At 42.8% G+C, this 72,089-nt stretch overlaps 2 protein-coding genes across 4 annotated transcripts; one reads left to right on the forward strand and one right to left on the reverse strand.

Moving 5' to 3' along the window:
- Nucleotides 1–5,380: 5,380 nt before the first annotated feature.
- Nucleotides 5,381–38,938, reverse strand: C2H1orf109 (chromosome 2 C1orf109 homolog). Of its 3 annotated transcripts, none has more exons than XM_040337226.1 (5): nt 38,832–38,938; nt 26,288–26,560; nt 18,296–18,475; nt 13,021–13,142; nt 5,381–6,113 (listed from the first exon to the last, which is right to left on the reverse strand). In XM_040337226.1, exons 2-5 carry the CDS (start codon nt 26,557–26,559, stop codon nt 6,061–6,063), a joined length of 627 nt encoding a protein of 208 aa, XP_040193160.1. In that variant the 5' UTR covers nt 26,560; nt 38,832–38,938; the 3' UTR covers nt 5,381–6,060. The 3 variants fall into 3 exon arrangements, with proteins under 3 accessions (XP_040193160.1, XP_040193158.1, XP_040193159.1); XM_040337224.1 differs by having other exon boundaries at nt 38,777–38,894; XM_040337225.1 differs by lacking the exon at nt 38,832–38,938 and adding an exon at nt 28,509–28,532.
- On the forward strand, nt 38,926–55,958 carry SNIP1 (Smad nuclear interacting protein 1). Its single transcript, XM_040337223.1, has 4 exons — nt 38,926–39,246; nt 41,146–41,254; nt 51,536–52,092; nt 55,386–55,958. The coding sequence occupies exons 1-4, from the start codon at nt 39,071–39,073 to the stop codon at nt 55,657–55,659; spliced, it is 1,116 nt and encodes a 371-aa protein (XP_040193157.1). The 5' UTR covers nt 38,926–39,070; the 3' UTR covers nt 55,660–55,958.
- Nucleotides 55,959–72,089: the final 16,131 nt, after the last annotated feature.

Consider the following 72,089-nt stretch of genomic DNA (forward strand, 5'->3'; position numbering starts at 1 on the left):
TGGGCTGAAGTAGGATCAAAGTCAAACCAAAATAGTACAGGAAGCATTTTCAAAGTCGGATCGACTTGTGTCGGACCAGTTAAGAGGGCACTCATAGGGAAACATCGATTTTCACATGTCATGCGACATGAACTTCCAATGTCGGAGCGTTTGTCGTTTGTCTTAAAGGGGTTGTAAAGGTTCGTTTTTTATTTTCTAATTAGGTTACTTTAAGCTAGGGCATTGTTGGTTCACTTATCTTTTCCTTAAATTTACCTTCTAAATGTTTTTTTCTCTTTGTTTTCTTTGTCTGAATTTCTCACTTCCTGTTCCTTCTCAGTAAGGTGTTCAGTAAGCTGTTCTGAATGACTTTCCACCGCTCGGATGATGGTGGAAAGTTTACTGAGGAGAAACAGGAAGTGAGAAATTCAAACAAAGAAAAAAAACATTTAGGAGGGAAATTGAAGGAAAAGGTAAGTGAACCAACAATGCACTAGCTTAAAGGAACCTATTTAGATAATAAAAGACAAACCTTTACAACCCCTTTAAGGAGCATGCCGATAGGAGGTGAAAGCAGAGTAACCCTGAGATAAGCTCATCAGTGGACTGCTTCTCCTTCACTGTCCAGTTACAAACAGGGAAGAGGGGAGGTGGCAATATTTGAAAAGTGGTACCTAAAACTGAACTTTACCCAAAACAACTTGATAAAAAAATTAGCAAGGAACATACTTTCCACAATAATATATTTGCTACCAAAATTATTGTGCACTGTAAATTGCCTCCAGCATTGCTCCTGTTTCTTCTTGCTGGAGGGTGCAATTTTGCTGAAGCCCAGAGCCCCTGAACAGAAGTAAATCATTAAGCTAAACTGAACCCATCAATTTAATCGTCTCAAAAAAATTTACATTACATTTACATTTTTGGAATACTGGAAAATTGCTAACCATCACACTTGTTTCCTCAACCAAACTGTTAAACCATCAAATAGCTGGAGTCATAACTGATCCCATGTGCAGCACCATGACAGTTTCAGATCAAACAGAAGCAGCTTCCTTGGCTGTAAAGGATGGGGGGAGGGGGTTAATTCCACTATAAGGCTGTCAGCAGATCGGCCTCTACAAACTCAGCAGTGCCTAAAAATGGGGAACTGAGCATGCACAGAACAGGGTGAGTCAGTGTATTTCTGGATTTTAAACAGTATAGACTCTTATTTTTAATGTTTTACATCGCTAGACCTGCAAAAGGGGCCAGCATGAAGTGATCCATTGGGACTTCATTGTCTGATTAAAGTTCCACTATAATGTGGTTGTAAACTTCAGACATGAAATATGAACACAGCATATCCCTCCATAGTGTGTACTTGTCTCAATTGAGAGCAATAAGTGTAATTTCTGTCTGCTGCTTTTTTCCTTTGCAATCAGCATGAGCCACTTCTGACAAATTTTACTGACACCAAGAGTAGGGAAGTAATTAAAAAAAAGTCTTTCCCAATGAATAAATACATTACTGCTTAAAGGCTTGCCCTGGTGGAGGATTAGCGCCTACTAAATTAGGAGCTGCTGTATTCTAGGAGATCTGAAACGTTTTAAAAAGCCAGCTCGGGAGCGAGAAGAGCAGGACAGGGGTGAGATTTTGTCACAGAAGTAGGCTTATGTCGAGTAGATAAAATTAACCACTAGAGTACCGGGCCATCGTCAAATGACGGCTCCACGGTGACTCTGAATATTCAACAAATATATAAAGAAGGAGAAGGGTTCATATGTTCCTGGAAGTGGGGACTGGCCACATCCCTGGTAGTTTAGACAAGAAAGAAAAACGATTACCCCCAGATGGGACTTTTAAGGCCAGACTCCAAAAAAAAAAAAAATGTTATATATACATTGGAGTCTGGCCTTAAAAGTCCCATCTGGGGGTAATCGTTTTTCTTTCTTGTCTGAATATTCAACAGGACGTCAATTGACGTCCTGTATTCCTGCGGCCACTGGGGGGCGCACGAGCGCGGCGGCGCGTCCCCGAGATGCCGATGCGCGTGCCTGGCGGTGGCGATGTCCGCCAGGTACCCGCGATTGGTAACGACAGAGCAGGGACGTGGAGCTCTGTGTGTAAACACAGAGCTCCACGTCCTGTCAGGGGACAGAGGAGACCGATCTGTGTCCCTTGTACATAGGGACATAGATCGGTCACCTCCCCCAGTCACCCCCCTTCCCCCACAGTTAGAACACAATACAGGTATACATATTAACCCCTCCCTCACCCCCTAGTGTTAACCCCTTGAATGCCAGTCACATTTATACAGTAATTAGTGCATATTTATCGCATTAATCGCTGTATAAATGTGAATGGCGCCAAAAACGTGTCAAAAGTGTCCGATGTGTTCGCCGCAATGTCACGGTGACAGTAAAAAAAAAAAAAATCGCAAATCGCCGCCAATACTAGTAAAAAAATTAATAAAATAAAAATGCCATAAATCTATCAGCTATTTTGTAAACGCTATAACTTTTGCGCAAACCAATCAATATATGATCATTGTGATTTTTTTTACCAAAAATATGTAGAATACGTATCGGCCTAAACTGAGGAAAAAAAACGATTTTTAAAAAAAAATTGTGATATTTATTAAATAAAAAGGTAAAAAAGTGTTTTTTTTTTTAAATTGTCACTCTTCTTTTGTTTATAGCGCTAAAAATAAAAACCGCAGAGGTGATCAAATACCACCAAAAGAAAGCTCTATTTGTGGGAACAAAATGATAAAAAAATTGTTTGGGTACAGTGTAGCACGACCGCGCAATTGTCATTCAAAGTGCAACAGTGCTGAAAGCTGAAAATTGGCTTGGGCAGGAAGGGGCGTAAGTGCCCGGTATGGAAGTGGTTAAGGTCCTAAGGCAAAGGTTTCTGCAGGTAATCAATAGTTGGAAGCATATGGTATTGAACAAAGAGTGTTAAAAATGTATGTGGCTGTAATCAGAAATATGAAAAGGGGTATTGGGAAAGCCTACAGAGATTGCAGAAGTGGGAGAATACAAGTCCAAGAGTGTTGCCATCAGAGTAGAAGCGTGCGACTATTGAATTAGGTCAACAGAAGAGGTTAGATTGAAGAGTTGGGAGGTAGCTGGTGTTAACATCAAAAGGAATCTTAACTCATCAAGGATGATAGTGGATATTTCAGAGAAGAAATAACAGAGTATCCAGGCAGGAAAATCATCAAGGAAGAGTGACACCAGTTCAGGAGGCCATTAATTCACAGGAATCCACAGAGAACCTGAAGAAAAAAAGGTGAATACAGAGAGCTTCAAAAAGGACAGTGCTGACTGGGAGAATCCCTCCTGCCGAGACAATGGGGGTTATTTATGAAAGGCAAATACACTTTGCACTATAAGTGCACTGAAAGTAAACTTGGAAGTGCAGTCACTGTAGATCTGAGGGGGACATGCAATCAGCAGAGCTTCCCCTCATTTCAGAGCTATCCTCTCAGATCTACAGTGATTGCACTTCCAGTGCACTTGTAGTGCAAAGTGAATTTGCCTTTCGTAAATAACCCTCTTTTTATTTTTTCGGCAGAGGAAGACTATAGTAGCCGTTAGCATAGGGTGACCAGACATCCCCAGTTTCAGGGGACAGTCCCCGGACCAAGTCTGTCCCTGGTTTTGTCCCCAGATTGGATTTAATAAGGGGCAGGGGCAATTTCAAAGACAATCAGTGCAAAATTAAAATAAAAAAAATAGAATTACACCCCCCCGCTCCGCAGTGCCTACTAGCATAGGGGGGTTATATTTTTCCCATTATCTGTGCCCCTTTCTGATGATCATGTGCTGGTCGGAGAGGAGGGAATATTTCTTCAGTTTCGGGCGCATGCCCATTCAGCTTCGCTCACATGTTCTTCTGCCTTGGCTCAAATCCTGGCCAGCTACCCGCCTATCTCCTTGCCTTCCCTGGCGGAGTGATCTTCCTCCGCTCCCCATCCAGTAGTAGCCGGGGCCCAAAGAGTGATGCCTCATACACACGATCATTTTTCAGGTTGTAAAAAACGACGGTTTTTAAAAATGTAATTTAAAATGATCGCGTGTGGGCTTCAGAGCATTTTTCGGGTTCTGAAAAACTGGCAATTTTTTTTCCCAACATGCTCTATTTTTTCACAACGTTTTGAACGATGTCGCTTTTTGGGTTGTAAAAAATGGTCGTGTGTGGGCTTTAACGACGTGAAAAACCCACGCATGCTCAGAAGCAAGTTATGAGACGGAGCGCTCGTTCTGGTAAAACTACCGCTCGTAATGGAGTAAGCACATTCATCACGCTGTAACAGACAGAAAAGCACAAATCGTCTTTTACAAACAAGAAATCAGCTAAAGCAGCCCAAAGGGTGGTGCCATCCGCATAAAACTTCCCCTTTAGAGTGCCGTTTTTACGTCACCGCGCTTTCCTAGAGCATTTTTTTTTTTTAACGATCGTGTGTAGGCAAGGCCATTTTAATGAAGAAGTTGAAAAAAAACTTAGTTTTTTCTAGAGCCTGAAAAACGTCGTATTTTACAACCCGAAAAACAGTTGTGTGTACGCGGCATAAGACTTGAGAGGCTGTGAGGCGGGCGGCGACGTGCAGAGAGTCGCTGATTGTTGCCATTACTAGTAAAGAAAAAATATGTCCCCGGATTTCATTTTAAAAATCTGGTCACCTTACGTTAGCAATAATCACAAGTAAATCCCGCAGGCTGGTTGTACCCAAGTTGATTGATCGATCTGGTTCTTGCCAGCCTAAGTCTGTATCTCAGTTTGAAAAATTTGTGAGGTCACTGAAGCCATTTTATCAAAAGGCAGAAAGTACCTGCAGTGCTATTTTTGACGACAAGCTCTCATGAAGTAAATGTAGAGTGAATCCTTAATCCCTTTTTTCCAGTTTCATTGTAGGCCAATTTAATCTGAAATCATTTAAATGCAACATCTCTAACTATTCTTTAAAACCAAAGTTAAATTTGTACAAATGCTTGTAAGATATAATTTGCTTGAGCTAAAATCAGCTATGAGACAAGCGAGCTAAAAACAAAACAAAGCAATAGCACCATCTAGTGGTCAGTTTGTAAACTGCACGTACCATCCACACTATTAAGTATGTATACAGAATATGTTTTAAAAATAACATTTATTGTGTTATTATTAGTTTAAAACACCTTCAAATTACCTAAAGAAACATGATTCATCCCTCAAATACAGATATTAAACAGGCTATTAAAACGGTATGCATTTAAATGTCTAGGGCAAATAAAAGAGCCCTTATTGGAGTCACCAATAAAGAAAAAAAAATGTCAAATTTTTTATGTTATGAATGCCATTTGAAGCCAAAATAGTAACCTTGTAAATCCCCAAATAAATTCGATTTTAGATTGTTTATATTACATTTTGTAAGTTTTGCCCACTAACAGTAGTAACATTTTATTACAGGTATTTACATATCACTGAGAATTGACATACTATACATTCTGTGGGTTGTCTCGAACAGCGCTGAAATAAAGTACTGCATGTACAATGCAGTGGTGCGAATCAGGCACATAGGAGACAAGGCATTTTGCCATGTCCATGCTGAGGGACAGCGCTGGAATAGCCGCCCAATGCAGTTCCACCACATCTGGTGTGAACCAGCCCTATGGGCTTGGAGATGCTTGCCAGCTACTAAATACAGCATTTTACTACACATCAATTCTTTTGAAAATGGACATGGGATTTAGAAAACAAAAAGACAAAAGTATTGTATATTGCATATCAATACCAAAATCCCACATATTGCTTAATCCACGTTTCCAAGGCTTCCTTCACATCCATTCTTTATGTGACTAAACACTCATTGACCGTATGAAAGTTGGCAAGGGCTACCATCAGATGATATACTGACTGATGAACACTCCTTGTATGAAACAGGCAAGTCTTTTAAGACTGGTAGCAATATCCATCCAAAGAATTGGATTTCAGTTGATTGTGTGTATATATATTTATTATATATATAAATTATGGCACAAGACTGCCATGTAACCTCTTTTTTAGGAAGAGACAATAATCTGAAATGAGATCTGTAATCTTCGCCTTGTCAAAATGAAGTCAGTCTTTTTCACATACAGCTTCGCGAAATAATGACACATTAAGCAAAGTATCTGCAAAAAGACAAGAAAGTAATTACATGAAGATCTTACTAGTCAACAAGAATAAACAAAAATAGTGAAACAAGTGGCAGTTGAACAAACAATTGAAACTACTATCATCTACATGTAGAGAGAAAAAAAAAAGTAATCTTCAATGTTTTTCTTAAAGACTTTCACAGTGATTGTAAACCTCAGACATGAAGTATGAACAAAGCATAATCCTACCTATAGGGTGTACATATCTCAATTAAGAGTGTCATTTCTGTCTGCTGCTTTATTCTTCTGCTATCAGCATAAATCACTTCTGACAAGAGACACCAAGAGAAAAATGGTGACAGGGGAGGGAGCTTCAGCTGATTGACAGTCTTAGCTGCTTCTGTGTAAAGGGGGGTGTGTCCCTTCCCACCAATCAGCTCCCAGAGCTCTCCAGACTGTGACTTCAGCTCTTCACCCCCTTTTTTCCCAAACTTTCATAGAAGCTTTAAGAGCCCATTCAAACCTAGGCGTATTTACGCCTGAAGCGCGACGCCGCACCAGCCCATAATACGCTGGAGGGGTGATTTTACATTGCCCTCTATGGAGATGGTTCACATCTCCACGCCGAAACGCCTGAAGCTCAAAACAAGTCCCGGACCGTTTTTTTGGGCGGCTTTCGGCGTTCGGCATAGGAGATGTGGACCTGGGGGTAGGCTGCATTCACAATCGCGGCGTTTTGTCGCCGCAATTCGCTGGACAAAACGCTGTGATTAGGTACGCCAAGGTGTGAATGCAGCCTAAAACTCAGCACTTTAAATGGACATAGAGAAGAGAAGACTGCAGATAGAAAGATACAACATATGTAGGAGGATTTGTTTCATCTATGTATCACCTGAGGCCAGTCACTTCACTGGGTATACGGAAGGGTTTACAACCACTTTAATGCAGAGAATGTAAAAAACCTTTGGCCTTTCAACCACTTTAATTTAGGCTCTGTGCATATTAAGGGGAAATCCCCTCTGAATGCCAGAACTCCTAGCAGGAAAAGATGCTTAAAAAAAAAAAAGGAGAAGTAAAAGCAACATATTGCACACACATTTAAGCTTGTCTAGCATTTGAGCATTAATGCATTCTACTGGCCAGAATATCAATTTATTCTGGCCACTGGCATGCATTACCAAGACACATCATTTAGGCGTGTTCTCTTTCTGTTCACAAGCTCCTCTTCTGAACGCATCAGATTTTTTTTTTTTTTATGCCTCTTAATGCTCCTCTTCTAATATGCCTGCAAATGCCTACAGTATGTGTACATGGACAAATTAACTAACATAGAGGTATTTTTACAGGCAACACCTGTAACACTCTTAGTGCATAAGGCCTAGTGTTTATAAAGCTTCTGTTTTTTTTTTTAACTAAAATAACAAACATACAAATAGCAAATAAATTAAATCTTGTAAAGAGGGATCGGGGGGCAGGGCTAAGCAGCAATGTGTGTGTCAATAGAAGCACACAGTGCTGCTTAGGATTGAGCTCAAGGCAGGAGAGCCAGTGGGGGATCCCAGAAGAGGAGAATCAGGGCCGTTTGTGCAAAACCACTGCACAGAGCAGGCAAGTATAACATGCTTATTATTTTTAAAAAGCAGAAAAGGGACATTAAAGCCCCTTTCACACGTACGGATCTGTCAGTTTTTTTCAGGCGGACCTGAACGAGCGCTCCATATACCACTATGGAGCGTCGGATGTCAGCAGTGACATGTCCGCTGACATCTGATCAGCCCCGATCCGATCCTCTCCGCTAAAGTGTGACAGGTGCAAACCGTTTTCATCCAATCCGCCAGACGGATTCAAAATAGGGACAGACGGTTCATTTTCATCCGATCCCCCCCATAAAGGAGAGAGGAGATCTGACTGGTAAGTTTCTGTACAGTGTGCAGAGACGGACTAGTCATCCGCCGGCTCAGCGGGGATTAAAGATCTCTGCTGAGCAAGCGGATGTCTGAAAACGGATCCTCACATGTGAAAGGGGCCTTACAATCACTTAAGCAAAAAATAGAAGAGGCACTTCTCTAAACTGGCTCCCTATTTTGATTCAAGTAAATGAATCACTAGATCAGCTAGTATTGATAAAAAAGGCGATTGTGTTTGTTAATTTTGTGTACCAGGAAGATTTTTCTAAACCTATTTCTATAATCCTCTTTTGTGAAAAGAGTGCAGTGTTTTTAATCAAAGGTTATTCCTTTATTTTTCTGAAAACATTGAGATTTCAGTTCAATGAACAGGGAGTTACAAAGACACTTTATTTCTGGCTAAACTAACAAGTAATTGTGTACCTGCATGTACTTTGCCTTAAAAAAACAAAACAAAAAACTAAAAACAAATGCAGAAACCACATGTACAGTGAGGGAATAAAGTATTTGACCCCCTGCTGATTTTGTATGTTTGCCCACTGACAAAGAAATGTTCAGTCTATAATTTTAATGGTAAGTTTATTTTAGCAGTGAGAGACAGAATAACAACAAAAATATCCAGAGAAACACATTTCAAAAAAGTTAAACTGATTTGCATTTTTTTCCCCCCACAAAAGTTTTATTGAAAGTTTTTCCTAGATAATACAAATAGTACCATACAACAAAAGGTACAAGTACATGGTTCCAACGAAAGGGAGGCATAGGATTCAACGTTCGTGGAAGTAAGAGCCAAAAGATAATGACCCAGATTCACGTACGACTTACTTACTTACGCCTTTTTGATACGCCGCATAATTTCTTGGATGCGTCGTCGTATCTGTGCGCCTAATTCTCAATACAAGATACGCCTGAATTTTGGCTTGATTCGACCGACGTAAGTCTCCTACGCCGTTGTATCTTGGGCGCATATTTACGCTGGCTGCAAGGGGCGCTTCCATTGATTTACGCGTTGAATATGTAAATGACCTAGATACGCCGATTCACGAACGTACTAACGCCCGTCGCTGTAATCTACGCGGTTAACGTAAGTCGTACGTCCGGCGTAACGTTACGACTCATAAAGCAAGTGTAAGTCATGTTAGGGTATGGACGTCGGAACTGCCGTCGGATTTTAAGTCGTTTATGTACGTCGTACGTGAATGGGGCTGAGCGTAGGTTACGTTCACGTCGTAGGCATTGAGCCGTCGTATCTTAGGGAGTATATGCGACGTGAATCTGAGCATGCGCGCGGATGCACCGTTCCTTCGGCCCTTCATTTACATGGGGTCACGCTTCATTTTAATAGATCACGCCCACTACCTCCCTACTTTAAATTAGGCGGGTTTACGCCGGCCAATTTACGTTACGCTGGCGCAACGTAGGGGGCGAGTGATTTGTGAATACTGCTATTGCCTCTCAAAGTTACGTCGGCGTAGCGCATCTCAGATGCACTACGCCAGCACAAAGATGCGCCTCTCTACCCGAATCCGGGCCACTGCCTCTAAGCACCGTTAGTAAGAAGGCCACATAGGGAAACTTATATCAGCAGGGAGTAATCTTTTAAAGAAGATACACTGCAGTGTACTACAGGCCTGATTGACTCATGTTGGAATAGGAGACTTCAAATCAAGGTACTCAGTATGGCTTCTGTAAGTACTAAAGAACATACATGGATTAGGAGTATCATCCGACTACTAGGTCGGCACTCGACTCCACATCCTTTTTATAAAACAAGAATAAAAGAAAAGGAACGGTGAAAAGAAATAAGGGAGAGAGAAAGAACAGAATGAGGTAGAGGAGGAAGGGGGAATGAGGGAGGCACTGTAGGAGGGGGTGGGATCACCACCAGCTACCCTCCCCAGTAAACCCCCAGCAGTGTTGTGAGAGGTATAGCGACCCTTAATGCACCTTTCAATGGTTATCCCGGGAGAAGTCCTGAAAGCGCTGCGAGTTTTGGTATTCAAGCCAGGGTGCCCATGTCACCGAAATGTAAGCTATTCTGTCTTGGGCGGTGCAAATCAACTCCTCCATCGCCGCTATCTGGTTAACCCGCATCACCCATTCCTTTATGGAAGGGGGTGACTTGGACATCCAGTGGACTGGCAGGCATAGCCTAGCGGAATTAATCATATGCATAGCTATTGACCTAATATATTTTATGGGAATTTTGAGAGGTGAAGGAAGTACTGCGCTGGTGAAAACTCCAAAGCACTTTGTTAACTTACAGGCATCATCCCGGTATATATCTTTTCAGCTGGTGATTCTCTTTCAGGCAGAAGTGTTTCAGGTGCCTAATTCGCCACTTGATCATTTCTACGGTTAGCGGAAGGTGGTCCCACCCCCCACCCGCAGCTGCCTTTCCCAGGCTCTACCATCCCAATGCCGACCCCGGAATGAATGTGGCCGGTAGCGACTGCTGCCCTGAACAGAGAGAGAGAGGAATAGACATTGTTCATCTCTTTCTGCAATTCCGTAAATCGGGAGCAACAAATATTTGGTCACTTCCGATTCTGCTTCTTTGTTTACCTGCCCGCCAGCAGCCAGGAAAGCAGCTGATCTGTGTGATCAGACCAATCGGCTGCATGGGAGGCTAGAGGAGAGATTTGGGGTCTAATAAACCCCAAATCTCTCCATAAAGAGGGCTTGTCAGGGCCCATGCTGTCACAAGTGATGTTGTTTATCCTTTGTGATAGCAATGAAGTTAATCCAAAAGAAAATGATATGTATAAAATGAATAAAAATATATTGAGAAGTTCAATGTGCTGCTGTTTCTCCTCACCTCATTATGCAGCTGAGAACAGAGGGTATGTAGTCACTTATAAAAAGGAAAACATAGGTAATTATGTTTAATTTTTATTTATTTTTTTATTTATACACACACACATTTTTGGCCTTTCACTTATATTTTAAACTGAATGGGTTGTTTTAGGGTCGTTTACAATCACCTTAAAAAGGTAGTAGCGAGTTTGGTCAGTGAGAATGGCCACCAGGGGGTTATATAATTTTATGAGAATAAAAAAAAAAAAAAATCCATATTGTAAACTGTACTGTCTTTGTGCACAACTCTACTTTCAAAGAGTTTTATTTTCAAAAGAAAGAAAAATAACATTACATAAAGCCAACATTCGTGTAAACAGCGATAACAAAGTCAGAACAGGAGAGACACGGATGACTACTGGGTCGGCCTCAAATTACAAACAAAGGCAAACTGAAGGCAAGAATGATAAGGTTGGTTAGACAATAAGAACAGTAAAATTATGAAAAATCCAAAATCAACCCCTGAGATTCAAAGAGGAGGAGGACATCCGGCTACCCCCATGACTAAGAAAGCCTCATAAGAGACCCCAACCCAGTCACAAAAGGCCCGGGATAGTAGGACGACCAGAGGGCCCCCAACCATCAGCACCCCAAAGGAAACTCACTGTGCCAATGGGTGGGGACACACCAGACCATCCCCAACCGGGCAGAATCCTCATATAGACAGTCCCTCCCCTGAATTAACGTTACAGGAAATGAAGGCGACATAATACATCAGTACAAGAAAAAAAGGACAAAAAAGAGAAGACGCAAAAAAAGGAATAAAGGGAGAAAGAGAAAGAAGATAAGAAGAGAAAAGGGTACTGGGAGGGGAGGAGAGGGGGAAATGCACGATAGGAAATTACCATCTAAACAAGCTGAGAATACCCCAAACAAGGATTGACCTAGGTTCCCGGGATGAGCGAGATACCCATAAACTGAGCCCATGGACTCCATACCAATTCAAAACTAGGCATTGAATCATTCAGCATGGCAGCCACCTTTTCCTGGGACATGATCCAGGAAATTATCCTGAACGCCGCCTTGCCAGGTTTGTGCACAACTCTAACTACTCTCTGATGTAAACACAATCTCACATTTTTTCCTGGAAATGTCCCACCTAATATATTGTTTAGTTCCAACGTTGCTCTCTTAGACCCCTTTCACACCGCTAAAGCGGCACTTGTTTTAGCAGCGCTTTACCGCCGTTTAAGCAGCACTTTTGTGCCACTTTTCAGCCGCTAGCGGGGCACTTTTACAGCTCCCAACCCACCTCAAAAGATGCCACTTGCAGGACTTTTTTCCACCTCCCGCAAGCACACCACCCCAGTGTAAAAAGGCACACTGGAATGAATGAGGCGGTGCTAAAGCACCTAAAAACCGCCCCAGTGTGAAAGGGGTCTAAAATTCCCTTTATACGTTTATGTGCATAAACCCCTCCTCCTCCTCTCCTATTGTCGGGCCCCTATTGGTTTGATATACAACTCACTCCATGACGCTACCCCCTCAGCACGCCCCCCCCCCCCCCTGCCCTTTTTCAATAGGGATCTTAGTTTTAGTTTTGTGGCTAATATTTGCATATTTAACTTGAATGTGCTCTTCACTACACATGAAATTCTCCTGAGAGGCTGCACCAACCATCTCTTATGAAAACGTTTTTCTATGCAGGTGTTTTGGTTACCTTTATTATAGTATGTTATGGCCCTTTGGGCCCCTTTCCAATATCCTTTGTACCTTATTCCTCAATAAAACTTTATGAAAAAAAATAAAAATAATACGTTTTGTTTTCAGAATGATACAGCGTATCACTTGATGAAACCAGGGCCGGTGCTACCACTAGGCAAACTAGGCAGCCACCTAGGGCGCACTGCTGCCTAGGGGTGCCCAGCCGCTGATTTCCCTCCACGCCTGCATGCGCTGCAGGCTACAGCATGTAACCAATCAGTCTCAGGGAGCTGCTCCGTCTGGCCAGTAGTGTAATTAGAGGCGCAGCACTGGAGCCAGCGCTAGAGGAAGCAGAGCCAATGCTTCCTGTATAGCGCTGCCTCCTGTCACATGGGCAGGGCAAAGGGGGTGAAGTCAAGGGTGGAGCCAATGGGGGGCGGCAAAATGAGGTTTCGCCTAGGGTGTCAAAAATCCTTGCACCAGTTCTGAATGAAACAAGCAAAAATAAATAATATTTTGAGCAGTTCTCACAGTACCTTGTACCAGCTGTTTCTTTGCTGACGATTTGTCTTCCAGTTCTCCCCAAACACGAGGCAAATTCTGTATTTCTGATAAACGATTAGGTTTTAACTGCAACATAAGCTTCCGCTTGATATATCTGACATTTGCCTAAGGAAACTGCCTGTAAATTGTGGTGTTTTCAGCTAAAAATGAGGACAAACCTAGCAGAACTACACTGCATCTGAGCACCAGAAATCAAATTCATTTTTAATATTCAAAGCAAACTCCTCCATCCATCCATGTCTCCATGCTTTATTTTGCTGAGAAATCACTTTGAACCCCCCCCCCCCCCCCAGCATTTATGACCATGGTCATCTTGAGTAAGGTGGTATGTGATCAACACTGTTTTTTTTAAAAGACTGAGAATAAAAAAAAAATGTATTCTGCTACATGTTTTTGAATAAAACAATCCCAATAAGTGTATATTAATTGGTTTGTGTGAAAGTTATAGCATCTACAAACTATGGAATATATAAAGGATTTTTATATATTTTTTATACTACTAATGGTGGCTAACAATGACTTATATTGGGACTGCCATATTGCGGCAAACAATCTGATACCAACTGATGCTGGAGGGGAACTGATTAATTGCCACTGACATCACCAGTGACATTAATACAGTGATCAGTGCTAAAAATATACACTGTCACTGTACTAATGACACTGGCTGGGAAGGAGTTAACATCTAGGGTGATCAAGGGGTTAAATATGTGCCTAACTGTGTGTAATGTGTGCACAGTATGCTGTATTTTTACTAATGATCTCTCATTTTCTCATCCCTGTTTTGCAGAGATGACAAGTTGACAGATCGCTCTCTGTGTACAGAGCTCTGTGTTGAATTTCAAACACAGAGCTGGCCTGGCAGTGTGCATGTGGGCACCCGGAAATAGGCAGCGACGTACCATTATGGAGTGGAGGCCCATTGAGGGCAGCAAGTGGCAAGTGGTTAAGTAGAATTTACTTCTTTGAATCCATCAGCACTTAAAGGGGTTGTAAAGGTTTGTCTTTTATTTTCTAAATTGGTTCCTTTAACCACTTGCCTACTGTGCACATACACCCCCCTTCCTGCCCTGACGAAATTTTAGCTTCCGGCACTGCGTCGCTTTAACTGACAATTGCGCGGTCGTGCGACATGGCTCCCAAACAAAATTGACGTCCTTTTTTTCCCACAATAGAGCTTTCTTTTGGTGGTATTTGATCGCCTGTGCGGTTTTTATTTTTTGGGCTATAAACAAAAAGAGCGTAAATTTAAAAAAAAAAAAAAAAAAAAAACACAATATTTTTTACTTTTTGCTATAATAAATATACCATCTTTAAAAAAAAATAATAATAAATGTATCTCAGTTTAGGCCGATACGTATTCTTCTACATATTTTTGGTAAAAAAAATAAATAAATAAAAAAAAAAAAAAAAAAATCGCAATAACCGTATAGTGACTGGTTTGCGCAAAAGTTATATTGCCTACAAAATAATTATGATTTATTTTTTATTTATTTTTTAACTAGGAATGGCGGCGATCTTTTTTTCGGGACTGCGACATTATAGTGGACCATTCACATTTATACAGTGAATAGTGCTATAAATATGCCTTGATTACTGTATAAATGTGACTGGCAGGGAAGGGGTTAACCACTAGGGGGCAGGAAAGGGGTTAAATGTGTAACCTAGTCAGTGTTCTAACTGTAGAGGGAGGGGGGGTGACTGGGGGAGGTGACTGATCTGTGTCCCTATGTACAAGGGACACAGCATCGGTCTCCTCTCCCTGACAGGACGTGGATCTCTCTGTTTACACACAGAGATCCACAGTCCTGCTCAGTTACTGGGCAATCACGGGTAATCGCATTGTGTTCCCAGTAACGTGATGGGTGCGCGCGCCCCCTAGCGGCTTTAAATTACAGGACATCATATGACGTCCTGTCAGAACAATAGCGGATTCCGCCCGCTGTCATTTGATGGCGTGCGGGTATAAAGCGGTTAAGCTAGTGCATTGTTGGTTCACTTACCGTTTCCTTCGATTTCCCTTCTAAATGTTTTTTTTCTTTGTCTGAATTTCTCACTTCCTGTTTCTCCTCAGTAAGCTTTCCACCATTATCCGAGCGGTGGAAAGTCATTCAGAACAGCTTACTGAACACCTTACTGAGGAGGAACAGGAAGTGAGAAATTCAGACAAAGAAAACAAAGAAAAAAAACATTTAGAAGGGAAATGGAAGGAAAAGGTAAGTGAACCAACAATGCACTAGCTTTAAGGAACCTATTTAGAAAATAAAAAACAAACCTTTACAACCCCTTTAACTCAGGAATGCAGGCATGAGGGTGTTCTCTGTTGAGAAAACCCCTCCTATCCTTCTGAAGACTCCTGGGATGAATGGCATCATTTGATTAGGCCTGTAAATGAGGAACCAACTGAATAAATGTAAACAAATTAATTACATACAAATAAATATGATCTCATTTTCTCTATATGCTAATGCTAGCAACATAAGGATTCAAAAGAGTCAATGTTGATTGATAGCATGAAGTTGCATTTTAATAATGGTGAAAGTTTAGTTAAAGCAGATCTGAACCCAGTGACTTAAAGCAGAACTAAAGCCACAGATAAGAAAACTGCGAGCAGGCAGGCTCTCGTTACTGCAGGAAAGACATACAATGTCTCCTTTGCAATAAAATAAACCATTCCTGCCTGCTCGCAATCTAGTTTAGAATATACGCCAAGCTCAGTTTACACTCCAGTGTTCTGTCGAATAGTGTCCTCTGTCAAAAAATGCTTGCTCTGGGCTGCGCATGCGCAGTACGAAATGGCACAACAGCCGATTTCCCAATCAGTTGTTGTGACGGCGCATGCGCAGTGCATCGGCGACAATAGCTGACGAGCACCAAGGGACAGAATTATTCTCAGATTCTGCCTCACACTTGGGGTGTGTGTTCAGTGTTGTGAAGGGCATTTTTTTTTGTGTTGATGGGCGGGTTCAGTACTGCAAAGGGACAATGTTATTCTTCCATTCATATTTGCAAAGCACTTCCATTCATATTTGCAAAGCATATTTGCAAAGCACAACAAAAAAAAAAAAATGCCCTTAAACACACTAAACACGCCCCCAAGTTCAAGGCAGAATAACATAGGCCCTTTGCAGCACTGAACCCACCCATCAACACACACACAAAAAAAAAACGCCCTTCACAACCCCTCTCAAGTGCGAGGCAGAATCAGAGAATAATTCTGCCCCTCTGCGCTCGTCGGCTATTGTCTCCTTTGCACTGAGCATGCGCCGTCACAACAGCTGAACGGGAAATCAGCTGCTGTGCCATTCCGTACTGCCCATGTGCAGCTGGAGTGTTTTTCGATAGGGGCCACTATTCTACAGAACACCGGCACTGATCCTGTGAAGTCCAAGTGACATCATCCCAAGCTAGCCATTGAAGACAGCCACAGCCAGGTTATTGGAAGAAGCCAGTAGAAGCTGCTGGTGAGGGACCTTGGATCATTGAAGTTGTGGCAAGTACTGCAGACTTTAGTTCACATTAACGGTTTCCCAAACCATTTACATTCAAGGTATGCTGTAAGGGATAACTGTCACGCGTGCATCTGTCAAGCTTCCAAATGGTGGGTGTCATTAGTGATTAAATGTGTAGCACCATGGAAACTACTTATCAAACAGAGGCTGAGATGGCAGCTTGTTTGGCTGTAAAGAATAGGAGGGTTTTATATTCGCTTTAAGGGTAGTTGGACTTTACTTTTCTGTAGTATGAAATACCGCAGCAAATATGCAATAAACTGACTGGTCTTTCTTTATTGCCCATTGAGGGCACAGGAGTTCTGATACTGTTGAAATAGGCTTACAGGAGGACTGGACACTGACAAACAAAAATAAATTCTGTCCTAGAAGCATCTTGTCGTTCCTATGGACTTAGAACAGACCTGGCCATTCTTCTCTGTGAGCATCTCTGACACAGATTTAGTCCCAACAGTTTATCTCTAAAGAGAGTGGCCCGGATTCAGTAACAATTGCGCTTTTTTTACGGAGGCGCAGGGCAACGTTTTTGCCCTGCGCCCCCGCAATTTTTTTGCGCTGCCCTTGATTCACGGAGCAGTAGCTCCGTAAATTGCGTGGGCGCGCCGGCAAAATGCGGGAATCATTTAAATTAGGCACGTTCCCGCGCCGATCGTAGAGCGCATCCTCCGTCGGGAAACTTTCCCGACGTGCATTGCGGCAAATGACGTCGCAAGGACGTCATTTGCTTCAAAGTGAACGTGAATGGCGTCCAGCGCCATTCACGATTCACTTACGCAAACTACGTAAATTTCAAATTTCGCGACGAGGGAAAGACGGGTATACGTAACATTGGCTGCCCCTGCTAATAGCAGGGGCAGCCTTACGCAAAAACCGCCGTACGGAAACAACGTAAATTGCGTACGCAGGGCTCGCGCAACGTTGTGAATCAGTGTTAGTATGCAATTTGCATACTATACGCTGAGCACAATGGGAACGCCACCTAGCGGCCATCGCAAGAATGCAGCCTAAGATATGCGGGCATAAGAGCCTTATGCCGCGCATATCTTAGGCTGCAGTCGGCGTAACGAGGTTCCTGAATCAGGAGCATTCGTTACGCCGGGGCAAGTAAGCAATTGCGCTGTGTAACCTATGGTTACACAGGCACAATTGCTTCTTGAATCCAGGCCAGTGTTTGTGGCACCACAATCTCCTCATCTCAGAATAACATAGGGTAATTTCGGATGTTACTGATGCAATGCGTACCACCTTACATTTGGAGGATAGCATGGAGTCCATAGACATGATATAACCCTTGCCTGTTCCAGCATTTTACAGTGAAACTGGGAAAAAATTGTTTATCTATGGGCCCTCCCCAATTTCTCTCAGCATCCCTTGGCAGGACCCATCTCTGAGAATAGATTGACCCAAGAGTGGTTTCTTATGCAATAGCTAATATTTTCCCTTGACGCAATTCAGTACCAAGGGGAAATATTTTTACGTTTAAACAAATTCAGATTAGAGGTTCATAGTTATGGAGGAGGGAGAGCAAAATGGCATCCTTATGCAAGTTCATCTATGGGGAAAAAAACAGCAGCAGTAAGCTGAGAAAATGCAACCTAGCAAATCAATTCTTTTCTGCAGATAGGTTGGCCAGATAGTGTCGGAGAAGGATAAGGACTGTCCACAGACCAATCACAATTCTCTTACGTCTGTGGGTCCTTTAGCACCATGGGGGTGCAGAAGTCACAAAGGATACTGATTTCGATAATACTTCTCTATGTCTTGCAGCCACTCTAGCATGTCAGCTACAGAAGGACTAAGAGGCGAACGCTTAAGAGAAGCATCAACACCAAGTTTCTCCACATTCGTCTCATAAACATAGAGGACGGATCCCACCTGGTGACTTACAGCATCCCTCACTTTTTGAAGTGTACACCTGCAATTGGAGTGAAAAGGTAAAATTATAGTCACATCATTTGAAAACTTATAAAGTATTAATAATTATTCCCGTAATTCTCAATGTTAAAACAAGTCAGAATAAATTCCACCACTAACTTTTAGAATACATTATTGTATATGCTACCATATAGTTATTATATTTTAGGATAAACTCTACCCAAAACATTTTTCAATTTTATATAGGAAATTGGTAAATCCCCAGTGAAATGTTTTTGGAGTCTATATCCTTTTGACATTTGTCTCATTATCTGCCCGGGACATACAACAATATTGTATTCAAAAATTACATATACAGTGGGGTAAAAAAAGTATTTAGTCAGCCACCAATTGTGCCAGTTCTCCCACTTGAAAAGATGAGAGGCCTGTAATTGTCATCATAGGTATACCTCAACTATGAGAGACAAACGGGGGAAACAAATCCAGACAATCACATTGTCTGATTCGGAAAGAATTTATTTGCAAATTATGATGGAAAATAAGTATTTGGTCAATATCAAAAGTTCATCTCAATACTTTGTTATATATCCTTTGTTGGCAATGACAGGGGTCAAACGTTTTCTGTAAGTCTTCACAAGGTTGTCACACACTGTTGCTGGTATGTTGGCCCATTCCTCCATGCAGATCTCCTCTAGAGCAGTGATGTTTTTGGGCTGTCGCTGGGCAACACAGACTTTCAACTCCCTCCAAAGGTTTTCTATGGGGTTGAGATCTGGAGACTGGCTAGGCCACTCCAGGACCTTGAAATGCTTCTTATGAAGCCACTCCTTTGTTGCCCGGGCGGTGTATTTGGGATCAATGTCATGCTGAAAGACCCAGCCACGTTTCATCTTCAATGCCCTTGCTGATGGTAGGAGGTTTGCACTCAAAATCTCACAATACATGGCCCCATTCATTCTTTCATGTACACGGATCAGTCATCCTGTTCCCTTTGCAGAGAAACAGCCCCAAAGCATGATTTTGCCACCCCCATGCTTCACAGTAGGTATGGTGTTCTTTGGTTGCAACTCAGCATTCTCTCTCCTCCAAACATGACGAGTTGTGTTTCTACCAAACAGTTCTACTTTGATTTCATCTGACCATATGACATTCTCCCAATCCTCTTCTGGATCATCCAAATGCTCTCTAGCAAACCTCAGACGGGCCCAGATATGTACTGGCTTAAGCAGGGGGACACGTCTGGCACTGCAGGATCTGAGTCCTTTGCGGCGTAGTGTGTTACTGATGGTAGCCTTTGTTACGTTGGTCACAACTCTCTGCAGTTCATTCACTAGGTCCCCCCATATGGTTCTGGGATTTTTTCTCACCGTTCTTTTGATCAATTTGACCCCACAGGGTGAGATCTTGCGTGGAGCCCCAGATCGAGGCAGATTATCAGTGGTCTTGTATGTCTTCCATTTTCTAATTATTGCTCCCACAGTTGATTTCTTCACACCAAGCTGCTTGCCCATTGCAGATTCAGTTTTCCCAGCCTGGTGCAGGTCTACAATTGTGTTTCTGGTGTCCTTCGACAGCTCTTTGGTCTTTACCATAGTGGAGTTTGGAGTGTAACTGTTTGAGGTTGTGGACAGGTGTCTTTTATACTGATAACAAGTTCAAACAGGTGCCATTAATACAGGTAATGAGTGGAGGACAGAGGAGCCTCTTAACCACTTGACCACCGGGCCTATTCTGGCACTTCTCTCCTTCATGTGAAAATCACAATTTTTTTGCTAGAAAATTAATCAGAACCCCCAAACATTATATATTTTTTTTAGCAGACATCCTAGGGAATAAAATGGCAGTCATTGCAATACTTTTTGTCACACCGTATTTGCGCAGCGGTCTTACAAGCGCACTTTTTTTGGATAAAAATCACTTTTTTGAATTAAAAAATAAGACAATAAATTTTGCCCAATTTTTTTATATATTGTGAAAGATAATGTTACGCAGAGTAAAATGATACCCAACATGTCACGCTTAAAAATTGCCCCCGCTCGTGGCATGGCGTCAAACTTTTACCCTTAAAAATCTCGATAGGCGACGTTTAAAAAATTCTACAGGTTGCATTTTTTGAGTTGCAGAGTAGGTCTAGGGCTAGAATTATTGCTCTCGCTCTAACGATCGCGGCGATACCTCACTTGTGTGGTTTGAATACCGTTTTCATATGCGGGCGCTACTCGCGTATGCGTTCGCTTCTGCGCGCGAGCTCGTCGGGATGGGCCGCTTTAAAAAAAAAATTTTTTGTTTTCTTATTTATTTTTATAATTTTTTACACTGAAATAAAAAAAAAAAAAAATGATCACTTTTATTCCTATTACAAGGAATGTAAACATCCCTTGTAATAGAAAAAAGCATGACAGGTCCTCTTAAATATGAGATCTGGGGTCAAAAAGACCTCAGATCTCATATTTAGACTTAAATGCAAAAAAAAATAAAAAAAAATATAAAAATGTCATTTTTTCAAATGACAAAAAAAAAATGTTTCTTTAAGAGGCTGGGCGGGACTGACGTTTTGACGTCACTTCCGCCCAGCAGAGCTATGAGGACGGGTGAAGGAGATTTCTCCTTCAGTCCCGTCCCCGCTCAGCTGCCGGACACATCCGATCCCCTCCGCCGCTAACGACGGCTCCGGTAAGCGGCGGAGGGCGCGGGAGAGCGGCGGGAGGAGGGGGGACCCCTCTCCCGCCACCGATAACGGCGATCTCGCGGCGAATCCGCCGCGGAGACCGCCGTTATCGTGTACACCACCGCCCCCTGAAAAGATGAATATCTTGGTTGTGGCAGCAGCTGCTGCCGTTATCGAGATATTCAACTTTAAAAACAGGACGTCTTTTTGACATGGGGCGGTGGTCAAGTGGTTAAAGAAGAAGATACAGGTCTGTGAGAGCCAGAAATCTTGCTTGTTTGTAGGTGACCAAATACTTATTTTCCACCATAATTTGCAAATAAATTCTTTCCAAATCAGACAATGTGATTGTCTGGATTTGTTTCCCCATTTTGTGTCTCATAGTTGAGGTATACCTATGATGACAATTACAGGCCTCTCTCATCTTTATAAGTGGGAGAACTTTCACAACTGGTGGCTGACTAAATACTTTTTTGCCCCACTGTATGATACTGAAAACTATATAATAATTTTCGTATATGATATGAAAACGAATGAAGCTACCACATCCAACGATTAGTAAGCTACAATTGATTACATTTTTGTTTTTGGGTTTAGTTAGCTTTAAAGGGGTTGTAAAGGTACAATTTTTTTTCCTAAACAGTTTCCTTTACCTCAGTGCAGTCCTCCTTCACTTACCTCATCCTTCCATTTTGCTTTTAAATGTCCTTATTTCTTCTGAAAAATCCTCACTGGAAAGGAGCTGTGTGTTAGTGGGCGTCCCGACTCTCCTGTAGTCCAAGGGAGGGGGCGAGCACGAGACTTCACACCAAGGAGAAAGCCTTGCATTACTGTGTGTAGTTACAGACAGAAGAACAGGAAGTGAGGATTTCTCAGAAGAAATAAGGACATTTAAAAGCAAAATTGAAGGATGAGGTAAGTGAAGGAAGACTGCACTAAGGTAAAGGAAGCTATTTAGGAAAAAAAAAATTGTACCATTACAACCCCTTTAACCGGTTAAGATAAATAAGCGTTTATTAATTAAGCATTTTTATTAATAATTATTTTTTTTACTACTAATGGCGACGATCAGCAATCTTTTTCGTGACTATGACATTATGGCAGACACATCGGACACTTTTCACACATTTTTGGGACCATTGTCATTTTCACAGCGAAAAGTGCTATAAAAATGCACTGTTACTGTGAAAATGACAATGGCAGTAAAGGGGTTAACCACTAGGGGGCACTGTAGGGGTTAAGTGTGACCTAATGTGTGTTTCTTACTGTAGGGGGGCGAGGGCTGGACGTGTGACGTCACTGATCATCGTTCCCTATATCAGGGAACAGGCGATCACTGACACTGCCACAGAGAAGAACGGGGAAGGTTTGTTTACACACACATACCTCTCCCCGTTCTTCAGCTCCTGTGACCCGATCGTGGGATACCAGCAGGGATTGGGTCCGCAGGTACCGTGGTCACAGAGCTTCGGACTGGGATGCGAGAGCACCACCTGCGGCGTGCTCACGACCCACGGCTGGGCTCTTAAAGAGGACGTATATATGCGTCCATGTGCCCAGCCGTGTCATTCTGTCGACGTATATTTTCGCGTGGCGGTCCTTAAGTAATTAAGTTACTGATGCTAAGGATGTCAATATTCCTCTGCACAAATTAAAATTTCAGTACAAACATGAAGTAGCTACCGATTTGCAGTGACTTTTTTCATGCAAGTTGCTGTGAACATGCAGTCAGGGATCCTGTGACCTTTAATAATGATCCAGAAGAAGTAGAGTAATAAATAATTAATTCTGACCTAGTGCTACCTTTAATGTCCCGCATGCTTGATACAGATATGCGAGATATATTAAACCCAGACACATCAAAGAAACTATTAGGAGGCCTAACAAAGTCTATACATTTCTCTCATGATAGGTGTAATCAGGGCCAGACCGAGGCAGAAGAGGCACACCTACCCCAAGTACCATACACTGGGAAGCACAGGTGTGGCAGGAGCCTACACATCTCCCAACTGTGACCTGTACTGTTCAGGACTGAGCTTCCAAACTTAGTTTCACAGATTACACAAGGAGAGTACAGAATGCAGAGAGGGTCTCAGAGGTGTGTTAGGGCACTCATTGCTTCTATGGATCACACTCTCAATAAGTAATGTATCAGCATGCCAGAGAAAAGAGATTTTATGCAGACAGCTGTCCAAGCTTCCCTAGCTGCTAAAGGCAGAGTGTGACAAATTAGGTCACCCAAGCAAAGCAGAGGTTCAATCCCTGATTAAGAGATTACGTGCCACATTATCTGTACACCAACTTTGACAGTGTGACCCCTAACATGAGTCACTATCAGTCATTCCAGGCAAGGCTGAGCAGAGTGCGACAGTGATGCCACATTGTCAGCCTCTGATGTCACAGGCTGACAATTGGTCTACAGAAATGTCGCACATCAGCATGGTGTCCCACTATTCCCAATGTACACAAGAAAGCATGCAATCTGGCAATTCTACCAAGAGTTTGGAGCTGTGGTTAGCACCGTCAGGACAAGAGAAGCTTGGCACTAACAACAGAATCACCAGGTAGTTTGTCGATGTAATCAGTTACAGACAAAAAAAATAAAATAAATAAATAAATGTTTACTGGGACTGGGGAATGGCTTAAAAGAAAGCTACATTTTATATTTACATATACTTAAAGCCTTATGCAGGCTATGCCTCTACAGGTGCCTAGGTTCAGACTTGAATGAGAAATACAACATTTTGGGACTTTAAGATGAAGCACACTGCTTAAAGCGGGGGTTCACCCTTAGAGGGCACTTTTTCCCCTTAGATTCCTGCTCGTTATTACTAGGGGAATCGGCTATTTATTTAAAAATAGGTGCAGTACTTACCCGTTTACGAGACGCATCCTCTCCGTCGCTTCCGGGTATGGGCTTCGGGAATGGGCGTTCCTTCTTGATTGACAGGTTTCCGAGAGGCTTCCGACGGTCGCATCCATCGCGTCACGATTTTCCGAAAGAAGCCGAACGTCGGTGCGCAGGCGCAGTATAGAGCCGCACCGACGTTCGGCTTCTTTCGGCTACGAGTGACGCGATGGATGCGACCGTCGGAAGCCTCTCGGAAGACTGTCAATCAAGAAGGAACGCCCGCTCCCGAAGACCATACCCGGAAGCGACGGAAGAAGATGCAGCTCGAAAACGGGTAAGTACTGCACCTATTTTAATACAAATAGCCGATTCCCCTAGACCGAACGAGCAGGAATCTAGGGGAAGAAAAAAAAATTTTTTAGAAATGGGTGAACTCCCGCTTTAACTCGATGGATCAACTGAAGTAAACAAATTTATTAGTTACAGAGAGGGCACCTCTACCCTGACACGTCTTTCTTGTTTTGTTTTCTCATGCTTTCCATTCAATGCACCTTCTTTACTTTTACACATGGAATTCTTTTCCAATACACAAGCTATGTTATCAACTTAATTTATCTACTCATCTCCACAGATACCTCTGGGAATGGTTTATACTATTAGATACATCCCAGATGATGACTGATTAATTTACCCTTTATTTACTCTCTGCTGGTGCCGCCACTGGACCTTTGGGATTTACCGTCTCAGCTCCCGGAAAATATGCCTTTCATAGCCGCCCCCTACCATAGATACCATCCTATCATCATATTACTATGCTACCAATAGGTGACAGTGTTTGGGACCTTGTTTGCTCCCCCTCTTTCTGTTATGCATTAAATATGTTTTATAGTTTTTTCATGAATATTTTATCATTCTGGCAATTTCTTTCTATCATAGATATCCCCATACTGTATATCTGCTCCTGACGAGTGGTACAAACCACGGAACGCGTAGAGCTTCTTCACAATGATATGTCACAGTATAGGCCTATCTTTTACCTTGCAAATTATTTCTATCGATCAACTATCATCGTTTATTTATGTGCTACCAGTACAGTTTCGGTTTTCACATGGTTCAATGTCATGTTTTGTCATTATGAGATATTTTTACAATTATGTATTGTCTATAACATATTCAGTGTAACCTACGATTGCTATGCATTACCATGTATGCTTTTAACTATTAGGTACTACCATGCACTGTTTAGACTTTTGTTTTTGTAAACTCATTACCATTTTACCTACTTATCCCTTATTGGCATTTGTCATGCCCTTTCTCTAACTAATAAATTTGTTTACTTCAATTGATCCATCGAGTTTAGCAGTGTGCTTCATCTTAAAGTCCCAAAATTTAGTATTCCTCATTCAAATTATCGGGGATGGAGGTATATACCAGGTATTGCCTCATTTAAAGTCCCACCTTAGCAATAGGTTCAGACTTGAGTGATGCAGGAACCAGTGCGATTCCAGAGCCGGTTCCTACATTGCATCCTTCCCGCAGGCAGTTCACACTGCCTTCTGCGAGTGTCAATACAATGTTAATGACACCCCCAGATGGGTCCACAGATTGCAGTGCGAGCTGTGGATTCGTACAGGAATCGGATCGCATGGGTGAGAACACCCATGCGATCCAATTCCAGTGCGGTGAAAAACAAGTCCCTGCACCTTTTTCTGTGCGAATCCAATGCGAGTTCAGCCATACAACTGTATGGCTGAACTCGCATTGCTCAGACATCGCATGTGATCGGCACAAGTCTACCTCTAAATGCCCCTCTGTGTTAGCCCTTGTGACCACTCACACATAGGTGTTTACAGGTGTTTAGAGGCAGGAAAAAAGAAATAAGGCCAGTGCGTTTAGGAGAGGAATGTTTGGTTGCAAAAAAAAAAAAACACCTGAGGCATGAAACTCCTGTAAGTGTTCTTGAGCGTACATGCATTTCAATGACAAGAATAAATTTGTGTTCTGGCCAATGAAATGAATGAATGCCAAAACACTTGAGGCACTTGAATGCTTCTAGATGTCCCTAAATGCATTTGAAAAAAAAATGTGGCTTTAGGTACCTTTTTAACGTTGCTTTCTCCTGCCAGGAGAAAGGCATTTAGAGGGGTTGCAATGTGCATGAGGTATATACCTTGTTGCATAGCTAGGCAGTTTAAAAATCAAGAGATTCACTATGAGACTGATACTTGATCTATCATTACCTCTTCTGTTGCACAAAAACAGCACTGCACATACCTGCTGATTGTAATAAATACAGCTATACAGTGATAAAACTAAAGACATTTCCAACTTACATCTTATCATTCAACTTTTCCAAAGTAAGATCCATAGCAGCCTCAAGTTTAAAGTAAAGACGATCCTGTAGATCACTGAATACATTTAGAGGGGTCTTTTCAAAAGTAACTTTATTGCAAGCCTGCAGCTGCTCTGCCAGGTTACTCAAAGTAACAACTAAGGAATCACACTCTGTTATGGCGAGTTTCCATTCTTCGTGCTGCTTTTCTATAACGTCAAAGCATCGTCTGAGGGACTGCTGAACAGAAACCAACGTCGCAGCTTCTGGCATTCTGAAAAAAAAAAAAAAAATTATTATTAATATAACATTCGGAAAAAGTAATTGTTTAAAAGGGTTGTGTGCGTAGCTTTATAGGTTGTCGTGTTTTCAAGCCTACATATTCCCCACTCAGGCAGGCTTCCTCCACCTGTGTGACTGGTTCCTCAAAATCACTGTATAACACAGTCCGTCTGACAATAGCACAACGAAGATCGCATGGGACGCCCCAGAGCAAAAAAGAACAATGGCTCAAAGAATAGGGTACTGCAGCAAAAAGGGAAAAAAGCTGTGCTAAAACAATAACCAACAAAACAAATGTGACATAATATGAAAATCAATTGTGACTGATATTGATCAAATAAGTCCCAATATTGCAAACAAAGGTGTGAGAATTCTCGACGACAAACACCAAAAAAAGGATGTGCACCTCTACATAAGATGTGCGCTTACCAGAAGCAAGCTTAAAAAAGCCTGCAATTAGTTCATCCAATGGGGTCTTTATCCAGAGGCAGTGAGGACAATGGCTATCCAAGTTTGAATGACTGGGCATAGACCATAGGCAGGCAACCAGAGGACCTCAATCGTCAGGCAATCAAAATGTATACACCAGCGTTTACCCAGAATGAGAAAACTCACTATAGTGTAAATCAGGGATCAACAAATCCCGGGCGCCAGGTCGCCATGGCGACTAGAAATAGTGTCCTGGCGACTTGGCTTGGAAGGTGGGCAAAAAAATAAAATAAAAGATTTTTTTTTTTGTGAGCTGGTGCCATCTGGTGGTGAGCCGTTGGTATTACAAGTTATTACCACCAGATGTGAGCTGGCGCTATCTGGTGGTGGCCGTTGGTATTACAAGTTAAGCATTACAAGGTAAACAGCAATTCTAATGTAATTTTTCACTATTTTCACTGCCATCTTCTTCCCTCTAATTAGAACCCCCAAACATTATATATATATATATTTTTTATCCTAACACCCTAGAGAATAAAATGGCGATCGTTGCAATACTTTCTGTCACGCTGTATTTGCGCAGCGGTCTTACAAGCGCACTTTTTTGGGAAAAAATTACACTTTTTTTAATTAAAAAATAAGACAACAGTAAAGTTATCCCCATTTTTTTTTTTTATATTATGAAAGATAATGTTACGCCGAGTAAATTCTTACCCAACATGTCACGCTTCAAAATTGCGTTTGAACACCGTTTACATATGCGGGCGCTGCTCACGTATGTGTTCGCTTCTGCGCGCAAGCTCGTCGGGACGGGGTGCGTTTTCTGGCTCCTAACTTTTTTTAGCTGGCTCCTAGATTCCGAACAAATTTGTCAACCCCTGGTGTAAATCGTATAAAAGGTTTATTATGAAGCATAAAAGGTTACACTTATGAAAAAACTGAAGTTAAAGCATCAAATGGTAAGCCGGCCAGCTTGCAATCACCCGTTCACTAGGGTAACAAACGCGACGACATTAGCATGTCAACCTCCCAGTTTACAGCTTACTCCTTATCACTAAGGATGAGCTCCGGCGTGTTCGCAGAGCACACCAGGAAGTCTAATAACAGGCAGTGAGATGCTGCAGAGATCGGGAAATGTCTTACTGCCTGTGGTTAGCACAGTGCCGACTTCCTGGTGGGCTCTGCATGGGCGCTTTGCGAAGGTGCCAGAGCTCACCCTTACTTATTACCTACACCCAACAAGCATTCAACCATTGCAGTGCAGAGGGCCCTACTGCAAGGCTAGTTGTTTGCAATTCCCAAAGTTAGGCTTAAAGGATAAGTTCAACTTTACAAAAATAAATACACATCTTTTTGCAGATACAAAAAGGTGCATTTATTTATTAGGAGCCTATAAAGCATTGCACCCACAATCAGCAGATCACAGGTGCAATGCAGGACTCCTGCAGACTGTCAGTGTAAGGTTGTACCACATATTGGCAGGCAATTACACAATGAACTATTGCACTCACCAGCACTCTGGTAGTTCATTAAAAGGTCGACAGCCTGTAATCTCCTGGTGCCTCTGTTCTGGCATATGTAAGGTACTATTTTCTTTGTGCTGATATTTTGTGACTTCCATGTATGCTGATATATATTTCTGTATCTTACTTTTATTTTTGGCACAATAAACCATTTTACTGATTTAAAAAAAAAAAAAAAAAAAAAAAAAAAGGTCGACTGCCATAAAGTCTGATGGCAGTTGTAGTTTTTCCATTCACAGAACTCCTTTTTTTGTTTTTTATTGTGACAGCCACTTCCGGGAGAATATCCCTGACTTGCTGTCATTAGATGCAGTGGATTGGGAAGAGGCTGCAGCAGTGGCAACATCTTAAATGTTGTACCCTAAAAAAAAAAAAAAAATGGGTAGAACATATAACATGTTCCCAAAGGTGAACTTATCCTTTATATGCAATGTGCTTTAACATCCCACAAGGATTCAGAAAAGTGTGAATTGCCCCTATGTAGAAATCAATGGACATGCATAACAATGCTCCTCAAATTCAATTTATTTTGAAAGCATGTGTTATAGCAGTAGGACAATGCCAAAGAAAATTCCCAGCACAACTCACCAACCAATCTGCTTACCAAACTGAGTAACCTGTCCAACAGTATGCATTGAAAACAGGGGTTTAGTTAGCACACTTTTGCAAACGCATGCAGAACATGGGCTTGGTTCACACTGCTGCAATCACAAAGTTGTGCGACTTGCTTGTGATTTCCTTGCAACTTTTGTGATTTAACATTGCAGTCTATGGCACTTAATTTGCACCAAAGTCACAGAGAGGTAAAGGGTCCCAGCAAGAGATTAAAGAGGAGTTCCACCTAAAAATGGATCTCCGCTTAACCCACTCCTCGCCCCCTTACATGCCACATTTGGCATGTAATTTTTTTTGGGGGGGGGGGGGGGGGAGTGGGGGCTTCAGGAGAAGGGGACTTCCTGTCCCACTTCCTCCTTCCGCAGAGGGGCTGGAAAGGCGATTAGCTTAATCGCCTTTTCACAGCCCCTCCCTGTAGGCGAGCGCCTGTCCAATCGGACGGCGCCGCACGCGCATGCGCACTGCACTGCCGAAAGCGGTCACTGCCGGGTGCCCACACTAAGAATGAAGACGCCGGCCCGCGAGGGGGGGCGAGGAGCGGAGCCCCGGCCGGCGCGTCGCTGGAGCCGTGGAGCAGGTAAGTGTCAGTTTATTAAAAGCCAGCAGCTACACTTTTTGTAGCTGCTGACTTTTAATAAACTTAAAAAAAGGTGGAAAACCCCTTTAAAGAGCCTGGGACTGATGAAAAGGGACCCAGCTGTCAAAAGGGCCCTTCATAATTTCTTGGACCAGGGCCCTGAAGGATCTAGTTATGCCTCTGGTATATGTGTATATGCAAGTCCTCAGATGCAGATTTTTGGATATTGCGTTATGTATCTGAAAGCATTTTTATGCACCTGTGTGAATGCCTTCATTGAAAACAATGCAGCTGCATTTAGATCTGCAAATTAAAAAAAAAAAAACAGTTGTAAATGTTTTTTTTTTATGGCTGTATGAATAGGGTCTGATAGACATGTAGTTTTAGACCTCTTGTACACGGCTTCAAGAGGGTCATACCGTGGACATTTAGTCAGGGTCTGTTCACATCACATGCCGTAGTATTACGTTGGGCAGCTATTCCAGTGCAGTTCCACCACTAGGCAGGGCAACATACCTCGTCTCCCTATCTGCCTTGCTCACACCACTGCATTGCATTGGTGTGCACTGAAAAATACCAGTGTGCAGTGCTTTTCACAGTTCAGTGCAGTGCAAGGTCACTTACTGCCTTACAGCGTATGGCCAGCAATTGAACTTTATGAGATGCCTGTGTGACACCTCAATACAGTTCATTAAAAAAAATAAAAAAAAATGTGATGTGCCGAGATTGGTGCATCATCACTGATTTTGCCCAGGCCACAATGCACACCAGACACTATAATGACATGCCAGTGGCCACAGCCATTTGTAGCTCTTTGCATAGCCACTGATCACTGCAGACAATTACTGGCTGTGAGGATAGCTGTGAATACCTGAAGCTGCCTGCAACCCAGGGGTTGACAAATTTGCTTGGAATCTAGGAGCCAGCTAAAAAAGTTAGGAGCCAGAAAACGCGCCCCGTCCCGACGAGCTTGCGCGCAGAAGTGAACACATACGTGAGCAGCGCCCGCATATGTAAACGGTGTTCAAACCACACATGTGAGGTATCGCCGCGATTGGTAGAGCGAGAGCAATAATTCTAGCCCTAGATCTCCTCTGTAACTCAAAACATGCAACCTGTAGATTTTTTTAAACGTCGCCTATGAAGATTTTAAAGGGTAAAAGTTTGTCGGCATTCCACGAGTGGACGCAATTTTGAAGCGTGACATGTTGGGTATGAATTTACTCGGCGTAACATTATCTTTCATAATCTAAAAAAAAAATGGGGATAACTTTACTGTTGTCTTATTTTTTAATTAAAAAAAGTGTAATTTTTTCCCAAAAAAGTGCGCTTGTAAGACCGCTGCGCAAATACGGCGTGAAAGAATGTATTGCAACGATCGCCATTTTATTCGCTAGGGTGTTAGGATAAAAAGACCGGAGTTAGGCTTACCGGTAACTCTGTTTCTAGGAGTCTTCCAGGACAGCCTCTTGAGACCTTGGGCTCCTCCCTCCGGGACAGGAAACACGTACACCCTTTTCTTTAAAGGGCGGTCCTCTAGATCTCCTCCTCAGTTTGCCCGAGAAATACCAGAAGATCCTGAAAGACATAGTCTACTAACACATCGTTAGATCATTTTATATCTTCCCCACAATTACAGTTCCTTAACAGACACCGGGTGGGAAAAACTCCGGCTGTCCTGGAAGACTCCTAGAAACAGAGTTACCGGTAAGCCTAACTCCGGTCTTTCTCTAGTCGTCTTCCAGGACAGCCTCTTGAGATGACAAGCAAGAACTTACTGGTTTTTAGGGTGGGACTACTGTCTGGAGGACCTTTCGTCCGAAGGCCTGATCCTTGTCTGACAGCAGGTCCAACCGGTAGTGTCTTGCAAAGGTTGAGTAAGATGTCCAGGCTGCCGCCTTACAGATTTCTTCCGGGGACGCTCCTGCTCTTTCTGCCCAGGAAACCGCCACTGCCCTAGTAGAATGTGCTTTAACTGTAGGTGGTTCCCTACCCCCTAACGTATATGCTTCTACAATCAACATCCTGAGCCATCTGGCAACAGAGGATTTTGATGTTCTGTGACCCTTGCGGGCACCTGAGAAGTTAACAAAAAGTGAGTCACATAGTCTAAATTCCTTTGTGACTTCTAAGTAAAATAAAAGACTTCTTTTAACATCCAATAAGGACAAAAATTCCCCTTCATCATTTTCTGAAGAGGAAAGCAAGGTTGGTAGGACAATGTCCTGAGTCCTATGAAAGGTAGAGGCTACCTTGGGTAGGAAGCTAGGATCCGTCCTAAGAATTATCCTATCGTCAAATACAGATAGGAAGGGTTCCCTAATAGAGAGGGCCTGAAGATCGCTGACTCTCCTGGCTGAGGCTATGGCCACTAGAAAGACTGTCTTAAGGGTAACATGTTTCAGAGAAGACTCTTCCAGCGGTTCAAATGGTTTGTTAGTAAGAGCCTTTAGTACCAAGGACAGATCCCAAGAGGGACAGGCTCTAATCCTAGTTGGATTAGATCTTGTCAGACTTTTGAAAAAGTTTTTGACGAAGCGATCCTGTTGAAGAGGTACATCCAAAAAAATACTTAAGGCCGCCGCCTGTACTTTGAGAGTGCTGACTGATAAGCCTAAGTCCGCACCTGCCTGCAAAAATTCTAGCACTACTGGGATGCCAGAATGATTCATTCCTTGTTGTATCTTCCAGGAATTGAATTTTTTCCACACCTTAGAGTATATTGCTCTAGTCACCGGTTTGCGACACCCTAAGAGAGTCGTGACCACTTTATCTGAAAAACCCCGTGCTTTCAATAGTTGCTCTTCAGAAACCAGGCAGTTAGTTTCAGGTTCTTTATCTGAGGATGAAGGACTGGACCTATAGACAGTAGGTCTACTTTCTCTGGAAGTGTCCAAGGTGGATACAGGGCCAGCCTCCACAGGCTGGCGAACCATGGCCTCTTGGGCCAGAAAGGCGTGATCAGAATCAGATCCGCGGGTTCCCTGAGAAATTTTTGGATTACCCTGGGAATCAACCTCACTGGAGGGAATGCGTATGCCAGGCTGAAATGCCAAGGATGTGAAAAGGCATCTATCCCCTTCGCTTTGTCTTGTGGGTGAATGGAAAAAAATGTTGTAACCTTCCTGTTCTCCTTTGCTGCGAACAGGTCCACCTCTGGTAGTCCCCAGAGTGAGACTATCTGGTAGAAAGTCTCCTGGTCTAGAGACCACTCGTCCTGACATACTACCTGTCTGCTGAGGAAATCTGCCAGGGTATTCAGTGAGCCCTTTAGGTGGACAGCTGAAAGGTGTACCAGATTTTTCTCTGCCCAGATCAAGATCTGTGTAGCTGTTGCCTGTAGGGCTGGGCTCCTTGTGCCTCCTTGCTTGTTTATATAAGCTACTGTGGCAGCGTTGTCTGTCCTGATTTGTAGATGCTGACCCACTAGATAGCACTTGAAGCCTTGAATGGCTTTTAGAACGGCTAACAGTTCTTTTTGGTTCGATGACCGAAGAACCTCCGAGGACGACCACTGACCCTGGGTCCAAACTTCTTCCAGGTGGGCGCCCCAACCCCCCCTGCTGGCATCGGTGGTCATTACCAGAGCCACTGGCGGATCCCAGAGAAGACCCTTGTCCAGGTTTTCTCTGGCTCTCCACCACCATAGGTTTCTTTGAATGCTCTTTGGGATAGGTATTGTGAGGTCCAAATCCTCCTTCCTGCCACTCCATAGTTTGAGCATATGTGCCTGGAGAGGACGCGAATGAAATCTGGCCCAGGGTACCGCCGGAAAACAGGCCGACATCAGACCCAGAACTCGCATAACTTGCCTTATGCTGATCTCCTGATTCGTCTGGAGAAAAGCAACCGCCTGATCCAGTTTGAGAATTTTTTCCTGGGGAAGGAAAATCTTCTTTTCTACTGAGGATATTCTGTATCCCAGGTACATCACCTCCTGTGATGGTATCATCTGCGATTTTTCTTCGTTGACCAGCCAACCCAGGGAACGCAGGAAAGACAGGGCTACCTTCAGGTCGCTCTCTAGCTGATGACCAGACGGGGCTATGAACAACAGATCGTCTAGGTAAGGCACTATTGTTACTCCTTGGAGTCTCAGTGGTGCCAGGGCTTCTGCTAGGACTTTGGTAAAAATCCTTGGCGAGGAAGACAGGCCAAAGGGGAGGGCCCTGAATTGCAGATGTTTGGTAGCAGAACCCAGTCTTACCGCTAGACGCAGGAATTTTTGGCATTCCTGACGGATCGGAATGTGTAAGTATGCGTCCCGTAAGTCCACGGTGGCCATATAACACTTTGGGAAGATCAGACTGGTGACTGAAAATATCGATTCCATTCTGAACCGTTTGTACCGGACCCACTTGTTGAGGGGACGAAGGTTTAAAATCAGTCTGTACTTTCCTGAGGGCTTTTTCACCACGAAGACATGTGAATACACCCCCTGACCTTCCTCCTCCTGGGGAACTTCCAACAGAACCCTCTGATCCAACAGGTCCCCTAAAAGGAGACCCAGGGCCTCTGCCTTCTCCCGGTCTCTGGGAGGTTGAGTGACCAAAAATATTGGGGGAGGGGGAACTGAGAATTCCAGCCTGTAGCCGTTTTCTATGAGGTCGTGTACAAACGGACTGACTGTTAATTCTGTCCATTGTGAGAGGAACTCCCCCAATCTTCCTCCCACAGGGACCTGAGTGTCACTGGGTTTTGGGGGGAACCTGAGGAGGGTTAAACAAGATTCCTCCTCTTCCACGTCCCTTTTGGCCCACCCAATGTTTTTTAGGATGTGAATCCCGGTCTTTCTGGTTTTGCCTAAACCCTCGAAAAAAGCGTTTATTTTCTTTCTTTTTTCTTTCCGGGAAGGCTTTCTTTTTATCTTGTGTCCTTTCTAGTGCCTCCTGGAGACCCGGACCAAATAAGTGATCGCCAGAAAAAGGTAAGCCGCAGAGTTTTAATTTTGATGCGGCGTCACCCGTCCATGTCTTTAACCAGACCGACCTTCTGGCTGCGTTGACCAACGCTGCAGATCTGGCTGCAAGCTTCACCGATTCTGAGGAAGCATCGGCTAGGAAGCCAGCCGCCTTCAAGAGTAACGGGAAAGATTTTAAGATCTGCTGCCTGGATGTACCAGCAGTGATATGCGCTTGGAGTTGATTAAGCCAACACTCCAAGTTCCTGGCTACGCAGGTAGCCGCCAACGCTGGTTTAAGTGCAATAGTGGAAGCATCCCAAGCCCTTTTTAAAATGATGTCACCCCTTTTATCCATCGGATCTTTAAGTGTTCCAAGGTCATCGAAGGCCAGGTCAGTTCTTTTTGATACCCTGGCCAGAGGTGCATCTAGCTTTGGAACTTTGTTCCATGGGAGCGTAGTATCTTCCTCAAAAGGATATCTACGCTTTAGGTTCCCTGCAAAAAAAGGTCTTTTTTCTGGTTGCTCCCACTCCAACAAGATCGTTTCCACCAACGACTTATGAACAGGAAAACACCTGGTCTTTACAACACTACCTTGATAAAGTTGGTCGTGCTTAGATAGCTGGACCTGTTCCTCTCGGATCTCTAGGGTTTCATATATTGCTTTAAGCAAGTCTCCCACATCTTCTAGAGACAGTCTATATCTAGTCCCCCTGGAAGAGTCTTCTTCTTCTAGCTCAGAGCCAGAAGCTGAATCTACCTGAGAGGAAGCCTGGGACCGAGTGGACCCTCCTGCTTCCTCCTCCTCATGCTCATCCCCTTCGACCGGAGTTGCCAAGGACGGGGCACTAGGGGTCCTATATACCGGGGACGGCATCTGCATCCTATCCATCATTCCCCGGAAAGATTTGAAAGTGGATGCTAGCTCATCTTTTACAGATGATAAGACTTTTTGGCATTCTGCCACAGAGTCATCTTTGACCAGACTGGAGATGCACTCTACACATAGAGGCTTTTTCCAGCTGGAACCCAATTTTTCCCCACATACAGCGCACTTTCTTTTAGGGGCTTGTGCTGGCGTTTTGTCCTGCGATTTGACCTAAAATCAAACACAAACACCCTGTTTTAGTATAAAAGACAATGCCCCCTGACAACCACCCGTGTGTCAGAAAAGGTAAGTGCTGGGGAGCCCTCCACCACAGGCCCTGCCCAGGGAGGGAGAAAAGGTCCTGAGATAATTCAGACCATGTCCCCCAAGGTAAGTGAAGAGTCAGCCTAGCCCCCCTTACCTGGGAGACGCCGGAGCCGGTGGACCCGGAGTCTGTAGCCTGCCTCGCTTCCTCCATCGGTCCTGTGTCCTTAAACAGCCCGGCTGCGTATGGAACACACCGCTCCGTGTGCCTTCCTTCCACTGCCGCGCTTAAGTCGAATGGGACTAGGTTTCGACAGCGCCCCTTGATGACGCCGTTCCGGTGACGCACTTCCGCCTTGTGGAACGCATCCGTCCCGCCCCTCAGCGCCGCTCCGGAAGAGGATCTGCAGTGCAGAGCGGCATGGCCAGCCAGCGTCTCTCGCCGCCGCCATAGCTGATGTACCGCGCTGTGCCCTCAGAAGGAGACCAACGCAACAGGTACTGGGTACTGCGGGGGGGATGCCGACATCAAGGGTTCCCACTCTCTCTGAGCTTTAGACAGCAGTGAAAAAAAAACGGTGACCTTTCTCTTCCTAGCAGGAGCAGAGGGGTACCAGGCAGAGAGGGAATCCAGCATTTTTAAAAGTCCCTTAAAAAACGTGCTCCTTCCCTTCTGGCAGGAAACACAATAACTGAGGAGGAGATCTAGAGGACCGCCCTTTAAAGAAAAGGGTGTACGTGTTTCCTGTCCCGGAGGGAGGAGCCCAAGGTCTCAAGAGGCTGTCCTGGAAGACGACTAGAGAAAATATATATAATGTTTGGGGGTTCTAATTAGAGGGAAGAAGATGGCAGTGAAAAATGACATTAGAATTGCTGTTTAACTTGTAATGCTTAACTTGTAATACCAACGGCCACCACCAGATGGCGCCAGCTCACATCTGGTGGTAATAACTTGTAATACCAATGGCTCACCACCAGACGGCACCAGCTCACAAAAAAAAAAATGTTTTTTTTTTTTTTGCCCACCTTCCAAGCCAAATCGCCAGGACACTATTTCTAGTCGCCATGGCGACCTGGCGCCCGGGATTTGTCGAGCCCTGCTGCAACCTATCATTATAGTGAACAGGACTAGCAATGATTTTAGCCAGCCTAAATGGCCAGTGTAAATGTAGCCTAAAGCCTCATACACACGATCGGACTTCCAACTGACTTTTCTGTGGATTTTGCTCTGAAGGGTGCTGTCTGTGAACTTGGTATGCATACACGCGCATGTAGTGACGTAATAGATGTATTACGTGTTTTTTCTGCTCTTTAGCGCCACCCTTTGGGCAACTTCTGCTATTGTGGTCTGATCTTTAGCATTGGTTCTGAGAATGCGTGTTTGTACTTTAGTCCGATGGACTTGTGTACACACGATCGGATTTGCTTCATCTGACATTTGTTGCCGGAAAGTTTGTCTGTTCTCACAGCGAACATTTGTCCGATCGTACACACGGACGGATTGTCTGCAAAAACAGGTTCGTCGGAGGTTTGCTGTCAAAAAGTCAGATCGTGTGTATGGGCCTTTAGACTCCTTTCACACTGGAGCCGCCCGTGCGTTAGCGCTAAAGAGCCGCTCGTTTTAGTGGCGCTTTAGACCCCTTTCACACTGAGGCAGTTTTCAGCGCTACTAAACTGCCTCCTGAGTGCGAAAGCCCGAGTGCCTAACACTGGGTCAGCGTGCTTGCAAGACAGGAAAAAAAAGTCCTGCAAGCAGCATCTTTGGGGCGATTTGGGAGCACTGTGTACAGCACTCTCAAACCGCCCCTGCTCATTGGAATGCATGGGCAGCGCCACAACACAGGAGATTTTAACCTCTTCAAAAAGTGCTGCTTAAAGCGGTTGTATAGCCCCAATTCGTTTTTTTACTCACCTATAAAGCAAAATGAGCTAGTATGCAATGCATACTAGCTCGTTATGTAATACTAACCTTAGAACGAGGCGTCGGTAACTCACCTGGTCCACGCCGAGGTAGCTGACATGTTGCCTTGACGTGTCTTCCGGCTCCAGCACTGTGAGTGGCTGGAGCCGCGATGTCGTCACTCCCGCGCATGCACGCGGGAGACTTCTTTCCGGCAAGATCCGGCGTCTGCCGGGCCTGCAGCCAAAAATCCCCTGTGCGCATGCGCTGCTGCATTCAGCGGCTCATTGCGAGAGGAATATCTTCTAAACTGTAAAGGTTTAGGAGATATTTTTTTTACCTACAGGTAAGCCTTATTATAGGCTTATCTGTAGGTAAAAGTTACAAAAATCACTTTAAACAGCGGTAAAGCGCCGCTAAAACGAACAGCGCTTCTCCTCTAACAGATCCGCAGCCCCAGTGTGAAAGTACTCTTAGCTCTGTTTAAGCAGCACTTTGCAGCCGATAGTGGGGTGCTTAGAACCCCAGCTAGCAGCTAAAGCAGGGGTTAAAAGCACCTGTGTTGCTGCACCTCCGAAGCGCTGCCCATTCATGTCAATTGGCAGAGGCGGTTTAGGAAAAATGTATACAGCGCTCCCAAACAGCCTCAAAGATGCTACTTGCGCTTTACAGGTGCCATTTCTAGCGTTAAAATGAAAACTGCCTTCGGGCTGCATTCATGCCCCAGCGTTTTGAATCTCGGGCAGATCTGCCCACGATTTGACAGCGCTGATGTGTGAATGACAAAACGCGGAACTCACATTTGAGATGCCATTCATTTGAATGACACCTTCATCAACGGTAGATCACACAGTAGTACAGCCCAGCCTGTACATATCAATGACAAGCTGGCTAAAGGCACAGCTGTATGGCTATTTAAGTAACTCCATTTATTACATACATAATGTATACGATTCATGTACCGACCCAAACGCAGTGCCTCTGAGTCTACTGCATTAGACGAGTTATTCTTTTAGAGCCAACCCTGGTTAAAGTAGAAGTTGTGCCAATAAAGCATAGCTAACATAACACATCACTCTACCACTACTGCCCATTAAACCCACACATCTATTGTAGCTCCCCAACTCACATGCAACAGATGCTCCACACATTCCAGCCTCACTCACAACACGCTGACAGCGTACCGTACAGAACGTAGGTCACATGACACAGGGACTTCCGCCCTGCGCCGGTCACATGATCTCCTCAAAAACTCTGCGCACACCCGGAAGTTGTTGTCCAGCGTACTGTATGATTACGTCAGTCCCCGGCATGCTTTGCCGCTTCCGGAGGCCAATTCGTCTGTGGAGTTCGCTTGTTGTCTTTGAGGGCGGTTAGTGGTCTTATTGGAGGCAGAATTGTTCCCGGGATTGTAAACAGAGCTATGAAAGAAATTAAGGAGGAGGAGAGGCACCGGAAGAGGAGGCCGCACAGCCCGGAGACGGTCTCGGTGAAGAAGGAGAGGGTCAGCCCGCCTAGGCCTCACCGGGCACGGCGGGGTTCAAGCTCAGGAAGCAGCGGAGGAGCATCCCCCCAACCACAGCACCAGGGGAGGAGCAGGTGAGACTATCGGAGAAGCCTAGGACACCATCGCCGTGTGTTCGGGGGTGAATGGAAGGTTAGACACACACGGTAAAGTGTTAAAAAAAAAACGCCAACAAGAACCGTCCTAAACCATTCTTTAACATAAGATGGGAACCCTAATGGACCTGGCTTGCACATATAAAGCAGAGATATGGTCATACCATTACTTAACGCAGTACTTCACCCAAAGGAGAAGTTCTGCTTGTCTTTTTTTTTCCCTCTCCCCCCCCCCCCCCAAGTTTTGGCACTTTGTTTTGTTTTTTTGGGAAGGAGCAGGGGGGATCGGGCATCTGGATTCCACTTCTGATCAGATAGCCGCAGTGATAAAAACAGAGGTTCCCCCCCCTTCCCCTCAGCCTTCTGGGACACATCATAGGTCCCAGAAGGCTGCGGGACCTTTCCCAAAGTGCCAACGCACACGTTCCTGTAAAAGTAGCTGTATGTATAAATGGGTGCTGAAACCATGAACAGTCAAAGTGAGAAATGTCACCAGCACGCCATAGGGGCGGCAAAACTAGGTCCAGAGCTTTATTCAGCAATCACATCGTTGCAGCAAATAGCACATTTTTGTAACATCACATGCCTGATGAAGGGGAAACATTGCTCTATAGATGTGTTTGCTGAAAAAAGCTTCGGAGCCAATTTTGGAGATGGCGTGCTGGTGACATTTCTCACTGTGATCATTAACAAAGTGCAGCACTTCCCAAAGTATACCAAAGAGTCAATTAGGGCTGCAACTAACGATTATTTTCATAATCGATTATTGTTTAGATTAATTGGTTAATAACCTTTAAAAAAAAAAAAAAAGTGATTGAAGCAAAACGCATCTGCAGATTCTCCATTGAAGTATATTGAACCAAAAAAACAAAATGGCACCGTTTTGCATTAAAAAAAGTCCTTGCTTTTTCCAAATGAACTGCAGTGTGTTTCTGAAAAAAGCACCAAAAAATAGTTTTTTTTTACCTCCTTGGTCATTTTCTTCAATTAAAATATGTACATTTCAGCCTTGATTGTATGTATTGGCACAGTTAGAGGAAGGATGACCGAAGCTTTGCAGTGCTGAAGATCACAGGCTGCCCATATAGGAAAATGGAGAGAGAATTGGGGCGATAAGACACCATTCTTTTAAGGTTAACGTTTTTGTGTCACCCTGTCAGCAGAGTTTGTTCTGTCGCCTCTCCTGCTTTTCTTTGGCCCTAATCTGTGTTCCCTCCGCACAGGCTGTGTTATTCCCGATGCTTCCCCCCCTTAGGAGGCTATGGGGCTGGTCATAAAACTGTGTTGCCTATGACCAGCCCCTTCCCTCATTTACAGAGCACGCTACTCCCTTAAATGTGGCTAACCCCATGAGATACTGCCCACTGCTTTTTATGAATGACACTTAAAACAAAATGCCACTATGTGAAGTAGCGTTGCAGTGTTTGGTGGAAAAAAGTTGGCAATATTAAAAAAAAAAAAAAAAAAGCTAAAGCTCTGCATATCATGAATGATACACAGGCCGGGGAATTCATAAGTAGCGTCTATGACATTCTTTAAAATTTCCTCATGCCACCACACAACAAATAACCGATTCATGTACTTGGTGGAAACAGGTACCTGATTTTGAGGGCAAGCACGGTGTGCAGACAGACATGCACTGAGACCACAGCATCCATAATTCCTCTGTGCTCTCTCCCTGCAGCTGTCACACACAGCAAAGCGGCTGAGGGTTTTTTTTTTTTTTTTTAGCTGGGTGGGCAGAGCCTGATGGGGATATCAAGACAGTGGTTACTACAAAATAAATCATACCTATGCTTGCCTTATTAGTATTTTAGGGTTCGGCATATGTTTTTTTTTTTTTTTTGTTTTTATTCTAAACCTAATTTTTATTTTTAGGTCACCAACAAAAAAGAAAAAGAGCCATGTCAGGAGAAGCAAGTCTCCAAGAAGGAGAAACAGAAGTGATAGTAGAAGTCCACCTCCTGTTCCTGTAAAAATAAAGCAGGTAAATTCAGCATGAAAGGGTAATAAAACTTGTAGAAGGGCAAAAGGTGCATCCTGCATTTACAACTGTAAAAGCAAGTGTAGTAATTTTTGTATCTTTACAGCCAGTCTTTAAAATTATGTGCGATAACTGCAATGCCACATTTTAAAATGTATTTTATGTATTACTCCTTACAAAAAGGAGACAACCAGGAAGTGTGAATGGAGAGGGCTGAGGAAGGGAAGTGTAAATGTATCCATTCTGATAAATATCCCTGTTAAACACTGCAGTCAGCACAGTGAATATAATATAACCTATCCACTTCAGTCCCTTCACATGAGACATGTAAGCCGTAATAATAATGTGCTGGGAATTCTATTCCATTAATATTATTGCCATTACACGGAAAGTATCGTTTTCTTGATGCAAAGGCATCAAGATGGTTAGTGTAAAGAACATATTTACAGTAACCTCCTGTAGGTGTTTTTACAGAAACTTTGGGAAGGGCTGCTTATGTAAAATTAGGGCCAAAATGTTTATTGGGAAAACATTTTTTTTTTCTGCTCTTGCATTTGTTGCAAAAGCAAGAGCTTAGATTCTTTTTTTCAAACAGGGTTTGGGAGATCAGTAATTGCGTTTATATTGTCATTAAAAGGTAACTTGTATTTGTTTAATGGTCACCAAATAAAGATCTGGGCATGATTGACCTATAGTAATCGGTTACATTTTTGAACACTACTCTGAATGCTTCAAGGAGAGTCTGCTGTGCATTCCTAAAAGAGCTAGTGATAGAAAATGTGCACCTTTCCATAGAAATTGGCTAAATCTGGAAATGTGTATGTATCAAATACTTGTCAGTACAAGACCAATGATTTGGGTCTTGGCTTTTCTATTTAGTTATTCCATGCCTGCAGTCCTGTCATATAAGCTGTTCTTCCAAATCATTTCTTGTCTTTGTGTTTTCCACTGTTATGAAAATGCTGTGATTAGTAGGAAATTAATACTCAGTGGGGAACAACTGGCAAGAAAGTGTCTTTTTACCCTTACTGTGGTTTATTTACACCGATCTGGGTGCAAGTAATTTTACCCTTCAAACATATGAGATGATCCAGTGTAAATGATATAGTACTACTTACAGTAGGCAAAACAGTTACTTTGTAGCCTGGATCCATGTCTTTACCTATTACACAGTGCTGTGTGGCTAAAACAAGCTGCCATATTAGTCAAGGTGTAGACTATCACCATGCAATCCTTCCTTTTCTTAGACCTGGTATCCTAATGCATTCAGTGTAATCGAGTGGGAGGGATATTCCTGATGGTGTCAGCATCCTACTAGGCTCCTGTAAGGATGGAAGAAAAGATGGTGTCTAGCTGCTGTCACATATCTGCAAGTGTTCTGTTGCGTTAAATTAGTAATTTTATGCTAAATGTACTTTTTCCCTATTCATCTTCCAGGACAGCAAAATGAGAGGTGATTGCTTCCTCCTCCTACAGGAAATACAAGCAGAACAAGTGAAAAACCTCTTGCACCCCTCCTGGCCTTCAGTTTAGATTGTGTCTACCGTCCAGGAGCAGCAAAATTATTTGTTTATCTTCCTGACGGAATGGCTTTCAGCAGTCCCCCTATTCGTGCATATCTGCTTAGCCAGAAGGTAGCCCCTATTTCTTTCATTCTAGGATCTTGGCCCCTTTTATTGCCTGAGGGGTCAACTTCTGAAACCCCTGGCTAATCAGCCCTGTCCTCTCACCTCCTGGGGGGGTTAATGACCAGCATTGGTGTTCTCGGTGGAAATGGCAGTTTTCCACCTGTATTTTGGACAGAAGTATGGAGGAGCGAGTCTGAGGAGTGGTTTGCAGCCCAGGCTCCAATTTGGGATCTCGGTGATGTCACTTTCAGTGGCCCAGGATGATGCTTTTCTGTTGGTACTCAAACGATGCTGAGTTCAGACAGCATAGGGATTATTGCACCTGTTTTAACCATGGAAAGAGAGGCTGAGGACAGCAAGCCAGCACAAAGCACTGTGTTTAGAACCAAACCTGCTGCTGGGTGGTGAGTGTTACCCTTTGGTGGTCTGCAGTATTTGACTGTAATGATGGGACCGGAGGTGTTTGTGTTTTCACTATATACACCTTCCCATAGCCTGTTCTTTTAGGTTACAGGGCACACATGGAAATACTTCAACCCAAGCCTCATGGTCTAGTCATCCTAAGAAACATTGCAGTAATTGTAACGAGAAATCTCTTTTCATCTCATTAGTTTTCTAATGATTTGTATTCGAAAGCAGAGAGCCTGTGAGACTTTTTTGCCTTAAAGTGGAACTTCCGCTCATCTGATTCTTCCTTTTTTTTTCCAGGGGTTACAAAATCAGTATTACCAAGGATTTGAGAGCCCTTTTTATAAAGCAAAGCCTGAGAAAGGCTTGCTTTTCACTTATACAGAACCTGTCCGTGACAACAAATTATGTTGGGATCAGCATTGGGGGAAGTCTATCGCAATTCTACCATAAATGGAATGAAATATCAGACAGCCCCCTTAATCTTACTATTTTTTGAAAAAGAGTATAGTGTAGAATTTTTAGCCCCTCCCCTCAAACCTTCTTTCTGACCAGGCCACTGAGAGACTCAATAAAGGAAGTTGCCCTGAAGGATTGCATTAAAACTTTTGTTCAACAGGGGATGGTCATTACAGTACCAGAACACCCGATCCTTCAAGTTTCTTTTTTTTTTTTTTTACTATTGTGTGTGTTCAAAAACCCACAAGAAAGTAATTGACTAAGTACAAAAATTCAGAATAGAAAATATTTACACTACACAAAATCTCCTAAAATAAGTATTGATGGTCACCTTAGATTTTCAGGATGCATACTTGCCAAGTCCACTAAGAGGAACATTTAATGTGTTACTAAACCCAGTAATATATGCAAAGCACTGTCTCCTGGGACTGGTAGGAGTGGGAAGCCCAGGAAACAATCAAGTAGCAGTTTTGAGATGCTTATTTCAAGCAAGGAAGCTGAGATGACAGTCGGCACTACCTCCGTCTGGTAGGGAATGGTTAAACCGTATGAACGTGGTAATTTTTAAGGAGAAATCTGTATATATAAAGCAAGGAGTGTTAAAGAAGTACGATAAAATGTGGGAAGCAAGGGGGCTTAACATGTGAATGTTAATAGAGCAGATTGGCAATTTAATGCTGATATGTGACCTAATAGAAATCTGATTAAGATGAATGAGACGGGGGAAGGATGGATGGTGATGAGAGAATGGGGGGACAACAGATAAGATTATCCTACGATGCCAACCAACACCCATGATAAATACGCTTCACTTACGCTGATATATTTATACTTGTTTGGGGGGGGGGGGGGGGGTTAAAAGAGGGGATGTTTGTATTGTTGTATTGTAAAAGAAATGCCTGAATATAGAAATTAAGTTTAACCCCCCCCCCCCCCAAAAAAAAAACCTGTAATATATAAATAGTTCACTCACCACCCACAGTGCACATGGCTTATACATTTTCTTACATGAAAATACTGCCACTATATACTTCTTTGGATGGTCTGTATACCATGGTTACATGATAAACTGCACATTTTCTCCAATGCTGAGAGTTCAGTTAGGAGATTTCCACTTAAGCCTGTAAACACGCCCACATGTGACCTGGCTAGCTCTGAAAACAACTGAGCCATGTGCAGATCTGCTACACTGGTGTTGGCTGGTCTTCCCCAGATAGACAGTGCAGGAGGGGGAGGATCTGTGAATACAGGACAAAACAGCCTTTTTTCCCACAATGCAGAGGATTAACCCCTTAAAGGGGTTGTAAAGGTTAATAGGTTCCTTTTTAAGCTAGTGCACTGTTGGTTCACTTACCTTTTCCTTCAATTTCCCTTCTAAATGTTTTTTTTCTCTGTCTGAATTTCTCACTTCCTGTTCCTCCTCAGTAAGCTGTTCTGGCTGATTAACCCCCAGCCAGAACGGCTCGGATGATGGGGGCAAGCTTACTAAGGAGAAACAGAAAGTGAGAAATTCAGACAAAGAAAAAAAAACATTTAGAAGGAAAAGGTAAGTGAACCAACAATGCACCAGCTTAACGGAACCTATTTAGAAAATAAAAAACAAACCTTTACAACCCCTTAAGTTCCACAGTGAATATAACAAGCATGCTATGCTGCATATCCAGACTGATTTTACTGTTCTGGGTTTAGTAACACTTAAAATTGTGTAACAGACATCCTTAGTCAAAGGGAAGATTGTCAAAGCAACTGGGAGTTGAATCCAGAGGTATATCTGGAGATTTTTACCAAGTGGAGAATGTCTGCAGGAGATCTGTTTGCATAATATTACTCTTTGCTATCAAGGGAGAAAATACTTTGGATAGATGCTCAGCCCCATATTTAAATTTCAGCTTGCAATGTGTCGGAATTGCAGATTTTCCGGCTGCTGTAGAAATGAATCCTGTCCAAGTGCAAACTTGTTTTGTTTGCTCCTTGGTGGCCCCAAAATAACTTTTCAGATCTACAGGTTTACAAATTGTAGCCATCACTGAAACTGTTTGATGATTTTTCCTAGTAGGCTTATGTTGAAGCCAGACCCTATGTGGTGGCCATTATGTTTCATAGAACTCAGGCAGGTATGCTGTTTTTTTTTTTTTTTTGCCACAATCTGCAAAATCCTAGGAAAGAGACCTATATTTTAGCTGTATGGGGATGTCTCCTTCAAGACCAGATATCACAAGAGACTTTAGAAGATCAAATCATCCTCTGACCTTGTTTGGTGACACTGAGGGTTTACAGGTCTGTAAAAGCACGGTTGCCAGATAGAAAAAGCAAACTACTTTTTTATATAGGGAAGAAGTACCATTGTGGTAAAAGAAAACAATCAAATACTAAAACTATTTGGTCTAGTCAGGCTACCTATTTAGTATAGCACAGAGGTCCATTTGCAACAAGTTCGAGAAAAATTCTGCAGGAAGTGGTGTGTTTATTTTTTTGTTACCTGCTTTTACTCTTGTGTTGCTGTCCTGGAAGATGAATACAAAAGTCCTCTGTTTTAGTCTTAAAGGTAACAGCATTTCTAGAGCTCTTCCAGGACAGCAAGCTTACTTTCCACCCTTTGATTACGTTTGTTATTTTCCCCTTGTGCACTGGTGAAGACAGTTTGCTTTCATCTCAATTAAGGGCAAGAGGGGTTTTCAATTGTCCTGCTTGTGTTCCCTGTACAAAGAGGAGGAGCAAATTCTCCCTGGTTTTGCTGTCCTGGAAGACTCCTAGAAATACACTTACTGGTAAGGCTAGCTAGGTTTTCTTTTTTTTTTTCCTCTGGTCTGTGCGGGTCTTGTCAGCAGCTGGTTTTGGATAATAACTTCTTGTGCTCTTTGCTATGAGTGTAAAAGCCTCAGTACAAAATGCTTTTAGCAGTATTTTTATAAAAATCCATTGTTAATAAATGTATCTGTCCTGTTGTAAAGCAGTGTTAATTTTGACGTCAAATTTAGATTTAATTTCTGTCAGTCTTTTGACTAAAGTGACGTTTTAGTCGGATATTAGTCTTTGAATTGTTTTGGTTGTATTTTAGTGAACTAAAATCTCCAGTATCATAAACAAACAAAATATTGCTTTTTGACAAACAGAAGTGCAACTTTAAAATATATAAAAAAAAATTAATATAGAAACTTTAACAGTTATCTGCTAAAAATTTAAATGAATATCAAGTAACCTCTTTGTAAATTAAACCAAGTTTCATAAACGGAAACAGGAATATTCTGTTAACCACCTGCCCCCGAGAAGATTTTACCCCCTTCATGACCAGACCAGTTTGCTATTCGGCATTGCACAGACATTTTTTTTCACACAAAGAGCTTTTTTTTTTTTGTTTGGTATTTGATCAACACTTGTTTTTTGTTTTTTTTTTTTGTTTTTTTTATACAGTGCATCCGGAAAGTATTGACATCACTTCACTTTTTCCACATTTTGTTATGTTACAGCCTTATTCCAAAATTGATTAAATTAATTATTTTCCTCAAATTTCTACAAACAATGTGAAAGAAGTTTCTACAACTTGATTGGAGTACACCTGTGCTTTCAAACCGATCCGCAGGTGCACTGAGCCATAGACTTCTGTTACCTGCAGGTGTGGTGCGCTTTCAGAAAGTGCACTACACCTGCAGGATATAATGAAAGTCTATGGCAAAGTGCAGCTAACCTGAGGAAATCCACAGGTGTACTGCTCTGCACCTGCAGTGTGGGTAAAACGCAGCGCATTTGTGTGAAAGGAGCCTTAGGCCCCTTTCACATGATGGGTCTGACCCAATCAGACCCTACATTTGCCTCATATGGAGCAGCAAATGTAAACAGACTTGTGTCCGTTTACACCCACCTACCTCCAATCCGATCCACTAAAAAAAACACACATGGATCTTTCCCCTTCCATCTGGGGGGGGGGGGGGTTGGATTGGAGGGTCCAAAGAGTTAAGTGAACTGTATCCGTGTCCGCTCTAATCGTGAAAAGATTGCGATTCACACAATCCCCCGCGCGCGATCTCCAGGCTGGATTACCCGCGATTTTCGAATCGAGCGTGGAACGCAAATGGTGCCAATAGAGCGGTACCGCTACTTGGGTGCGGCCATAGGAAAGTCCCCAGCTTCGACCTAGCTCCTGAGTGGCGATCATCTTGGTACACCCGACGGCGGCTGTCTCGTCGGGAAGTGACGTTTCGTCGCACCTATCTTGCTCCACCCCACACTCCTGCACAGTGATGTTAGTGAGAAGGGGGCAAGCAGACATCTTGTTGCACCCAACAGAGTTTTAGATTTCAGTTATTTTCAACACAAAACAGAGCTTATGTGCTAAAATACAGTATATGTAAATCTGACACTGTTTACATGTTAAATTTTAAAACCAGCAGCAAACCTTACATGCTTGCTAATGTGACAGAACATCTCTGATTTTCACATTTAGTTAAATGTGAAAATCGGAGGTGTTCTTTCACATTAGCAAGCATGTAAGGTCAGCAGGTTTGCTGCGGCTTTTAAAATGTAACATGTAAACCAGGCCTCGACAAAATCCAGGCGCCAGGTCACAATTGCGACAAGAAATTGTGACCTGTCGCCTGGGGAAGCTTAGGGCTGCAGTAGGCCGCAAAGCCGCGGCCTCAATTACCGGCACGGGGCTCGATCGCGGCGGGCCTGCGTCCACCGGTAATTGAGGCTGCAGCTTTGCCGCCTTCACAGAAGGAAGCTGCGGCCTGCAGAAGGAATCTAGGAGTGGCCATCTTGTGGTGGCCGTTGTCATTACAGGTTACATTACAAGTAGCAAAAAAACAGCAGTTCTAATGTGTTTTTTCAGTGCCATCTCATTCCCTCTATTTAGAACCCCCAAACATTATATATATTTTTTTATTCTAACACCCTAGAGAATAAAATGGCGGTCGTTGCAATACTTTCTGTCACACCGTATTTGCGCAGCGGTCTTGCAAGCACACCTTTTTTGGGGGAAAAAATACACTTTTTGTTACGCCGTGTAAATTGATACCCAACATGTCACGCTTCAAAATTGCGTCTGCTCTTGGAATGGCGACAAACTTTTACCCTTTAAAATCTCCATAGGTGACGTTTAAAAAATTCTACAGGTTTTGAGTTGGAGGAGGTCTAGGGCTAGAATTAGAATACCGTTTACATATGCGGGCGCTACTCACGTATGCGTTCGCTTCTGCACGCAAGCTTGGCGGGACGGGGTGCGTTTTTTGGCTGGCTCCTAGATTCCAAGCCAATGTGTTAAACCCTGATGTAAACGGTCCGTCAGATTTACATATACTGTATTTAAGCACATAAGCTCTGTTTTGTGTTGAAAATAACTTGAAATACATTTTTGAGAATCGTGATCTTCATTTTATGCAAAAGAATCGCGATTCTCATTTTTCCCAGAATTGTGAAGCTCTACGTAATTTACAGACAAAGTTCATTCCTTTGATCTAAGAAGGACATTTTACAATGTTTCTCCTTATCTCCCACGTTGAGATAAACTTGGCAGGCTGTTTTTTTTTTTATTTTATTTTTTGTCCGCTGTCAGAAGTGAGCAGAGAACTCTGTGCTTGTTACATAGAATAGGGGAAATGCTGTTTTTAAGACTGGGAGGGGAGTAATTCTTTACCGATTTTTAATTGTGCCGCTCTAGTACATGGGATTTTTTATTTTTAATAAATTTGCAAATATTTCAAACTTTTTTTCACCTTGTCATGGGGTATTGTTTGTAAAATTTTGAGGGAAACTATGAATTTAATCCATTTTGAAATAAGGCTGTAACATGACAAAATGTGGAAAGTTAAGCGCTGCGAATACTTTCCGGATGCACTGTAAGTGAAAACTACCAAATATTTTATTTATTTTTTGCTTTCTCGTTTGAGAGTTCTAGTGTCTAAACATTCCAGTACATATACCATAGTTTATATATATTTTTTTCTACTACTAATGGTGGTGAGCAGCGATTTTTATAACGGCACTGCAGTAGTGTGGCGGGAGAAATTACACTGGGGGGCTGATTCACTGCCAGTGACATTCTTGCAGTGATCAGTGCTAATTGTGGTCACTGTACTAATGACACTGGTTAGGAAGGGATAAACATCTAGGGCAATCAAAGGGTTAAATGTGTGCCAGCTATGTGTAATGCCCCTGCATGCCTGTCAAATTCGGTTGTGCAGGCGAGTCTGTACAGCCACTGCATCTACATATTTTGCCTGCATGCAGCTCTGGGCAGTGCCAGGTTCACGTACGCCTCACTGTACAGGCCCCTACATCCGTATACACTAGACCTTCGTGGAAGACGTTACTTTTTTTTATAGATGGCTTAAAGAGGAAGTAAACCCTGATGTGTTTTACTTCCTCTTTATTTCCCTGCAAAGGTAAAGCATAATGGGCTACCATGCATCACATAGTAGCCCCATTATGTGTCACTTGCCTGAAACAGAAGCCTGCGATGTCACCGCTGTCCCCTGTGCAGGAAGCGTCCATCTTCACCCCTCTTCCTTCCGGGGCCGCAAACTCCGGCTCTGTGACTGGGAGCCACCAGGCATGACCTCCTTTAGAAACTGCACGATCGCCACTTCTAAAGTGCTCCTGCGCCGTTGTCATTGGCGCTCGTTTCTATTGTAAATATCTCCTAAACCATGGAGGAGATATTTCCAGCACCTACAAGTAAGCCTTAATCTAGGCTTGCCTGTAGGTAAGAGTGGTTGTACAGGGTGTACAACCGATTTTAACCACTTAAGAACCGCCTCCTGCACATATACGTCGGCAGAATGGCACGGCTGGGCACATCGACGTACAGGTACGTCCTGTACTAGTACCCAGCGGGTCTGAAGCTCCGGGACCGCGGGACTCGCGGACCCGATCCCCGCTGGAGTCCCACGATCGCTCCCCGGAGCTGAAGAACGGGAAGATCTGTGTGTAAACACAGCTTCCCCGTTCTTCACTGTGGCAGCGTTTTGATCGTGTCATCCCTTTTTATAGGGGGACACAATCAATGACGTCACACCTACAGCCACACCACCCTACAGTTGTAAACACACTTCAGGTCACACATAACCCCATCAGCGCCCCCTGTGGTTAACTCCCAAACTGCAACTGTTATTTTCACAATAAACAGGGCATTTTAAATGCATTTTTTGCTGTGAAAATTACAATGGTCCCAAAAATTGTCCGAAGTGTCTGCCATAATGTCGCAGTCACGAAAAAAAACGCTGATCACCGCCATTAGTTTTATTGCATTTTTGTTATTTTTTTTACTACCATCTCCTTTTTTTTTTTTGTAAACGCTATACATTTTGCGCAAACTTACCGATAAACGCTTATTGCGTTTTTTTTTTTTTTTACCAAAAATCGGTAGAATAATACGCATCGGCCTAAACTGAGGGAATTTTTTTTTATATATTTTTGGGGGATATTTATTATGGCAAAAAGTAAAAAATATTGATTTTTTTTCAAAATTGTCGCTCTATTTTTGTTTATAGCGCAAAAAATAAAAACCGCAGAGGTGATCAAATACCACCAAAAGAAAGCTCTATTTGTGGGGGAAAAAGGACGCCAGTTATGTTTGGGAGCCACGTCGCACGACCGCGCAATTGTTGGTTAAAGCGACGCAGTGCCGAATCACAAAAAGGGCCTGGTCTTCTACCTGCATTTTGGTCCGGGTCTTAAGTGGTTAATAATTTCTTTTGTAATATTACTCAAAACCTTTTGTTTAAATTTTGGCTGACAAAATATTAATTTTGTTACTCGATTTAGATATGTTTACTTTTTTTTTTGGCCACAGGAAAAAGAAAAGCACACTCGCAGAGCTCATGATGACAAGCAACCCAGGGAGAGGTGGGAAAAAGATGACAGAAGAAACAGTCACCGAGACCAAGCAGGTCAAGCAGGCATCAGAGGTCATCACAACCACTCGAGGCATAGGGAAAGGGATCGTGATGAGCAACATATCAGAGAGCAGAGAGAAGAAAGGGAGGTCCACAATGACAGGAGGAGGGAAAGACGCCAGAGGCAAGAGCAGGAAGGAGAGATTGAAAATCCAGAGGCTGAGGATGCTGAAGAGCAAACTAAAGAAAAAGAAAAACCAAACTTTGGACTTTCCGGGGCTTTACTTGAAGATACAAATACTTTCAGAGGAGTTGTTATAAAATACAGCGAACCACCAGAATCTCGTGTTCCTAAGAAACGGTGGCGCCTGTACCCATTTAAGAATGATGAAGCCCTTCCAGTCATGTACATTCATCGTCAGAGTGCATACCTCCTGGGCAGGCAGAGGCGTATTGCTGATATACCAATTGATCATCCTTCTTGCTCCAAGCAACATGCTGTCCTTCAGTATCGGTAAGAATTAAGTTCTAATGCTTTTATAAAGTAGCGTTTTGTTTTTTTCCAATTTGTCTTTGATACAGGCCTAAGGAAAAATTGAGCTTCTTCCCTGTCAGAATCCATATTAAATGTTTGTAAGGATTACAGGATGAATATTCCCTTTCATTTGGTTACACAGTTTCTCTCTTTGCATATTATCCGCTTCCTGGACTAAGCTGAACTTAAAAGTTGTTGCATTTCTTTAATTCCTTTGTGAAACAATTCTTTTATTGTCATCTGCTGTCATTTTGCCAGTGTCTTTAAAGCAGAGTTCCACCCAAAAATGGAACTTCCGCTTTGAGTGCAGATGACCCCCTCCATTTTGGCATGCCATTTTTTTGGAGGGGGAGCTGGTACCCCGCTCCCACTTCCTCCCTTGGTGCCGGAATGATGATAATTCTCCCCTCCCCCTGCAAATTTCTGGACCATGTCACAGAAGATTGCCCAGCCATTCACATCGCAGTTAGAATGCCGGCGACTTGGCGAGGAGGGAGAGACAACCGAGGCTTTGTGTGCCCGCATCCCTAGACTGTGGGACAGGTGACACTTTTTGTAGCTGCTGACTTTGAAATGGGTGGAACTACACTTCAAATCAGACTGAGCTGGGAAGCTCGTATTAGGGATGCACCGGTGCCAGTTTAAGTAAACAGAGAAGAATGGCACCAGAGCAATTGCCATAGACATTCTGGGATCTAATGAGATCAGCAAGGTACTATGCAGACCAAGCAAACATAAGAAAATAAAGTTCATAATGTCCTATAGGTTGAAAAGAACTACACTTGTGCCAGCTCCCTTGTAAGTGAAGCAATTCTCTGAAATGAAAGCAAAACAAGAGCAAGGTGCGCCAAACTAAGTGTAGAAGTTAAGCCATAGGGAAATTGAATAGGCAAACAGTAAAATGGGTACTTGTATAACATGAGAGATAAAAGGCAATGTAGTGAAAGTTTTATATCACTGCTGGATTCTACACTGGTCCTATCCACTGCGAGGCCGACAACTGGCCAGCGATTGATCATGGAGCTCCCGCAGTGACACAGGACTTTTACAACCATGCCTATTATCTCTCGTGTTATGTGAGTACCCATTTGGCTGTTTGCCTATTACGTTTTCCTATGGCTTAACTTCTAAACTTCGTTTGGTGCACCTTGCTCTTCTTTTGATACCAGTTTAAGTGACTACAGGTAGGCCTACCTGTATGTAGAAGTGGTAAAACAGTTTACTACCACTTTTAAGTAGGTTGTATTTGTAAGTAGACTTTTATTTTGGTGAATGTACAAAGTGCTTATGCAGCAGTCATATTTTGGTAAAAAGAAAAAAAAATTCTATAATTATTGTATTGTTTGCCATTGTTATATACCAGCCAAACATAAGTGGGGAAGCTATAGGACAATGTCATTCCAAGGCAGAGACTTACCGTATTTATCGGGGTATTGCACGCTCCGGCGTATAGCGCGCGCACCCCTAATGTGGACCTGCAATTCCTGTAAAAAAAAATCATTTTAGTACTTGCAGTTTTGGTGTCTTGCGCGGCGTCCATCGGCGGTCTTGTCGGTGTCCGGCGTCCGTCTGCGGCTTCGGTGGTGTTCTCCCGCGCTGTCTCCCTGTCGAATCGCCGCTTCCCGCGCTCAGTTTGAATGCCTGCGCCGACATATACCGAGTGCAGTACACTCTGCTATATTCGGCCAGGCTCGGCATCGCTCGTGCTCACGCTCTGTGACGTTTATGCGTGAGCACGAGCGAAGCCGAATGTACCCGAGTGTACTGCGGTCGGTATATGTCGGCGCAGGCATTCAAACTAGGCGCGGGTATCGGCGTATATCACGCACCCACGATTTTCCCCTTATTTTAAGGGGAAAAAAGTGCGCAGTATACGCCGATAAATACGGTACTTGGTTACTGCTAGGGTGTGATCTGTGCAGAACTCTAGCTCATTTATTTTGACTTTGTACAAGAGATGAGCATAAAGCCCAACTCCGGGCAATTTTTTTTCCCGAGCAGTGGGGCTGTGGCTGCATTGCAGGGGTTAACAGCTTGTTTTGTCTAGGGGAGAACACGGCGCCTATACTCTCCCCCCACTTCATCAATGAATTGTTCCTGACGTCTTCATGTCCAGAGTCCAGTCTATGGGCGTGATGACATCAGGAACAGTCCATGTACAAGTCTGCTGGACCGTGGGGGGGGGCGCAGGAGCCAAAGGAATCGGGCTTGTGTGGGAGGATCAGAAGTTTAAGTGAGCATATCTTGGCTCTCTCCACCCCCTAGACCAGTGGTTCTCAACCTTACTAGTGCCGTGACCCCTTTATAAAATTTCCCAAGTTGTGGGGACCCCTAACAGTAAAAAATTTTGTAGCGTGGGTTGTCGGCACACAAGGCAAAACAAGTAATTTGCGCCCCTAACCCTTACATTTGTGAAGTATTAAAACCCCTCGTGGTACATTTTAGGATGTACCACTCTTTGTTCTCCTTTCTTTCCCTTTTATATCTCTGTCCTAATCCCCCCCCCCCCATCCCTCACTCTAGCTGTCTTTCTTGCTCTTAATCTTTCTCTCCCTTTTTTATTTGTTATTCCCCCCTCTTTTCTTTTCCTTTCCACGTATTCTCTATTTTTATTCCTTCCCTTACTCCTTGGGGGTGGGAGAGTTGGGATGAGTGGCAGTGCTGGTGGGAGAGTTCTGATCAGCCAACATAGGTGCTCTTGATCAAGGTCATTTGCTAATCTGCGAACTGTAGTGGGGACTTTTAATGGGAACTATAATCACAAGTTGTGTTGCTCACTGTGTATCCGACTTTGTTTGTGTCTCACAGGAGTGACACCTCTACCGAAATCAGGAGATAGGGTCTCCTCCAGCCCCTCCCACTTCACATTCCTCACCAGTCAGCTGACCTCTAGTCTCTGCCCCCCCAGCCATGTCGTGAACTGAATAAGCGGCTGCAAAGAGGCTGAGTGAGCGGCCGTGGGCTCCAGGGACAGCCCTGCTGGGTGGCTGCAAAAGAGGTGCGGGCTTCAGGAACAGCCCAAGATTTAGTGACCCCTGGCAAATCATCATTTGACCCCCGAGGGGGTCCCGACCCCCAGGTTGAGAACCACTGCCCTAGACCAAAACGAGCAGTTAACCCACGTAGTGCAGGCACAGCCCCACTGCATGAGAAGAATTTGTCCAGCTTTAAGACTGGCTTGAAAGGGCCATTCCTAATATTTTTAAGGAAATCCTACATTGTTTTTAGTCAGTAAAATGAAAGAATAAATGTTTTTTTGTTTGTCTCTTTAGGGTGGTTGCGTTTACACGCACTAATGGGACCCCAGGAAGACGAGTCAGGCCTTACATCATTGACCTAGGATCAGGAAACGGCACTTACTTAAACAACCAGCGAATTGATCCACAACGTTACTATGAGCTGAAAGAAAAAGATGTTCTGAAATTTGGCTTTAGCAGCAGGGAGTATGTTGTTTTGCATGAGTTTTCAGATACATCAGAAGTGGACAAACCACAAAATGATGAAGATGAGGATGAGGTTGAAGACGATGAGGGTACTGACAGCTAGTGAGCTGCATATTGAAACATCAGAACAAGGAAGAAAAAACGAATCTAAAAAATAAAATTTTCATAAGAAACTGAAAAGTAAACTCTGTCATGTATTGACGGCCTGAAAACCTCTGAGAACATTGTAAAGAAATTGATTTTAATGTCTCTAAAAGACAATATAGATGTATATACGTTTTCATTCAGATAAGAAATTGCGTTTTGTGTTTTCAGCATTTTTGAAATATGTCTTTTATTTAAAAAAAAAAAGATGGACACATTAAACAAAACCATTGTAACCACTGTGGTTCTAAGAAGGTGCTTTGACTTCTTTATTTGTGGTTATGATGCTAATGCTGTCTGAGTCAAGATTGTGTTTGAGTTCTGATCTATATTAAAGAAAAATGTAGATCACAAATTTTCAGTGCTGGTATCTTGGGTTAGAACTGTTTATCTTTGGCGTAGAGGATCCCAGCATAGGACAGGGAAGTGTGCAAATAGGGATTAAAGCGATATTAAACCTAGAACCAAAAATGTAATGTATCGCAGATTACCGATCATTGGATCTGGTGGCTGCATTGGTTTTATTTTTTAGGCTTTTTTACTTCTGTTTTCACCTGGTGATCTGGCTAGTAACACACCACCGGTATTAAAGGGTCTCCACTCTGGATGAAAGAGCACATAAGGCACCTTTGGACAGCATTGTCAATCTGGGGGAGGGGGGCGTTAGATGAACTAGTAGAATTAATTACACTGACAAATTATAGCCAAACTCCAGCTCACACTGCAGTTACAGCAATGTTTTTACTTTTAGGATAAAGGTTGTAGCTGATCATTGTAAGCACCCCTGTCACTGGTAAATGATTTGTCTCAACACTGCTACATTTGCAAGAGATATTTTTCTTTTGAAAAACAGACTTACTGGATCACCAGATAAAAGAAAGAAAGCCTCGTACATACGATCGGATTTTCTTCGGACAAAGCCGTGGAATTTTGTCCGAAGGGCGTTGGCCGTGAAACTTGTTCTGCATACAGATGGCAAAACTTTGTCGGCCAACAAATACGAAACTAAGTGAATTTTCAGCTCTTTAGCGCCACCCTTTGGGGAACTTCTGCTAATGTTGTCTTATGGTTAGCATTGCGTGTTTGTACTTTGGATTTTTTTTCCCCGACGGACTTGTGTACATTCGATCGGATAATCTGACGGCACACATTTTGTTTTCGGGAAAAATCTGACAACAATTGTCTGATGGAGCATACAAACGGTCGGATATTCAAAACCCTTCCATCACATATTTGTCAAAATCTGATCGTGTGTACGAGGCTTTAGAAAATGAATGCAGCCATCACATCTAACAATGGGTAAGCTGCAATATGATAAATGTTGGCTTTTGGGTTTAATACTGCTTGCTTTAAGTACTGTTAACCACTTAACGTCCGCAAAATGGCACGGACAGGCAGAAGGGCGTATATATACATCCTTGCCTTCTAGCGGGTGGGGGGTCCGATGCGGGCGGATTCCCGCGGGGAGAGATCCGGGACGACGGCGCGGTTATTCGTTTATAGCCGCTCCGTCGCGATCGCTCCCCGCAGCTGAAGAACGGGGAGAGCCGTATGTAAACACGGCTTCCCCGTGCTTCACTGTGGCGGCGTATCGATCGAGTGATCCTTTTTATAAGGGAGACTCGATCGATGACGTCGGTCCTACAGCCACACCCCCCCCCCCTACAGTTGTAAACACACACTAGGTGAACCCCAACTCCTACAGCGCCCCCTGTGGTTAACTCCCAAACTGCAACTGTCATTTTCACAATAAAGAATGCAATTTAAATGCATTTTTTGCTGTGAAAATGACAATGGTCCCAAAAATGTGTCAAAATTGTCCGAAGTGTCCGCCATAATGTCGCAGTCACGAAAAAAATCGCTGATCGCCCCATTAGTTTTATTGCATTTTTGTTATTTTTTTTAATACCATCTCCTTTTTTTTTTTGTAAACGCTATACATTTTGCGCAAACTTACCGATAAACGCTTATTGCGTTTTTTTTTTTACCAAAAATCGGTAGAATAATACGCATCGGCCTAAACTGAGGGAATTTTTTTTTATATATTTTTGGGGGATATTTATTATGGCAAAAAGTAAAAAATATTGATTTTTTTTCAAAATTGTCGCTCTATTTTTGTTTATAGCGCAAAAAATAAAAACCACAGAGGCGATCAAATACCACCAAAAGACAGCTCTATTTGTGGGGAAAAAAGGACGCCAATTTTGTTTGGGAGCCACGTCGCACGAGCGCGCAATTGTCTGTTAAAGTGACACATTCCCGAATTGTAAAAACGACTTTGGGCATTTAGCAGCATATTGGTCCGGGGCTTAAGTGGTTAAAGGTAATGCAAGGGAAGCCTCTGGCTTATAGGTTACATTTGATGCTAGGATTCCTACACTGAAAGCTCACTGGATGGATTTAGGATGCTCTAGTCCAGGAATCTTCAAACTACGGCCCTCCAGTTCAGGAACTACAATTCCCATCATGCCTAGTCATGTCTGTGAATGTCAGAGTTTTACAATGCCTCATGGGATGTGTAGTTCCGCAACAGCTGGAGGGCCGTAGTTTGAGGATCCCTGCGTCTAGTCAAATGATTTCTGACTCGGTTACATGAATTTGCATTAAAAGAAAAACACTTTTTTTTTTTTTCAGCCATATACCGAGGAACTTTAATTACATAAAAAAAAAAAAAAATACAAAAAATGTTTGTCACATTGAAAGTTTACAGGATGCAAAGAGGAAGCCAAAAGCACCTGTCAAGAAGTACACACTAAATGAGCTTCATGATATCTGGTTGCTTGGGATAACGGAGATTTTGTGTAATGTCTTACTTTTGCAGTGTTTGTTCAGTAACGTTAATTGTTCACTGATTGTGAGGGTGGGTTAGATGAGCTCTGTAGGGGTCGGGGGGGGGGGGGGTGTCAGGTAGGGAAATGTGAAATGTTTCTTCACTATTTCATTTTGATTAATGAAATGCAACACACGGTGATTGCTCTTATGGTTAGTTCATGTCACAATTTCTTAATTTCAAATGCATTTCTTTTTTTTTTATTTACAATCTAGGACATGTGCATTTTTTTTTTTTTTTTTAATTATGCTGCGTTCCATACAGAAAAAATGTGCTACTTTTGATTGCGATGGAATGTGTGAACTGGGCCTCTTAGAATACATAAAAACATGGTATTTTTGATGCAGATTAAAAACATATTGAACTGCATCTGATGTGAACCAGTCCTAAGCAGGACATTTATTAGAGAAACAGGTTCATGTTGAAGCAGCTGTCTAAAGAGAACTTGTCCCAGCCGGCCTTTTGCAGTCTGTTTTTAATGTTTCATATTTGCTCTTTTGTTAAAGTGGAAGTTCAGCCAAACCTCTTTACAGCTACATTCTAAGCCTAATCTTTTCTAGTCCTGTAAAAAAGATTGCTATACTTGCCTATTCTGCATTCGCTCCGGTCCAGTCCCACGCTGAGCGGTCAGCAGTGACTTTTAGTGTGTGGGAGAAGCAGGCGACAACGGATGCCCCATAGTAATGATATGAGTGACGTCACTTCCCAGCCGTTGCCGACTGTCTGTTTCTACACAGCATCTGCTGCCAGAGCCTGGATCAAATCGGCTACAGAATGGGTAAGTATAGCAATTCCCCCTTCTTCTTTCTTTTTTTCTTTCCAGGGCTAGATAGATTAGGTTTAGAATATGTCTGAGAGTACGTTTAGCGTTTAAGCTTTACTAATATTTGAGCCTGACCATACATGACATTTATTTCTGTTCAAATTTTAACCACTATGCTTAAACATTTTAAAACGCTTTATTAACACTTGCAATGCAGTTCCCATATTCCATGTATGCAAGCCCCTATGCTGTCTGATGGTATCCTTAAATGGTTAATTCACCTTTACCAAAGAAAAAATAAAACATTCCTATGCAGTTGCAGATGTTTGTAGATTGGGGAGGGGCTGCAGCTTTGACCAAAATGTAATAATGCCCTTGCTATAGGTGTAAGCCATTTTATGTATCTCATGAAGACTGGCCTGTTGCTAAGTGAGGCCTTTTACTGGTAAGACCCCTTTTGCAGAGTTTTTCAGGCAGTTTAGCGCTAAACATAGCGCCTAAATACCGCCTGTAAAACTCCTGCCCTGCACTCTGTGTGGAGGCCCGTGGGCTTTTACACTGAGGCGATGCGCTGGCGGGACAGCTCCAAAAGTCCTGCCAGCTTTATCTTTGGAGCTGTGTGTTTACTGCTCCTTCCCATTGAAAACAATGGGACACTGTGGCTATACCGCTGGCAATGCGCCTCTGTAGAGGTGCATTGCTGGTGGTATTAACCCTTTTTTGCCTGCTAGTGGGGGTAAAAACCACACCGCTAGCGGCCAAATACTGCTGCAATTCTGACGGTATAGCGGCGCTATACCGCCACCGCACCTCCCGCCCCGGTGTGAAAGGGGCCTTACCATCACAGAAGTGAGCACTTTCTCTGATTTCGGACCCAAGACCCACATGAGCTTTTCTCTTCCTTGAAGCAGTATCTCTGGGCTCAGAGTTTGAAAGTTCACCCCTGTGATCTCTGCAAACATCCAGTATCTGCATAGGCAGTTTTTTGGTAAAGGCGACCTAACCCTTTAACCTTTTAGACTTCTTGACATCAGTGACCTTAATAAAGCTTTATTTGTTTTACAGTAGGGTAGAAATGCTTTCTGGTAAATGAATAGGTTGTATTATTGTAAAATGTATCTATAATAGCAGAATAGATGCTTTAATTGTTGGTAGCAGGCCTAATAATATCGGCCAACGCCACACAAAGCTAAAATAGCGCACACCTTTTCTCTCCTAGCAGCGCTGGGGTGATTAACCAGGTTTCAAACAGGTTGCCAATACACATGCTTTTACCAAGTAGAAAATCAAGCATGCTTTGAAAACTCATGGACGAAATCACATTTAGTCCAGGTTCACACTGGGTACGATTTGAGATGCGATTTTACATCTCAAATTGTCGGCAATGGCACCGTCCTTATCGGTGCAACACCGCATCTGCGGCACTGCACCGATTTCAAAAAGTAGTTCCGGTACTACTTTTTGCGATTCCGGGCCGCGATTTACAGAAATCTGCACAGATGTCTCTTAAATTGTGGCAAAATCGCAGTAAAATCGTGATTTTACCGCGATTTTGAATTTGCAGCAGTGTAAACCTAGCCTTAGCCTAGGTTCATACTGACAGCGGGAAGGAAATCGTGCGACTTCATCTGAACTTGCACAATTTAATTCCTGCATGTCAGTCCTTATTTCAGAGACATCTGTGTGGGTTTCCGCACAGATGTGTATTGAAATGGCACCCCAAAGGTGCCAAAATAACTACTTTTGGGAATCGGTGCGGCGCTGCGAATGCATCGGTTTCAGATCTGCCATTGCCGGCAATAGCTGCCGATTTGGCATGCCAAATTGCTGCAATGTGAACCAGGGCTAAAAAGCCCAACTCATGTCAAAACTGCAGACCGTTTTTATGTTGTGTATTCTGAGGACATTGTTGGAAACCAATAGTTAGCACTGATCAAGATTCAGAGTATGCTCATTTTAAAGTTGTACATAATCTCTGATGTTAATCCTATTAAAATATATTTCTCTTACACACTTAAAGAGGTTGTAAAGGTTTGTTTTTTTATTTTCCAAATAGGTTCCTTTTAAGCTAGTGCATTGTTGGTTCACTTACCTTTTCCTTCGCTTTACCCTTCTAAATGTTTTTTTCTTTGTCGGAATTTCTCACTTCCTGTTCATCATCAGTAAGCTTGTACCCATCATCCGAGCTGTTCAGGCTGGGGGTTAGTCAGCGTGCTCGCCCCCTCCCTTGGGACTATATGCCTGCGGGGAGACGCTGTGTTCACCAACCAACCAACAATGCACTAGCTTAAAGGAATCTATTTAGAAAATAAAGAAACAAACCTTTACAACCCCCTTTAAAGTGTTGTGTTCTACACAGAAAATAATACTATCTGGTACAGACTCTGGCACCACTTGATCCTCTGTCGCCCCTTGCAATATTATATGAAGTGTTTCAAGTATTGTAAATATCTGGTGGTATACAAGAAACAGTGCCAGTATTTCCATTTTACACCAATGACACTTTCTTTTAAATGTCTGCTCTTTGACCAAAACTGGAGGCATTCTGGATATACTGTATGTACAGGACATTATTTTCTCTCATTATAGGTAGGTGTTGTTGGCTTGCTTGGTCGACCTAAATGTGCCGTGGCAAAACTTTTCCTGCCAGATCTTCAGGGTTTCATTTTTTATTTTATTTACCAGGATATCAAGCAAGCACATTATTTTTTATACATATAAATATATATATTTTTAATAGTGGTGTATATCTGCCAAAAGCTGACTTTATTACTGTATTTCCGTTTGCTTTAAAAAAACAAAAAAAAAAAATAACTGGAACATGTTGGTACTTTAGAATTTTGTGTTCTTACTGTAAAATAAACTGATGAGACTAAAGCTCATTTATATGGTCTTTGCATTCAATGATAACTGTTTGAATTGATGAAACTGTAATCATTTTTATTTGCAGAGTTCATTGATACATCATGTTTTTAAAAAAAAAGTAAAAACTTTAACTTCAGATTATAAAAGCAGAACCTTTTTTGATTATGTGAAATCTGTCTGTCAAATGTATTTTAACTGGATAGCCCCCTTCTGAGCAGATGTTGCGTCCAAGAGCAGCACAGCTCTTTCTCGGCTTCAGTTGTGGGTGGTGAACAGTAGATACCAAACCAGTATCTTCCCTGCTGTATTTCAACTTACCACCTGCCAATACCAAATTGGTTGTAGGTGCAGTCCACGTGACCAAAATGGAACAGCGCAAAAAAGGAGAAAAGGTTTCTCCAAGTAGTCACTAAGGCCCCTTTCAGACTGGGGCGGGAGCTGCGGTGGCGGTATAACGCCGCTAAAAATAGCGGCGCTATACCGCCGGAATTGCCGCGGGTATCAGCCGCTAGCGGTGCGGTATTAACCCCCGCTAGCGGCCGATAAAGGGTTAATACCGCCCGCAATGCGCCTCTATAGAGGCGCATTGTGGGCGGTATTGCCGCGGTTTCCCATTGTTTTCAATGGGAAGGAGCGGTGAAGGAGCGGTATACATGCCGCTCCTCTCACCGCTCCAAAGATGCTGCTGACAGGAGATTTTTTTGTCTCCCGCCAGCGCATCGCCTCAATGTGAAAGCCCTCGGGCTTTCACATTGAGTCTGCAGTGAAGGAGTTTTTCAGGCGCGATAGCAGTGCTATTTTTAGCGCTGTACCGCCTGAAAAACTCCTCAATGTGAAAGGGGCCTAAGTGGCACACTTCAGTTGAATTGAAAAACGCAGCTTAATTATTAATTAAAAGTAGAATACAAAAGTTAAACTACCTTGAAGACCTTCACTAACCACTATTTAAAATAAAGACAACATTGTCTCAACCAGGGAGGCAGCTGCGCAGTCACCCATACATGGAGAGTGCAAAATCAGGCTCACTTCTGCATAGAAACCAATTGGCTTCTAATCTCAGCTTGTTCAATAATGCCCTGTACACACGATCACTTTTTGTGATTAAATAAAATGACATTTTTAAAAATGTCATTTAAAATTGTCGTGTGTGGGCAAAATGTCATTTTATGTCTTCTGAAAAATGACAAAAAAAAAATTCGAACATGCTTGAATTTTTTATGTCATTTTTTAAAATGTCATTTTTTGTGTCATAAAAAATGATCATGTGTGGGCAAAAATGACGTTTTAAACCCGCACATGCCCAGAAGCAAGTTTTGAGACGGGAGGTAAAACTAGCATTCATAATGGAGTAAGCACATTCATCACGCTGTAACAGACAAAAAAGCATGAATCATCTTTTACTAACAAGTAACCAGCTAAAAGCAGCCTCAAGGCGAATAGAACTTCCCCTTTAGAGTGCCGTCACTTTGTTCATCATTTTTCAAAAACGATGGTGTGTGTGGGCAACATCATTTTTAATGATGAAGTTGGAAAAATTACATTTTTTTTCATCACAAAAAGTGATCGTGTGTACAGGGCCTTAGGCTTTGGCAAAAAAACCTGGAAGCTTATTGGTTTCTTTGCAGAAGTGAGCCTGATTTTGCACTCTCCAGCTTTAGTAAATAAGCCCCATAGTCATTCACTTGTGTAAGTAAAACCAATATAAATCAGGCTCGGATATTGTTAACCTCAGCTGAGGTTTTCTTGAGTGGCTTCAATGTGTCTATAGTAGACTGAGCCTAGTGGTAGCCAGGTTGACTCATAAGTCACAGGGTAAACATGAGTAGTGGCTGGATGTCAAGAGAAAATGGTCCAACATGAGGGAAGAGTTGTCTGTAAACTCCTATAGATTGTAAGGAGCACACTATCCAAAGCACATCAAATTGTATTCAGAGGGCGGAGGATAGGGACAGACTAGACTCCTTAAGTGAGGTGGGTGTGTTGGTACAGAAAGACTGACTGCTCAGGGATGGGCTTCTGATAATAGTTGTATAAACAGGACACTGTTAACATATAGGAAGGAGCTCACCCCGCAAAGTCACTGCCAGTCCATTTCTCAGATCAGTGAAATGCCATCGGAATACACCATCTAAGTGGGTCGCTCCGGTCTGCCGTGCGCAGGTAAGACTTGTGTCACAGTCTGAGTATAATCATCGTCCACGCACAGAGATCCTGTCAGAGATGTCACGTGCAAGCTGACGTGTTTTGCCAATCAAATGCTAACTTCCTCAGAGCGATACGCTGATGCTTACGTAACATGAGTATACTGTGCAGGGGTATGCAAAAAATAGATCTATTTTTGCAAATGCCCTTATGCTATACTCATGCTTATGTGACCATTGCATATACACGAGTACAGCTGTGCAGTGATACTTTATTTTAAGAAATGAAAAAGTTATCACATAAGGACAAAGAAGGCTTTCTGTTGGTGATAGTGGGGGTCACTCCACTAACTATTGTTACGTGTGTCTTTTTTTTTTTTTTAAATATCACATGCAATAATAAGAGTCAATTTATCAGTAAAATATTGAATTTGATGTAAATACTGCAAATTCAGTATGTGAGGTAAATTCTGCACAAAATGTCACATTAATTGCCTTAAAGTGTTAGTTCACCTTTACATTTTTCCTGTAAAGATAAACTAACACAAATACACCGCCCACCCCCCATGTTGGGCAGAGAGAACTCTATAGAGCACCACAGACTCCACAATGGGGCCTGCATATTCATGAACCCTAAAATGCAGGCTGCACTGTGCATAACCCTCGGTATAGAGCAGATAGCAATGTTCACTTTCTTTTTTTAAATTAGTGTTTTTTTTAAGCCATAACCCCCTAAATATATTGTGTGCCACATGAACGGTTTTGCCTGCATTTTTACTTTTCTACTGCTATCTACAGCTACTGCAGTAAAACACTTAATTGCTTCCACTTACTGTAACAATGACTGCTTAGATCAGGCATGTCCAAAATGCGGCCCCCCTGTTGATTTAATATGGCCCCCCTGGGGATTTGGATATATACTGTATTTATTGGCGCTGCCTTGGAGGGGGCAGGACGAGTGCCGTCAGATTACATAAAGAGAATCTCCTGTTTACTCAGCAGCGTCTCTATTGGAAGTCCCGTCTCCTGGGATGCCATTGGACGACTGTTCTGTCTATCACTGGAGGCGGGACTTTGTATTAAAGAGGCCACAGGGTAAACAAGAGATTCTCCCGTTTGTAATCTGTCAGCACTCATCCCGCCCCCCTCCCTCTGCCCTCCGAGGCTGCAGATGGGCATCGTTCAGGCTACACTGATGGCAATGGTAAGGCTGCATTCATGGCACATGTGAGGCTGCATTGGTTGCAATGGTGAGGTTCCAATGGTAAGGTTGCAATGGTAAGGCTGCATTCATGGCAATGGTAAGCCTGTGCGTGTTATACGCCAATAAATACGGTATATCCAAATAACACGCCCAAGCTCATCCTTAGTCCTAAGCAGCGCTCTGGGATTCGTTGGGGCCACAAAAGAAATATATACAGTATATTCAAATAACACGCCCAAGCTCATCTCTTCACCACACACAGCAACAAAGGCAAGATAATTCTTGTTGGGCCGTGTATTAGTGCTCAGAGGAACACACTGAGGCCCCATACACACGATAGAATCCATCCGCAGATAAATCCCAGCAAATGGGTTTCTGCGGATAGATCCTATGGTGTGTACACGCCAGCGGATCTGTTTCTGCGGAGAAATCTCCTCTGGGATGGATTCCAGCAGATCGGATATTTGCTGACATGCACAACAAATCCATCTGCTGGAATCCATTCCAACGGATGGATCCGCTCGTCTGTACAGACTCACCGGATCCATCCGTCCAAAGGGATTCCCCGCACGCTTCGTAATGATTTGACGCATGCGTGGAATTCCTTATATGACAGCGTCGCGCCCGTCGCCGCGTCATAATCGCGGCGACGGCGCGACACGTCATCGCCAGAGGATTTCCGCGCGGATTTCAATGCGATGGTGTGTACACTCCATCGCATAGAAATCTGCGGAAATCTTTGAGAGGATTTATCCGTGGAAACGGTCCGCTGGACCGTATCCGCGGATAAATTCTCTCGTGTGTATGGGGCCTTAGACTGAATTTTAATGGTTCAAAGAATGTCAGGCAAAATAGTCGGCCCTCACGCATGTTCACTTAATCAAATCTGGCCCTCTTTGAAAAAAGTTTGGACACCCCTGGCTTAGAAGATGCATGGAAGTATATTGTTCAGCATGTAACCTGCAATGATGCTTCCCTGAAAGCATGTTTGAGCATGAAAGTGGGAAATTAGATAAAGGGGTTGTAAATGTTTTTTTCCCCCCTAAATAGCTTCCTTTACCTTAGTGCAGTCTTCCTTCACTTACCTCATCCTTCGATTTTGTTCTTAAATGTCCTTATTTCTTCTGAGAAATCCTCACTTCCTGTTCTTGTGTCTGTAACTGCACACAGTAATGCAAGGCTTTCTGCCTGGTGTGGAGAAAGCCTCTTGAGGGGGGAGGGGGCGAGCAGGAGGGTCAGGACGCTATCTACTTTGCAGATAGAGAAAGGAGCTGTGTGTTAGTGGGTGTCCTGACACTCCTGCTCGCCCCCTCCCCCCTCAAGAGGCTTTCTCCACACCAGGAAGAAAGCCTCGCATTACGGTGGTGAGTTACAGACAGAAGAACAGGAAGTGAGCATTTCTGTATATGTGCAATTGAAGATGTATGCTATTTCACCTCTTGTATACTGTAAAACATTGTTATTTTATTTGCTACTATTGTAAAATTTTGAATAATCCAATAAAAATATATTGAAATAAAAAAAGGAAGTGAGGATTTCTCAGAAGAAATAAGGACATTTAAAAGCAAAATGGAAGGATGAGGTAAGTGAAGAAGGACTGCACTAAGGTAAAGGAAGCTATTTAGGGAAAACATTTTTACCTTTACAACCCCTTTAAGTTGGCAAGATCTGATCTTGTGAGCTTAGTCAAATTCTGTAAAATACATTTTGCATGGTGTCCATTTAAAAAGCCATGGCGTGCCCTGTATAACGCATTTTCTATGGACTGATACACCCTCCTATATACCCAGGAGAGAAGTATGTACTGAAGTGGAAGATATGGCACATTGAAGAAGTTCAAAAGTGTGTGGAGGAACAGACTGGATCAGCATGGGAGCATATTTGAGTGTAGCATTATCTATAAGCCAACCTCTTAATCCATGAAAGTAAAGCGGATGGAAGAAGACATACAGTGCAAGATGATGCTTGTGTCTTTGGAGTAGTGTTGAGCAGAATACGCCATATTCGATTTCGCGATATATCTCGAATATATAGTCGAATATTCGAGATATATTCGCTAAATTCGAATAATCGTGATATTTTATCGAAATGAAATGATTGCGAATTTTCGCTATTGCGAATGCGAAAATAATTGCGAATTTTCGATAACTGCGGTAGGAGCACTTTGATTGGCTCAGAATATTCGTGATATTTTACAATACAAAATAATTGCGAATATTCGGCAAATGCGGAAGGAGCACTCTGATTGGCTCAGAATATTCTTGATATTTTACAATACAAAATAATTGCGAATATTCGGCAAATGCGGAAGGAGCACTCTGATTGGCTCAGAATATTCTTGATATTTTACAATACAAAATAATTGCGAATATTCGGCAAATGCGGAAGGAGCACTCTGATTGGCTCAGAATATTCTTGATATTTTACAATACAAAATAATTGCGAATATTCGGCAAATGCGGAAGGAGCACTCTGATTGGCTCAGAATATTCTTCATATTTTACAATACAAAATAATTGCGAATATTCGGCAAATGCGGAAGGAGCACTCTGATTGGCTCAGAATATTCTTGATATTTTACAATACAAAATAATTGCGAATATTCGGCAAATGCGGAAGGAGCACTCTGATTGGCTCAGAATATTCGTGATATTTTACAATACAAAATAATTGCGAATTTTCGACAAATGCGTAAGGAGCACTCTGATTGGCTCAGAATATTCGTGATATTTTACAATATAAAATAAAAAGTGTTTTGCATTGGTGGTGATTCTTTACTCTATCCATCTGTCACAGCCGTTTGTCAATCAAACACCTTGAAGATTGAACACGTTCATGCTGCATGCTTTGGACTTTTTTTCACTTCACATATCAAAGACATTTTTATGAAAGATTATTTTTCTATTATTGGGACTATATTTCTTTATATATTTGTTTCACTGTGTATTTCACAAGTTATTTGCGCTTGCTTATTTTATAATTTGCCCACATGTCTTGTCACTAGACATATTTTTTATTCTTGTAGAGCGAATCCATTTTCTGTCTTGTATTAATTTATGTTGTATAACATTTTTGAGTTGCTGCTGTATTCTCCCCTTTTTTTAAGGTATGTGCAATTTTTTCCTTCTTACAAAAAAAAATAATATCAAACATACAAATATTCATAACAGAAACATACACAAAGCCCCCCCCCCCCCTTTTGCATCAGAGACAATCAGAGTTCTCCTACCACAGTTATCGAAAATTCGCAATCATTTTCGCATTCGCATTAGCGAAAATTCGCAATTTTTTTTTTTTATATTCGGCAACATAAAAGGATCGCCTCAGCTTAGCTACTCGGCCCAGGGTCTCTAATCATACCAGCAATGCTTTTAGACGTCGATAGGATGTGATCTGTTTTAAAAATAAAATTGAAAAAATTTAAATATTCGGAATTGCGAATATTCACCGCGAAATTCGAAATATTCGAGCCGAATATTCGCAATACGAATATTCATGAGCAACACTACTTTGGAGCAGAGGGGAAAAATAATTTATATGGAAATAAGCATTCTCTTGTTGCTGGAGTATTGTAATGATGTCAATTTGTTGCCTGCAAAGTCTATCTGTTGTAAATTATAACTATGCCCAAGAACAAAACCAGCTTATATTTATCTAAACCCAATCCAGCTCTGTGCCAGCGGCACTCTCCCTCCTCAAAGGGTAGATTGATAGTGGGAGACATTGGCTCCTGCTGCTGTCAATAAAAATCTGTGACGGGCTGGGGTAAAATGGTCAACTAGTTTCTAGTCCCCCAACTGTATGGTACTCACCATGGCTCACAATGACGCAGTGAGAGGTTACCTGGGGGCAGAGAAAACTGAGGCAAAGATAACAGACTGGTTCTACTGCCCTGGAGTTACTTTTTTATTATTATTATTATTATTATTAATAATAATTTTTTTTATTTAAGACACAAAGGATATAACAGAAATAATTGTACATACACTATACATTCCATATTTGAAAAATTAATCAGAACCCCCAAACATTATATATAGGGAATAAAATGGCGGTCATTGCAACTTTTTTTCTCGCACGGTATTTGAGCAATCATTTTTCAAACGCCTTTTTTTAGAGAAAAAAACTGTTTCATGAATTAAAAAATAACAAAACAGTAAAGTTAGCCCAATTATTTTTATATAATGTGAAAGATGATGTTACGCCGAGTAAATAGATACCTAACGTGTCACGCTTTAAAACTGCGCACACTAATGGAATGGCGCCAAACTTCGGTACTTAAAAATCTCCATAGGCGACGATTTACATTTTTTTACAGGTTACTATTTTCGAGTTACAGAGGAGGTCTAGTGCTAGAATTGTTGCACATGCTCTAACGCACGCAATGATACCTCACATGTGGGGTTTGAGCGGCGTTTACATGTGGACGGGACTTGCATGCACGTGAGCTATCTGGGGACAGGGGCGTTTAAAAAAAAAAAGATTTTTATTTTATTTTACTTCTTTTGTTCCATCAGCTCTGTTATTGTCACCCATGCATCTGCTTGGATATAGCTGGATACCTGGGTGCAATCTATACTCATTCAGTGCCAAAAGGTCCTATCTTCACATTTATTTAAGACACAAAGAATATAACGGAAATAATTGTACATACACTATACATTCCATATTTGAAAAACCATACATAGGACATATCCTCATAGAAATGAAAAAATGCAAGAAAAAAAAAAAAAGGAAAATTCTACAGAGAGAAATAACTCCCCCCTTCAGCCTTAAACCTCTTAGGTTGAGACCTATTAACTTATTCATCCACTTAATACATCACATATTATAGTATCTCAATCCCCTCTATTTAGTATTCCCCAAAAAAAGAGAAAAGAAAAAAATAAATCATAATTGGCTTCTACTTCCTGGTACCTTATTTCCTTAATTTCTCCATCAAGATCCAATTCTTTATACTTAATACCCCTTTTAGTCTCTAACTTCTCAAAATAGGAACGCCCAGTCCCGAAGACCATCCCTGGAAGCGGCGGAGAAGATCGCTCTCTAAAACGGTAAGTACTGCTTCGATTTTAAAACAACTAGCTGATTCCCCTAGACAAAATGAGCATCAATCTAAGGGTAAAAAAAATGTTATGGGTGAACTCCCGCTTTAAATACGAAAAAAAAAAGAACAAAGGAAGAAAAGAGGAAATCCTTATTAGTCCAGTCTCAAAAAAAAAAAAAACTTTTATAGTCTAAGGTTCTTTGTTTATGCTCTGTTCCAGTCCTGTTCTTTCCATCTTTCCCATGCTTTTCCACACCTAGATCAGGTTGGATTTGTCCCTACTCGTGAAGCCTGCGACAACACTATAAAAGCTATTAATCTTCTACAGATAGTGAACACTACACAGACGCAATGTGTATTCCTAAATACAGACGCGGAGAAGGCCTTTGACAGGGTGAATTGGAATTTCATGCGGGCAGGCTTACAGCACGGAGGCTTTGGTAGTAGGATAATACAGTGGATCTTGTCTATCTATTCTTGTCCTACGGGCCAATGGAAAACTATCGGAGAGCCTTCCGGATTTCAAATAGGACACGTCAGGGGTCCCAGATTCCCTCAGATCTGGAATGTACTGTTGGATCCTATTCGCCAGGACTTTAGTGAAAAGTTTAAGATCCAGATTTAGCAGAGAGATTGGCCGATAGCTTCCGCAGAGGGCTGGATCTTTCCCCTCTTTCGGTATAATAGAGATTAATGCTAACAAGATGTCGTTTGTTAGAGTTGCCAAGGTCCCTAGAGCATTAAATAGTTCAACCATATACTCGCATAACTGAGGAAACAGTATTTTATAGTATTGAGCCGTAAGTCCATCAGGTCCCGGGGCTTTCCCCAATTTCATTAAGCCTACCGCTTCCTTAAGTTCCTCAACCGCTATGCGTCACAGGAAACTGATCAATCCCAGGGGTTTAAGCCTTTTGTATCAGCGTACAGGAGCCGGGCTGCTCCGCCGTGCTTCCGACCTCACCATAGCCAAGGTTAATGTCGTTCCATTCCCTTTGACACCTTATACTGCTTCCTCTTCTTTCATAGCTTCATTCCTTGGGGAGATGTTAGAGCCTGGAGCTCGGAGCTGCAGCCCTACGCTGCCATGTCTGTTAGATCTTCCCCCCTGAAGGATTCGTTTAACCACTTAAGGACCACCTTCTGCAGATATACGTCCGCAGAATGGCACGGCTGGGCACAAGCACGTACCTGTACGTCCTCTTTAAGTGCCCAGTCGCGGGCGCACGCCCGCTACCCAGTCCGAAGCTCCGTAGCTGCGGGACCCAATCACCGCCGGAGTCCCGTGATCGGTCCCTGGAGCTGAAGAACGGGGAGAGCTGTGTGTAAACACAGCTTCCCCGTTCTTCACAGCGGCAGCTTCATTGATCGTGTGTTCCCTGATATAGGGAAACTTGATCAATGACGCCACACGTCCAGCCCCGCCCCCCTACAGTTAGAAAAACATATGAGGTCACTCATAGCCCCTACAGCGCCCCCTAGTGGTTAACTCCCAAACTGCAATTGGCATTTTCACAGTAAACAATGCATTTTTTGCTG

The sequence above is a fragment of the Rana temporaria genome, chromosome 2 (genome assembly GCF_905171775.1).
Source record: "Rana temporaria chromosome 2, aRanTem1.1, whole genome shotgun sequence".
NCBI classification, from domain to species: Eukaryota; Metazoa; Chordata; class Amphibia; order Anura; family Ranidae; genus Rana; species Rana temporaria.

What these genes read in the sequence shown, in the direction of transcription:
- C2H1orf109 (XM_040337226.1), bottom strand. Translation starts at nt 26,559, where the DNA reads ATGCCAGAAGCTGCGACGTTGGTTTCTGTTCAGCAGTCCCTCAGACGA. An exon ending in GAGAAGTATTATCGAAATCA is followed by an intron (nt 13,143 to 18,295) that starts GTATCCTTTGTG and finishes GGCAAATGTCAG; the next exon opens with ATATATCAAGCGGAAGCTTA. An exon ending in AAAGAAACAGCTGGTACAAG is followed by an intron (nt 6,114 to 13,020) that starts GTACTGTGAGAA and finishes GTCTTTTTGCAG; the next exon opens with ATACTTTGCTTAATGTGTCA.
- SNIP1 (XM_040337223.1), top strand. Translation starts at nt 39,071, where the DNA reads ATGAAAGAAATTAAGGAGGAGGAGAGGCACCGGAAGAGGAGGCCGCAC. An exon ending in CAGCACCAGGGGAGGAGCAG is followed by an intron (nt 39,247 to 41,145) that starts GTGAGACTATCG and finishes TTTTATTTTTAG; the next exon opens with GTCACCAACAAAAAAGAAAA. An exon ending in TTCCTGTAAAAATAAAGCAG is followed by an intron (nt 41,255 to 51,535) that starts GTAAATTCAGCA and finishes TTTTGGCCACAG; the next exon opens with GAAAAAGAAAAGCACACTCG.